General features: G+C 49.9%; 3 protein-coding genes across 4 annotated transcripts; 2 read left to right on the plus strand and 1 right to left on the minus strand.

The window, feature by feature from the left end:
• Positions 1–3274: 3274 nt before the first annotated feature.
• LOC135912794 (uncharacterized) lies at positions 3275–22687 on the plus strand. Of its 2 annotated transcripts, XM_065445342.2 has the most exons (4): positions 3276–3547; positions 13117–13290; positions 19881–20232; positions 22112–22687. In XM_065445342.2, the coding sequence occupies exons 1-4, from the start codon at positions 3368–3370 to the stop codon at positions 22537–22539; spliced, it is 1134 nt and encodes a 377-aa protein (XP_065301414.2). In that variant the 5' UTR covers positions 3276–3367; the 3' UTR covers positions 22540–22687. The 2 variants fall into 2 exon arrangements, with proteins under 2 accessions (XP_065301415.2, XP_065301414.2); XM_065445343.2 differs by lacking the exon at positions 13117–13290 and having other exon boundaries at positions 3275–3547.
• Positions 22688–24750: 2063 nt separating this feature from the next.
• On the minus strand, positions 24751–27188 carry LOC135914705 (piggyBac transposable element-derived protein 4-like). The gene has a single exon (XM_065447647.2). It carries the CDS (start codon positions 26564–26566, stop codon positions 24944–24946), a length of 1623 nt encoding a protein of 540 aa, XP_065303719.2. The 5' UTR covers positions 26567–27188; the 3' UTR covers positions 24751–24943.
• A 2600-nt stretch (positions 27189–29788) lies between these two features.
• On the plus strand, positions 29789–39227 carry LOC135912795 (uncharacterized). Its single transcript, XM_065445344.2, has 2 exons — positions 29789–30139; positions 36436–39227. The coding sequence occupies exons 1-2, from the start codon at positions 29866–29868 to the stop codon at positions 39012–39014; spliced, it is 2853 nt and encodes a 950-aa protein (XP_065301416.2). The 5' UTR covers positions 29789–29865; the 3' UTR covers positions 39015–39227.
• The last annotated feature ends 32077 nt before the right edge of the window (positions 39228–71304 follow it).

Consider the following 71304-nt stretch of genomic DNA (forward strand, 5'->3'; position numbering starts at 1 on the left):
CTTTCTTATGGAGAGTGAACGAACATAACGAGACGTGTCTTCGCGGAACGTTCCGCATTTATCGTCACGACAAGTGCGTTGGATGCCGCAGCGTGAACTTGCACGATAACAAAAAACTGCCCTAGCACCTTTCGCCAATGAATACCGTGCGCTAGGTCCCGCAAAATTTGAAGTGAAGTGCACGCCACACTTTGAACAAACACGCAAGGAAATAAAAAAGCTCGGATGAAACCGACACGTTAAAGCGAGCAATGCCCTTCCGCACGACATAATAGCTGCTTTGCACAGACTTGAGAAGTCTTGCGCTAGTTGGTAGGGGTCACCAAAACGTACTAGCAAATTGAGAAATATAAAAAAAAAATAATTATTTTTGTTTTATAACAAGAAAAATATTTGAAACGGAATATTTACTCATGTGACAGTATTCAGATGGAAATTTTCCAACATTTTTTTTTTCACATAGGATTTCTAGTTTCAGGGTTTGTCACGCGCTCGATCGACATGGGCAGTCACTGATATTCGTCATGATCGTCATCATCAGCAGCAGCAGCCTATTTTTATGTCTGCGGCAATACGAAGGCCTCTCCCAGCGATCTCCAATTACCCCTGTCCTGCTCTAGCTGATTCCAACCTTGCGCGTGCAGATTTCCCAATTTCATAGCCCCGCCCAATATTCCACCGTTCTCGACTTCGCTTCCCTTCCCTTAGCACCCCCTGTGTAACTATAGTAGACCACCAAATAGACCACCGCTCTACGAATTGCGCGGCCTGACTAGCTGCATTTTTTCCTGTTAATTTCAACTAGAATATCGGCCAGCCCCGTTTGCTCTCTCGTCCACACCGCTCTCTTCCTATCTGTTAACAATGCGCCCAACCTTTTTCTTTCCATCACTCTTTCCACAACCCTTAAGAGGAAGCTTTGGCTCGGGTGCTCCTATCTAAATACATGTAAAAGGAGAATTCGTTTTTCTCGGCAACCACTGCGCCAAATTTGGCGAGGTTTATTGCATTTAAAAGAAAACCTTAAGACCTAGTAACTATTGACTCCGAATTTTCGATTTAGGTCGTCATTTTTTTATAAAAAATTGGCAAAAATATAAATTTTCAGAAAACGAAACTATGAAGTTTACAACTCTGTAACTCAGCAATGAAAAATGATATCGCAATTCTGTGGAGTGCATCTAATATTACATCTAAAACGGATAAAATTGATATGTCACGCATGAATAAAAAAATTGTAATATGAAAATGCATCTTTTGCAGAACCCTTGCACCAACGTAACAAATTCACGTAAGATATAAGATGACATGTCGAATTTGTCCGCTTTCAATGATCTAATGGGTGCCGTTTACAGAACCACGATAGCTGTTCTTGATGCAGAGCTATTAATTTGTAAACTTCGTGTTTCCAATTCTTTTCCAATTTCTGAATTTTTGAAAATGTTTTAAAGAAAATTCAGGCCCTCAATCGAAATTCCACTTCCAACAGTCACTAGAATTTAACTTTCTCTCTCAAATGCAGCAAATTTCCTTAACTCCGTCCAAGGGTTATCTGAGAAAAACGTTTTTTGAGTTTTACATGTATTTTAATAGGCGTCGTTGGAGTTGGGCCCGAGCTGAAGCTTCCTCTTAAGGTGGTACGAGCCATTCAAACGTCAATTTTATGTGTGCCCAAGCGTTTAGCCACATATTGCAAAAGAAAATAGCTTCCTATCGTCATTAGCTTGGGAGCTTCAGTGAGTTTTCGAACCCACCTAAACCGAATATCAGTACGATATCTTTTATATAAATATATTAAAAATACCTTTTTTTCATTTTATATTGTCTCCGAGCCGCCACACGAACAATAGGAGACTCTAGCGCATCTCGTGGGGGCTCCAGCTATGAAGCTGGCACATTTTAGGCCTCTGCGATGTTTTATTAACGTCTTTCGCGTGGTTTGAAGATTTGTCTACGTTTTTCTCAAAAGATTTTGCTCCACCTCATGTGATGCAAACTTTGATAACTTTTTATAATGAATATTTTGATATATAATTTTTCCACACTCTTTCCCCACATAGAGACGTGTGGAACAAGTTAGAACAAAAGAAACTGATAGAATATTTTAGCATTTACAGCTAATCTTGCAAGTCATCTCGGTCCAAATTGGAAATTTTTTCACTTTTATGAGTTTTTCGGCCACTACTTCCTTAATATTTACATTGCATTTATCTTGGTTCATTGCATAGGTGTCACAGTTAGCTACACAAATGTTAAAGCTTTACTCAATTCAGCAGTTCATTAGTTAGCACTTATGGCACGACTATCAGTTTTACCACATTCTATGGCAAAAATTACTTGCCAAAAAATAAACCATTTTCTGCCTTTAAATAGTTGAATAAGTTAAGTAAGACACGCTTATTAAGGAAAAAATGATTATTTAAATCCTGCCTTCCTATTTCAAGGAAAATACTTGTAGTGTGGCCTACCACTCTAAGTTGTTCTCGAGCTTCTATGCTGACCTCCACATTCCTGGCCCATATGTTAGCACCGATAGAATGCAATGAGTGTATCCCTTTTCTTTTAAATGACAGTGGTGAGCTCCAAATAAGGATTAGGCAATGCCTGCCGTATGCGTTTCATCCCAATTTTATTGTTCTGTAAAATTCGTCGCGTGACCAGGGCCTCTGTGCGCAATTAACACACATAAATGTACTCCTGCAGAGATTCTAGAGGCTGACCACCGATCACAAATGCTCGTTCCATTGGCATGCTATTGAACATTGTCTGTGTCTTCTGCATATTAATCTTCAGCCCCACTCTTTCATGCGACCACTCTCAACCCCAGCATGTGGAGAGAGAGAGAGAAAGAAGTGGTTCTTGTGGGAAAGGAGGGAAGGCTGGCACTATCTTCTGCAACCCATGCGGGAGCACGGCTCAGCGCCAGCAGGGTGGGGGAGGTAGATGGTACCTATATAGCCATCGTCTTTCTCTCCACTTGCTTTTTTCCTCAGTGTTTTTTTTTTCGCTGCAAATTCTTGTAATGAACTTCACGGATATCTAATTAGCCCAACTTTAGCCTGTAAGTTCTCCCCTGATGCATTATACTATTTAATTTATAGCCAATTAGTCAGCCAATCTGACTGTTTTCGATGTCACTTTTTTTCTTCTCATTCTTTAGAAGCTTTAAAGATCAAACTTAAGTTGAACACACTTGACGTTCTTTTCGCTCGTGGTGGCCAATTCTTGGCCGACGCGCAACAGTGGGTATGTGCCTCAGTTTTTGAGATCATCATCATCATCATCATCAACCGTGGCGCGGCGGCGTGAAGACCGGGACAGGCGGCGGTATAGGGCGGGCAGGCGATGCACAACTAAAGCCGGCGGCATGGCTCCGTCGGCGGCGCCGTGCGACTACTACGAGCTGCTGGGCGTGAGCCGCAGCGCGGGTCCCGAGGACATCCGCCAGGCGTACCGGCGCAGGGCGCTGCGCTGGCACCCCGACAAGAACCCCGGACGCAGCGAGGTGGCCGAGGGTCACTTCAAGCGCCTTCACGAAGCGTACACGGTGAGCTGACCACTCCTTCTTTGCGACTGCTGGTGATCAGTCATCATTACGATGATGAGGAATGACGACAACTGATCACCTAGCATGTGCTAACTAAGTTTTATCATGTCGTAATCTATAGCATACTACGTATCTCTGCTTTATAATGTATGTTTACACATATGCCTTTAACGAACCCGACTACATCTCTTCCCTGCTTGTTTTCCCCACCAATATGCTCCAGTCATCTCTTCCTGATCTGCACCTGAGACCAGTAAACTCCCATCAGCCTTGAACCGCCGCGCTTCTGGAAAGTAGACTGTCTCGAAGCGATGCGGTGTAGTGCCGTTCTGCTGCAGCACATGATTCCGGCGCCGTTCGGCGTCTTTCTCGCCGGATGCTTCAGAATCCCCGAATTCAGGATCCAACGATAACTGCCAATGCGGCTCAGTAGCTAGCGCTTTCTACTGCCGAGCACGAGATCACGGGTTCGACTCTCGGCCGCGGTGGACGTATTCTCAAGGTGTTCGCACTGCGAAAGCGCCCATTCACTGAGTTTTTTAAACGACCACAGGTGGCGTTTTTTCTCCCGTGTCACTTCGGGAGCCTAAATTTATTTAATCAATCAACGAAACACTAATGACAAAAGCACACTTACCCAAGTGCTTTAACAATAGGCCAAGAGCTCGTGCATGTTTCAGTGGTAGTTGCCGTGAGATGCGCCTCTCTTAATTTAAAGAGCTACTCAAGCACCCACCAGCAGAATCTAAAAAATGAAGGGGAAGCGGAATGCATCAATAATGAGAGAGAGAGAGAGAGAGAAAACATTTATTTATCATCAGTTTGGGCGACTTCCTCGCAGGGTGGAGCCCTTATTTCAGGGCCCCATTGGCTCGCGCCACTCCGCGTGCCCGCCGGATCAGCCGTCGCTGCTCTTGCGGGTCTGAGCTGGTCAGCGCAGTCTCCCAGGAGGAAGGGGAAGGTGAAGGAATAGGGGAGTAGCCCGGAGGGTGTGGGCATTCCCAGGTGCAATGATATACTGTGGGTTTTGCTCCACAATAGGGACAGTATGAGGGATAGTGTGTGGGGTGGAAGAGGTGAAGATAAAAGAGGCAGGGAAATGAATTAGTTTGAAGTTGTCGCCACGCGACGGCATCTTCTCGATTAAGGGAATTATGTGGTGGAGGGAAGTGTCTCCTGGTGTCTCTGTAATATTGTAGAGTTTCAGTGTAGGTCATTGGTTCTGTCGGTGCGTCGTCTGGGTTGGACAGCTCTTCCAATGGCGCCCGGTTAGCGAGCTCTCGGGCTACCGCATTAGCGCGTTCATTACCATGGAGAGAGGCGTGTCCAGGTGTCCAGACGATACGCACCCTGTGTAACGCTGTGGGGTGTAATGATGTAAGGATGCGGTGTGTGTAGGGTGTCACCTTCCCTTGTGCCAAAGTCCTGCAGGCGGTCTGAGAATCTGTGACCACTGTGATAGGTCCATCCGGCGCCGGCATGGTTGAAGCGTGTACGATGGCTAGGGCAATAGCAGCCTCTTCCGCCGTGCCACTGTCCACAGTGTTGAGCGTGGCCGAAGCTCTCAGAATGTCTGCACTATCTAGTACGACCAGACATAGAGCGCGTTTCTGTGGGTAGCGGACCACGTCGGTGTATAGGACTGGAGTGTTTTATTTGTCATCGCCAAATAGGCGAGCCAGGGCTTGTGCTCTTGCCTTTCGTCGACCTTTATGACGGTCAGGGTGCATATTCCGGGGAATTGGGGCCACGTGAATTTTGTTGCGAATGCTAAGCGGAAGAAGTGTGCGGTTTTCCTGTTGTGGTGTTCTTGTTATTTGGTATCCTAGCCGGGATAGAATGTGGCAACCTTGCATTGTTCGTTGCAGACGTTGCAATTGGCTGTTAAGATGACCTTCAACTAGTTCGCGGATGGTGTTGTGCACCCCCAGCCGTAGTAGGAGCTGCGTAGACGCATGGTGGGGTAGTCCCAGCGCTGCCTTTAGTGCCGTACGGAGGAGGGTGTCCATCTGGTGCATCTCAGTCTGAGTCAGATTATGATAGGGGAGGTGGTAGGTTAATCGGCTAATTATGAGGGCTTGCATGATTCGGAGTACGTCCTTTTCTTTCAGTCCTTGTCAGCGGTTTGTAATGCGTTTTATCATGTGCGTTATTTGGGTAACTTGTTGGCGGAGCACGTGTAGGGTATGTGTGGCCTTCCCGTTCTGTTGTATGTGAAGTCCTAGCACACGTAGCCTGTCTACCCTTGGAATAACGTTCCCATTGAGATGCAATGTGATGGCTGCTGGAGTATCGGCCTTGTTCCGTTTTTTTAGTACAAGCAGGAGCTCCGACTTCTCAGCTGCGCATGTGAGTCCTCCGGCTGTTGCATAATCCTGAACTATATTTACGGCTTCCTGTAGTGCATCTTGAATGGCGCCGTCTGACCCTGTGGTCACCCAGATTGTAATATCATCGGCGTACAGGGCGTGCTGCACGTTCGGAAGTTTGTTGAGGAGCGGTGGTAGCTTTGCCATCGCCACGTTGAACAGGGTGGGTGAGAGAACCGAACCCTGGGGACTCCCTCTGCCGGAAAGTTTTATGATATCCGACCGAATATCACCTAGGCCGATGGTGGCTGTTCGGTCAGATAAAAAGGCTCGGACATAATCATAGATGCGCTTTCCGCATCGGGAGGATGCAAGGTTGTTTAGAATGAGGTCATGTGAGACGTTATCGAAGGCTCCTTTGAGGTCCAACGCCAGAATGGCTCTTGTTTGAGCTTTACTTGGACCATCCACAACATCCTCCTTAAGTTGTAGGAGTATGTCCTGCGCAGACAGACCTGGTCGATAGCCGAATAAGGTATTGGGAAAGAATTGGTTCGCTTCGAGGTGAGGCTGGAGGCGATTTAGCACTACGTGCTCGAAGAGTTTGCCAATACACGAAGTCAAGGAAATGGGTCTGAGATTTTGGAGGGACAGTGGTTTCCCGGGTTTCGGAATTAAGGTGATATCGGCGTGTCGCCATTCCTGTGGAAGCGTTCCGTTTTGCCAATTGTCGTTGTAGTATGCAGTGAGTTGCCGTATGGACTGGTCGTCGAGGTTGCGCAGCAGTGCATAGTGAATGCCGTCTGCTCCGGGCGCCGTGTTTCGTCTTATGCCGTGTAGGGCTGCCCTCACTTCTGTCTCTGTAATGTTGCCGTCCAATTGTGTTTCTTCCTCGTGTGGATACTCTTTGTACTCCGGTCGGTGGCCTGTAGCAATGTATCTTTGTTGCAGTGTTTGGAGGAGCGCGTCATCATTCATTTGTTCTTTGTGGATGATAGTGCGGACTGTGTTCGTTGTGTGCGTTTTTGTGTGCGTTGGGTCGAGTAGTGCTCTGAGGAGAGACCACGTTTTTGAACTACTTAGTGTGCCATTAAGGCGGTCGCAGAGGTTGTGCCAATTGCTATTAGTGAGGCTGGTGGCGTATTCTTCAGCTTCTGCTGTGATCCGGGCGATTCTTTGTTTCAGCCTACGGTTGTGCCTCTGCCTCTTCCATCGTTTCGTCAGGCCTCTTCGAGCATCCCAGAGATGGAGCAGATGTCTGTCCACATCGGGTGTCTCCGTTGTTGCAGTAATTTGCTTAGTGGCGGCTTTAAAATCTGCTTGCACCTGTTGTGTCCACTCGCGTAGAGATGGCGGGTCGTGTTGTTCAGATTTGGTTCTGTTGCGCCGGAAAGTGTCCCAGTTCGTTATTTTAATTGAACGTTCTAGGGTGCGTGTGGCCGCCAGTTGGACGTCTGTGGCTAGAATGCTGTGGTCACTGCCCAGATTCTCCATTAGGTTGTTCCAGGAGCATTTAGTCAACCCCTTCACCATAGTTAGGTCAGGGCAGGTATCCCTGCTTACACTGTTACCCATTCTGGTTGGTTTGTCAGGTTCTGTCAGCAGAGTGAATTGATGAAGGTTCATGACGTGTGCTAGACGGCGGCCTTTTGGAGTTTCTGTTTGGTACCCCCAGGCTGGGTGGGATGCATTGAAATCTCCCAGAATAATCAATTTTTGGCTTGTTTACTGGCAGCCGAAAAAAGCTGTCCGAAGTCGCCTCGTCGCGATTTGGGTGCACTGTAGATATTAAGCAAAAACAAGCTGGTTTCATATCGATTCCTAGGTACAATTTCTAAGAGCACATGCGGGATGTGGGAGCTGTCCAGCGTGTGCTCGATCACTGTGATTTGTTTGGACACAAGGGTGGCAGCTAGTGGTTGTTTGGTGGTGTCATGCTTGTCGGTGTATGTATTGTATCCAGTGAGTGTGGGAGTGCAATGTACTTCTTGAAGTGCTATAACGTCTGGTGGGTGAGGACGTGTGGCTAGGAACTGTGTGAGGGAACCCTTCTTCCTTCGGTACCCTCTGCAATTCCATTGCCACACCCGGAAGGTGGTGGTAGTGCGCCTCTTACGTTTGCTGGCCATGATTGGTTGATACCGCCTCGCTGGTGAGGGCAGGTGTTGTTGTACGAGCCGGACGGGTATAAGGGTGCGACCTTCTTGGTTCTCTAGTGGCGTTAGTGTCATGTGGAAGTGAGTCGTTTTGCTGGTTGAAAGTTGAGCTAAAAGTTGCACTGATGAATTGTTTCATGTCAGTCATGGCTTGTTGTATGACCTGCTGTAGCATGTGCTTGACATCAGCCATGATCTCTTCCTTCATTTTTTGCATCTCCGCTCTTAAAACAGTTGCCATTTCCTCTATCATTTCGCACACTTCTTGTTTGGTGCAGGAATTGTGAGGAAGTTTCTCAGGTGCGAGCGTGTGTGTCTGGGTGAGTGAAAGCGTCGCTGTGGGAGACAGTTTGTTTTGTTTGTTTGTTTTCTGTGCGGACGGAGGTGAAGGAAGGGTGGAGGAAAGAGGGGGAAACTGCGCTGACCAACTCACCGCTGTCGCCTTCCTGGGGAGATGGTCGGGCGTTTTCGCCCACGCGGCCTGAGGTTCCTTCGGTGGCTGTTTCTGCTGCGTCAGGCTGCGGCTCCCAGATCGGCTTCGACCGCGTGGTTGTTTCTGGTCCTTGGACGGCATGCGGACCGTGGACCTACTGCGACTTTGGGACTGGCTGTGTCACCGGGATCGGTAGCGAGGACGACCACGTGTTGCATCAGTAGTCGCAGGTGCCGCACCGTTGAATGTCGTTACCTTGCTAGACTTCTTGTCTTGCTGGAGTTGTTGCTCCGCCATTTTCTGCTGCTCTCGGAACACGTGGCTTTTGTTAAAGGGTTTGCGTTGCCTTACAGGACATCGAGAGTCAGTGGCGGGGTGTTCACCACCACAATGAAAACATTTCAGCGTGCAATCATGTCCTTCGGAAGGGTTGGAAGTTCCGCACGCAGCACACCGGGGTTTATCCGGGGTTGGGCAAACATCTGCTCGATGACCCGTGGAGAGGCACACGGTGCACAGCTGCTGTCGGGGTTTATGAATGTAGCACCGGTATTCTGCTCCGTAATAGTAGATGTACCGGGGAACCCGAATGCCAGAGAACGTGATGATGGCCGTGGCTGAATTTCCCATCATTCTTGCATGCAGGACCTGAGCCATCGGTGATCGGATATTTGTCATCAGCGTTGTCGGGGTTGTGTTCTTTTCGATGCCGGAGATGACTCCTTTGCAGGAAGCATCCGGAGCAGCCACATAGGCCTGAACCTCGTACTGCTTATTTTCCAGGCATATAGACTTGATCAGCTGCAGTCTTGCCGCTAGTTCTTCGTCCGGGGTGCTGACCACTGCGACGTTCTGCTCTCGGCGTATGCGGATGGTTAGCTGGTGGAGCGTGCTCTCGTTTAATTGAGCCGCTGTGCCTATAGCTCTGGCTATAGAGTGCTGCGGCCACTGACCGAGATTCAGTCCATCTCTCGGTCGGAATACCACTTTCAAGTCGTCGATCGGTAGCGGGGGCAGCTGCGAGCTCTTATTGCGCAATCTCAGATGTGGGTGGTCCTGCTGTGCGGGTTCGGTGTTGGGTGGCAAGCTCGACGTAGCTTGAACCTGTTTCTTGCGCTTTCGGGCCACGAGAAACCAAGTCCCGTCTTCGCTGTCTGGAGTCGGTTCTTGATCCATAGGGGCGGCTGGTGTGGTTTGGTCCAATGCTGCAGGAGGCAGGGGGTCTCGGGCAGCCATCGTCACGGTAGCAGTGCAGTGGGCATGGGCGGCACGCGATGCTGTCACGCCGTAATTGCGGCGCCTACGTTAGGCCTAGCGCTGCGGCCTGCTCGCCTCGAAATGTCCAAGGGCCGAGGTCTCACCGGATCTGGCAGATCTTGGTCTCAAAAGATTTCACCCGTTAAGAGCCGTCGACTGGTGGTGGTAAGCACGTTGTAGAAACAAAAGATCAGCTGTGAGGTGTTCCAAGAGCCGGAGCTCATTCGGAGTTCGTCCTTCACACGCGGTCTTCTTCTTCTTCTTCTTCTTCTTCAATAATGAAACATATAGCAATTTGGGGCTACAACAAACGTCAGGTGGCGCGTCTGATCCGCAGAGGAGCAATGATACGAGCGCTAGCGTTCGCAAATGCCATTCTGTGCTTAAAATTATCGGGGTTGTAAGTTAAATAAAAACTGGCAAACCGGTTAGATTTGGGGGCCGACGATAAAATCACAAGTGGGGCAGTGCAGCGTGATATGGAGCAGGCCTATTTTGATGCGGGAGAAACGCAGTGGAAAATTCCTTTTTAAGAAAGGCTCAGAAACATGCACGGTAATAAATTGGCGAGTAAAGCGCACAAATATTTGGACGCAGAATCGAGGAAGAGTTCAACAAAGTTGGCAACCAAGTACAGGACAATTGAAAGTGTAAAAGACAACGACGAGCCATCAGAAAGAAAGTGAGATAACATGAGACAGTAAATTGGATACACACGATGGAAGCAAAAAAGACCGTAAAGATTTACAAGAATAGCAAGAAATTAAAAGGAAAAATGTATACGATAACACAGAAGGGGGTGTCTTGCTATTTGAGGCCCGATCCGGTTACCTAAGGAAAAGAAAAAACTACCGGAGCAAATATTCGCTACTGTATGAGGCATGCGTCTGCTGCAGCAAAAATACAGAGCCCACTCAACTCATCGTGAATGAATTCAACCGGTGAGACCCGTAGACAACGTATACCTTCAGGAAGTGCTTGCATTTAAAGTGGATGGAAACATTAACCCGCCAAAAGTCAAGATAAGCAAGATACCTTTAGAGTGCTGATGGAAAAAAAGCTGGAAGAGGTTGATACGACCAGATCCGTTACAGGCATAGGTAGTGGTACAAGGTGATAGAGAAGTTTTGAGGAAGAGAAAAAAAAAAACATTACGGCGAAATGCCAGACTGAAAAGCAGATATATGCATACCCCATTAGCTCAAGCAGGCTAGGGGAATATTTGCCAGCGCCCCGTTTCAAAGGGGATATCAATGAGTCGCCATCATTATCATCACCTCGACCAGTCGCACAGTTTAAGTCATGCGCTTGCCGATGAATACTGCTGCGCCGCGCTGTAGTCCGGGTGTCCTTCTTGAGAGATACAATTACTAAGCCCCTCACACAATTTCTTCAACATGTGTAATCTTTATTGATGTTGACCTGACGCAGTTCGATATCAGAATAACTACCGACTTGAAAACGAATTAACACAGCACAAAAAAAAAAAATCCCGTGAGACAAGCGCTCGTCCTGCGTGAATATGTAAATCGTTTCAATTTTCTGTTACTTAATGGCTACATTTACCGCGATGAAACACTGTTCAGGCGCTATCTTATTGCGGTAGCAGTTATGTGGACACTCCAGGCGCACATTTGCCGCCATCGTTGCCATCGCCGTGATGTTCCGTATAATGCCCAAGGGCGATAACAGCGTCGCCACGCGCCGTATGCTGTTGTGTGGTTGAAAACTCGCGAAGGGAGACGAGGATCGCGGCCAAATCTGGCGCTCGCAAGGGAGGAAAGCCGAGTGGAAACGCGCCTTCTTCCGTCAAGCGAAAGGCTGTGGGGGGATCGGAGGGAGGGGAGCGGCGTTGCTCTCCGGCAGCAACTGAGTGTTTCACAACCGCGCGCAGGAGGAACCGATGGTCGTCGCTCAGTCTTGCGCGCGCAAGCGAGGAAAGCGGGGAGGCAGCGCGGGAGGGAGGGGGGCGGCGCTCTACCCCGGCAGCAACGGCGCACTTTGCGCGGTCGCGCGCGCCCTATTTTGAAAGCGATCTGCTTATATACCTGTGTGCGTGATGTGTTCTCGCCGCTCAGTTTGCGTTGAAGCGATAGACAACACGAAGGTCATTTCACTCGCTGCTTCTACCGCGCTTCCTCACGCCAGCGTTGTGACAGCGAGTGTCCACAGTCATCGAGTATGATACGTTCATGTTTGCTTGTGAGCGCTGACACTACGCTTGTTAATTTAATTAGTTGGCGAATGTTTCAAAGTTTATACGGCCTCTGAGAATAATATCATTACTTCGTATAGCTGTCTACTAATTTGCTATCGCAATCGATGCTTCGCCTTTCGGGCGAAACTGGGACTTTTCTTTTTTCTAATCTCGCACACTCGGATTTCGCCTTTGCATATTTTGTTTCAGAAAACTATGAAACCAAGACTTTACGCGCTGTTGCAGCAATAATAAATGCTGTCATTGAGAATGAGAAAAAAAAAACGAAACACCGATATCTACATTTAGGCGTCCCTATACAGGGACCCCATTCACTTTTTTAACGATGACAGTTACACTACCGAAGCAGTTTATGTATTCACGAAAACGCGACAAATAGGTCGTATGTCGGAAGGATTTAAAGATTACCATCTCTTCACCGAAAAGGGACACTGAAAGGGTATGTTATCCCGGCCACGGCGGCCGCATTTCGATGGGGGCGAAATGCGAAAACACCCGTGTACTTAGATTTAGGTGCACGTTAAAGAACCCCAGGTGGTCGAAATTTCCGTAGTCCTCCACTACCGTGTGCCTCATAATAAGAAAGTGATTTTGGCACGTAAAACCCCATAACTTAAAAAAAGGGAATGGTAACTTCAGCTCGATGGACGAATAAAAATTGTGGCATGCAAAGAACACCAGCCTTGCTGTGAGTGGAGTCTTGGTTAGTTAATCAAGATGCAGAAAAACAAAGACGGGCTTGAAGTTTCTACCCTAGTTTCGAACAGCGTCTGCTTGTGACTATAGGTAATATTTCAACAATAAGATTACATTCCATCTTATAGGGATTAAAGACTGCACGCGCGAAAATACTTTGAAGTGCTTGACTTCAAGGTGACTTACGAGCGTTGCGGTTTCTGCAAGCAATTGAAGAAAGGAAGCGTGGCCCTTTAATAAATAGCCAACATTTTCCTGCCAAATAGACGAAAATTGAGTTTCAATGAATGCCTTCACCAGATAAGACGAACTTATCGTTGCTGTTTGATCTTTCTTAGGCATGCTTCCAGTCGATCGAACCATGAACGATCCGAGACGCAACCGTGACGAGCAATTTAGAACCGTCGCCACGAGTCCTGCGCACTCGGTGCCAGGTCATCTCGTGTCCCTATATTTGCGCATGCTCTGTCATGTTCCGTCCACAACAAACCAATACGCAGGTGCTGAGCAGCGCGGTGGATCGCGCGGCCTACGACCGCGCGCACCCGGCCAGGCAGCCAACCGTGCGCCAGAGGCTGGCGGAGCGCTTCAGGTCCAACGGCTCCAGGCACCTGTTCACCTTTTCGTTGCGACACGCCGAGGACGTGCTCCAGGACCTACTGGACAAAATCAGGGTGGGCCACCACTCTCACGCGTTCCACAATAGACGTTGCGTTAATCCGCTTCCCGACAGCACGCAAAGCGTTGTCTTGCAATTGAGAGTGTAGCGCCACCGTAGGCGCTCTCGGTAGGCAATGCAAAAAGATGACAAAGAAAATAAAGTTGGGCGGTGCGTGCTCGCGGGGCAAGCACGGCAAGCGCTAGTCCGTTCTAAGAGCCTGCTACGCAGGTCCTCTGGCCCTGGCGCTCCGCTGCAACCTTTCGGTTCGCGACATTTGGTGACTCCCAACTACGAGGCGACTGACCCGAGCAAGCTACCGCCCTCAGGCAACTTTCCGCCTGATGCTACCTCGCGCCCACAGGACGTCACAGCTCTACAGCTTCGCCTACCCACGCTCTGGCGCAAGTACCCACAGGTTCGGTTCACCCAGGTCGAAGCCGACTTCGATCTACACCCCATCACCTCAGAAACTTCTCGGTATCGCCACTTACTTGCCAACCTGTTTCCTGAGATTGCTCACGAGTTCGCGGACGTCATCGCTGCACCTTCAAGTGATGCCCGTACCAGCAACTGAAGCACAGTATTTTGGTCCGCACCATGGCATCTGAGAGCGCGCACCTCCAGCATCTGCTCACCTCCGAGGAGCTTGGAGATCGCTGCCCTTCCGAGCTGCTCAACAGCATGAGACGGCTCGTGGGTTCAAGCAACGTCGACGCGAACGGTACGCCGTTGAAGAAGCTCTTCCCGCAGCGCTTGCCGCAGTGCACTCGCATTGTTTTGGCTGCTGTAGCAGACTCGACCCTCGACCACCTCGCCCAGCTCGCTGAACGAGTCGACGACGTGACTTCTCCTTCTGTCGCCGCTCTCTCGTCAACACCAGAGTCCTGTATCATGTCCTGCTTTGAGTCTCGGATTGACCAGCTCGCCAGATCCATCGACGCCCTTCGGACGTCCTCCCATGATCAGCGCGGCTCCTTCGCACGCTCCCGCTCGCGCAGTCCTCGAAGCTTGCCTATTTACTGGTACCGTCGCACTTTCCAACACCGCGCCCGCCAGTGCAAGTCCCTGTGCTAGTGGTCGGTAAATGCACTGCGAGATCACTGACGGAGGCATGTGACCTCGCCTTACAACCCGGCCGCCTTTTTATCGTAATGGGTCACATTTCTTACCTGCGCTACCTTGTAGACACGGGTGCCGAGGTCAGCGTATTGCCGTCCTCCAATCGTGATCACGCTTCAAAGTCACCTGGCCCTACACTCCGCGTGGCGAACTATACCTCCATCGCCACGTATGGTCTACAGTCCCTCACTATTGACCTTGGCCTGCGGCACACGTTTGGGCGGGTCTTCATCGTAGCCTGACCCTTTTCGACCTGGCCAATTTTCCCTTTTCCTGACCTATCTCGACCTCGACGTCAGCAAGCGCCGCCGTCACCTGCAGTGATTGACAACAAGACGCGACTCTCCATCCCTAGAGTTTTTTCGGCTGTCGCTCCCCCTGGCATCCGCACGCCAATTGCACCATTCCCATACGCCGGCATCCTCGAAGACTTTCCTGAGGTGGCGAGGCCCTGCAATTTAAGTCAGCCACCAAAACACAAAGTAACCCACCACATTGTCACGCGTGGTCCACCCGTCGCAGCTCGTCCGCGCCGCCTCATCGGCGAGCGTCTGGCCATTGCCAAACGGGAATTCGACCACTTGATCCACCTGGGTATTATTCGCTCTTCGTCCAGTAGCTGGGCCTCCCCCCTCCATCTGGTGCCCAAGAAAGAACCGGGTGACTGGCGTCCGTGTGGCGACTACCGGGCGCTCAACGCTCAAACGGTCAACGACAGCTATCCCCTTCCACACATTCACTATTTCACAGGCCGCCTGGAAGGATGCAAAATCGTTTGTAAAGTGGACCTTGTCAAGGCCTATCGCCAAATCTCCTTTGAGCCTGCCGATGTCTCGAAGACGGCTGTTACAACACCCTTCGGCCTGTTTGAGTATGGGCGCACGCCCTTTGGGCTACGCAACGCAGCTCAAACGTTCCAAGGATTTTATTGCCAAGGTAACGCGCGGCCGGCTGTATTTGCCTACATCGACGAAATCCTCTTCGCGAGTCCCAATCCACAGGATCATAAGCGCCACCTCCGGGAACTCTTTCAATGCCTTCAACGATTTGGGCTGGTTGTCAACTCTCAGAAATGCGTCTTTGGGTCTTCCAAGCTCGAGTTCCTTGGTCACCATATCTCGGCTCTCGGAATTCTTCCGTCTCCCTCCCAAGTTCAGGCCGTGCAAGACTTCCTAGGAACCACTGCTCTACGCCAGCTGCACAAATTTCTGGGCCCAGTGAATTTTTCCCTACGCTTTCCGCACTGCGCTGAGCTTCTGTGCTTATTGACTGACCTTCGCACGACCAAGGGCTCCTCATTCGCAATTTCCTGGTCTCCCGAAGCTCAAAATACTTCCAGAGCTGCAACACAAGCCGTCGCGGATTCGGTGCTTCTCTTCCACCCGAGAACTAATGTGTCTACACCCATTATGGTGGACGCTTCCAGTGTGCCCATCGGCGCTTTTCTCCAGCAGCAAATCGACTCCGAGTGGCGTCCACTGGGTTCCTTCTCTCGGAAACTCCAACCTACCGAGACTCACTACAGCGTACGTGGCCGCGAGCTGCTCGCTGTCAGCTCCACCATCAAGCGCTTCTGGCACATCTTGGAGGGCCAGCCATTTTATGTTCTAACAGATCAAAACACTCTATAGCGTATGTCTTCCGTACAAATTTTTCCAAGTACGTCGCACGTGAAACTTCGTCAACTGTTCGATATATCGGAGTTCACTACGGATATCCGCCGCATCAAAGGCGCTGAAAACGAGGCAGCTGATGTACTCTCCCGCATCAGCTTCTTCGGCACTTCTATATCAACTGTGAACTGGGAACGTCTAGATCGGACGAAGATGGAAGACCCTGAGCTGCAAGCGCTGCCGTGACCATCCCCGTTCACTCCGTCTACAACTCGTTCCTCACCCGTTTGTGCATGGTTCACTCTGGTGTGACTTGTGAGCGGCTGCACCTCATTGCTTCATTCCGGCTGCCTTCAGTCGTGCGGTGTTTCAATCCTTTCACGACATCTGCCATCCCAGCACCCGATCCACGCAGCGCCTCGTTACACAGCGCTACGTCTGGCCAAGCTTTAACACCAATGCTCGCCGGTGGGCAGGCTCGTGCCTTGCGTGCCATCTAGACTGCCAAAGTGATCCGCCAAATGAAGACCCCCACGCAGTCTTTCTTGCCACCTGGCTGTCGCTTTGACCACGTCTATCTTGATTTAGTTGAACCCCTTCCTCCCTCACACGACTGCCGGTACATTCTAACAATGACTGACAGCTTCACCCGTTGGCCCGAAGCCGTGCCCATTCCGGACATCACTGCGGAAACGGTTGCCAAAACCTTCGCTTCAGCATGGGCTTCCCGCTTCGGCTGCGCCAACACTGTGACCTCTGATCGCGGCCGGCAATTTGACTGCACCATCTTCACTTCCTTCAACCGCCTGCTTGGCGGTAAACACTGCCTTACGACTGCATATCATCCCTGTGCCAACGGCATAGTTGAGCGGCTCCACCGCCAGCTCAAGGCTGCCCCCACTGCGTGCCTGGATCGGAAGCACTGGGTCGACCACCTTGCTATGGTGCTTCTCGGCCTACGCGCTGGCCTTAATCGCGACCTTGGCTGTTCTCCGGCCGAACTCGTCTATGGTGAACCCCTGCGGCTTCCTGGAAACTTGTTCGTTCCTTCGGATCACTTTCCTCAGCCGCTGCAGTACCTTCAATGCCTACAGGACTGCATTCAGCAATTGCGCCCTGTCCCGCCTCGATCTTCGGGCCGCAGCATTTTTGTGCATCCAGACCTTGCGTCGCCGACCAACGTTTTCGTCAAACGAGACATTGTAAAGGCACCTCTTACACCCTGCTACGATGAGCCGTATCGTGTCCTCCATAAGACGCTGAAGTCCGCCATCATCCTATTGAATGGTCGCGAAGGGGTAGTCTCATTAGACTGCCTGAAACCGGACGACTCGGGGCGCCTCCCACCGAGCTCCCCGCGGATGTCGCCGGCGTATCCGCGAATCTGCACGTAACCCAGAAAGCGCTACCTCCACTTCGTCAATGAGTGCATTCCACCATTCCGTCTGGGGGAGGGTGGGGTGGCGCCCGTCGACGCCGCTCAAGGTTACTCGCGAACGCTAAAGGTCGGCACAACATAAAACAAATATAGGTATACGATAGTGTACAGGCTAAGATTAACCGACCATGCAGTATTAGGGGCGAGCTCCACCACCGGAAAAGCTGCCACCACCATCGGCGTGACGCCTCATGAGGGAGCACGTAGACACAGCGGCCGCGTCGACTGCTTTGGAAGCGCCGAAGCAAACTGAAAACAAAAGTTTAAAGTCCCACCTGCGCTGCGGTTCTGATTAAGTGGTGAGGTTCTGCCGCCTTGGGTATCTGCTTGAAAGCATTTCAAAGCACTTTAATAGGTAGTGGCTGCTTTTGGAGGCGTGCAGCATGGTACGCTACTGCTCGGTGCCGCAGTGCCTGGCGTATGCAACGGAGCCTGGTGTCAGCCTTATTCACACGTAGGCGCAGTACAGGAAGCTGCGTGAAGCTTCGCTCGCGAAACTTAGAATCGGCAAACAGCCACCGGCTACAATTCGAGTATGGAGCGAGCACAAACGCGAGGAACATTTATGCTACGGCGTCGGGATTGCGATGTTCGGTGAGAAGCAGAAAACGCGCACTGAGAGTCCACCCGCGCCCGCTGCCCGGCTAATGTCATGACGGTTTGGTCTATGAACTTGTCGATGCTATAGATAGTGGCAAGTTCACTATAGTGGAAAGGGAGCGGTAAGAAGCACATTACAAGACATGACACATGGCCATGTTTGTGTTATGAATTAATGCGCTGGATTACGAAAAAGAAGCAGCCGCAAATCGCACGCTGAGAAGACCGATAAGCATACAGCGCGACGCAACTTGAGAAATAACATTGAAACGTCCAAGAATTTAGAAGAAAAAAGAAAGATTTAATCGTCGCGACGGCACATCACAGTCGCCGTAGGCGTCGAAGTCTCTATAAAGAAATTATTTTTGAACAGCTCTGATAGCACCCACGCGACAACGGTTGTTTGTGTACTGTCAAATGCTCATATTCTGTGGCCTAAAGCTCACGGAACGGTACGAAAGCGCGTTCGCAGCGAAAGCAAAACATTCTACGCGGACACGCATGCAGACGCGCAGTCGGTCGCCGCGAAATCGTGCGATCGCTGCATTGAGGCTTCATTCCGTTATGCTCCACTCGGTCATACAGACAGCCCAATATAATAACATATTTCGCATAGTTTGCTCTCCGCGTTTACCTACCTGTCACGCAAGAAGCCGGTTCGGGAGACTCCATCGCGGAGACCGCGCGCACTGGCGTTTACTGTACATATTCGTTAAAGAGATAGGGTCTGTAAACGATTCTGTGCTTTGAGTTTGCCCAAGGTTATCATTTTGACAGTGAAAAACTTTCCCTCCTTTTGAGAGTACTTACAGAAATGTCCAGGAGGGTTGCCGCGTGGTGTTTTTATTGAGCGCCGTAAGCCAAACCTATGAGGAGCGCACCGCGTGATCCCTCATACTGGGCAAGGGAGGTGCTTCCGACAGATGGCGACTCCGTAAGTCCTCGCCCCCAATATACAGGAGAGATAAAGCCTTGTGCTTTTTATTATTCTTGACATTCTTGTTACTATCGTAACCAATATGTGCTGTTAAACTGCCAATCTTTGCATGCTTATTGTTTTGGGAGCGCAGACCATATGGAGGTCTCAATAACACCTTTAGCTTTGCTCTCCATGGTTTTTCTTATGTAAATCACGCAAAATAAACTTCAAATTTCGCGTGTCATTTTGCCTCCTTTGTGTCCTGCCAGTAATCTTATAAGCTGCACGCTTCAGTAATCTCGTTCCTGCCACTCGGAACCCTTAACTTTTCCGGCTCAACTCGCTACAGCTGGCCGTAAAGATTTATTTGTGCACCTAGACTATATTATTGTCTCTGCAACCTTCGTACATGTCCTAAACAAAATTGTTGAGTGTTCCGGAATGAGAGGAATGACTTAGCGTGCAAGTTCCCGGCGCAAGCGTGGCATTCTGTACAGCTGGAAATGAATTTTGTTTGTACGAGAGACTATGACAACTGACTCTAGCCTTGAAGTCAACGCGAACGAACTTCCGCAATCAAATATTGCAGAACAAAGAAAGCAAAGTGCATTAACAAGAAGTCCCTACGTGTCTTCGTAGCATAATCTTTGAGTCCAGATTAACCCTTGGTCCGTAGCAGACGTCTTGCTCGGAGAGGGCAGGGGAGACCCTCCTCGCATTTGTGTATCGATAAAACAGGAAGACTTTTTAAAACTCACAGATAGGCACCACCTGAGTAGTCAATGGCGTGTCACTTCGCCTTTTGCATTCTTCCGTCTGTTTTTTTTTTGTGTATGTGGGCAGGACAAAATTATTGCCCCTCCCCCCCCCCCCCCCCCCCAACACACACACTTTTTTCTACATGTTTCTCGCAGAAACCACCGAGCGGTGGCGTGAGCGCGCCCCTGTCGAAGGAAAAGGCACCGGTGGGCGCAACTTTGTCCGCTGTCCAAATTCCTGTTGGACACGGAGGGGACCGCCAGGTGCAGGACAACAAACACGGCGGCATCTTGTCTCGGAGCGAAGACAGAAAGACCGGACCGCGGTGCTCTGGAGCCAATAGTCAAAGAGTACGAGAGCAAGCATCCTCTCCTCAAAACGCCAGGTCGCCCTCATTGGACAGCGCGGACAGCGCCCTTCCGTGGGAGAGCTTCTCTTCATCACTGGACAGCCAAGCTGGCTCCCGGAGGACTTTGCGGAGATTCAGGAGCATCGTCCCAGTCCACGGTGGGTGGATGAAAAAAGAATAAACGTCTTATAGTGGGCATGACGAAAGAATTCATAAGGCAGCGAGAAAAATTTGCCCATGATAATCAGATATGCACCGCGCAGGCACAAATATATGGTAGCAGCGCGCGCTTTGGTTGCTGTCCTTTAATACAGCCGATGTGGCTGGTATTGGGTCTTCACAGCTCCCTGGGCTATGCGATGACTTGAAACTTGCACGCTTCCATAAGTCGTTCTACTTATTATTGCTATAGTAACTACGTCGACACTTCAGGCGAATATGCACCGTCGGCGTGCCAGGGAGAGCCAAGAAGAATGGTGGCTTGATGGGCGCCGTCTTCTTGCGCTCCCGTGTTGGAGGTCACGTGATCAAGCACGCTCTAGGGGTTGGGTGCAGTGTGAAGTGAGCGCGCATTTTCTCCTCTATCCCGGCCGTCGCTGCGCATGGCTGTCCAGGCTGCTGAACATACGCGGCCCGTGCGCCGTATCGTGCAGGTAATCTCGGGTGAGTGTGAAGGTTGGGTGAGCCGATAGGGCTGGTGACTTCTTGCGCGCTGTGTTCCCATACCTGTAGGTCCTGCAATCTCAAGTTTCTGAGACGTGGTCAAGCGAGAGGCAGCAAGAAGTGTTCCCTCCCTGCCGCCGGCGCTCTTCACCACGCCAGCGTCGTGACAGCGAGTGTTCGGTGTCATCTAGGGAGATATATTCGTGTCAGCCTACGCGCGCGTGACACCATGGTTTAACAGCGAAGCTGTATGTAGCTAGCCCATTCGTCCGTCCGTCGCCTGTACGCCGAAAACTCCTCCGGCGCAACACCATGCGCATGCGCGAGAAGAAAAGAGGAAGAGAGGCGCGCAAGTGGCTGCGCCAGTTGTGACGTCGTTGCTATCCGTCGCTGCCGAGCGCGCGCGCAGCAGTTTCTTTCCGGCTCCGAAGATGGGTAGGCCATGCGTCATGCGTACTCTTGAGGAGCACACCTTTCGATCAGCAACGCCGCGAAAAGAACCGGGAACGAGCTCGTCTACGTCGTGCCGATGCTGCAGCCCGGGCACAAGAAAAGAATCGTACAGCTGATCGAAAGCAGCATCTGCGTGCCGATGATCCGGCAGCCTACCAAGCCGTCGTTTAATGAGCCATCGCGATTAACCCAGTTATAAACACCGAGGCCGCACGTTTCAGCTTCGCTGGTTAACCATCGGTACGGAGTGCTCTGGCGGTGATTTTTTATTTCATCAGTAAGCGAATATTTATGACAGTTGATACGGCCCATAGAACTACGAACTTCGTGTAGTTGTCTATTACTTTGCTATTGCTATTAGTGCTTCGGCTTTTCGGGCCATAATGCGAGTTTTATTTATTTATTTATTTATTATGTATGTATTTATTTCTTTAGAGTACATACACCGCATTGAAGGCCTTACGTAGAGGGTAGAAATGTGGTAACAGAAATCACATGTTTTTGTACCCAAAAATATTAACAAGGACAGGCAAATAATTTACGCATTCAAAGATGTATTCATGCAGACAAACTACGAGCACACTATAGGGCATACAAGTTACATATATATATGCGGCAATGGTCTGAGGAATAAATACGTACAAATAATCTCGGCAATGGACATATAAAAAAAAGGCCTATAGGGTATTGTAAGATACAGTTTTAATTCTCGAGTAATGTCACAATATAGCAAATAATAATTCCTTATTGGGTGCATTCACTGACAGACGTTTCGAATATATGGCTTCGTATGTTTGTACTACGTCTCATAAAGAATGCAACGTTGACGACAACGTAAGCGTGTTTGCGAGCCGCATCTACGTTAACGGCAGCCGCGCGCGAGCGCAAATTGTTCTGAAACTCTTGTTTAAACGCTTCCAGTGGCCGGCCATCACACTGATTTGACCGCGTTGACACCCGGCACGACATCGGGACCCAGGCCGCAGGCAACCCGTCAGCGTAGAAGCGCGACGGCACACTCAAACGTCACCGCATCAGCTGACCGAGGCCCGTCGTCCGCACAGCCCAAGCTGTCGCGGAGCCAGCCGAGGCCGCGGCCCGAGAAGGAGCCGAAGCCGGCCGATCGCCAAGCCGCGCGAGGCCGACGCCACGTGGCGCCGCCGCCGCCGAGCCGCGACCGCCGCCGGCGAAGGCCGCCGGCTGCCTCGGGCGGCGACCGCACGTCGTCCGCGCGGGATGAGTGCGCAGGCGCGCCCAGCGCGTCCACGAGCTCCGGCTTCATGGAGTCCGTGAAGACCGCAGTGGCGCGGACAGGCGTGGGCGTGGCCAGGCTGTGCCGGTTCCTGTGAGGCATGCACCGCCCGCTTCGTCGCCGCCGTCTTTCAGCCACGTTTTCCAAATTTATATACGTGGTCATTGTATTCGCTTTAATAAATTGCATAGGCCTGACTGGGAAGCTTTAGCGGGCGGCGTGGTGAGTCGCCGCCGTTCGCAGTGCTCGGGTCCTTCGGGGTACGAATATCTGTTAGCGATCGTTCATTATCATCATCGGCAACACATTTAAGCCAACTGCAGGATGGCGGGATTTCCCAGTGCCCTTGTCTTGCAATAAACACCCCGTTCCATCATAATATGCTCGCACATTTGGAAATCGCATCACGCCACATAGTTACTTGCCGTCCTCCACCGCCTTTCTCTTGTCACCCGTTCTGTTACACTTAGTTCATCACCGCTTATCCGTCCTATGCACTACATTTCCTGGCCAAACTTTTTAAAAAATTATGGGGCTTTACGTGCTGTTGTGACTCGGGGTTCGAAGACGTGGTGTCCTCTTTCGTCGTGGAGGAGTGAGATGAACGTGAGGTTGTATCGGATATTCAGGACGTTGGACAAACACGTATATATATCCAAATAAGTACGTGAAAATGCGAAGTAAAACAGAGAAATACAAGGAAATACAAAAAGTCGATGATAAAGTGGTAGTCGCCGATCACTCCCTTCGTCGGTAGCTCCTTTTATGCCGTGTGTGATCGTTGTTTAGTCACTTCCTCCAATCCGGTGCCAAGGGGTCGATGACATCAAGTCCCACTAATCCGGAAATAGGTCGCCCTTTTCGCCGACGAAGGCGGTTCCATGAGAGGGTCACACTAAGCGCGTTATACTAAGTGCATCTCTGGCTTGGACACGCCAGTTCGTGCTGCTGACAGGTGACAGCCGTATCATCACTAATCTCTGAAACCTTTCATGAACGAAACACTCCCGCGTTGGCCATAACTCATCCGTGTTAGAACCATCCCGACGAAGCCGTCGGTCCTTTCACCATAATCGTGCGAGCCGTGACCGAGGGGTGTCGCATGGCGAACGGCCGATCACAGCAGTGCCAGACCCACGATCTGACTATGAAATACGGCGTAGTGGTGGACTCCGGAAATTTGGACCACCTGGGGTTCGTTAAGGTGCACCTAAATCTAAGTACACGGGTGTTTTTCGCATTTCGCCTTCATCCCTGGCCAAACACCAGATCTTCCTCTTCACTGATTAATTTAGTTACAGCGAAACTTTTAGTGACTATGACGACGTCTGGAGTTATACACATAGAATAATAACATGCATTGCACTTTAACAATACACAATAACTAACTCGCCCAAAGTTCCGTTCTATTGCAATTTATTTACTTGCCTGATCTTTGTTGCACCCGCTCAGTGGCTATGGCATTGTAGTGCTGAGCAACACGTCACAGCCGCGGCGGCCGCATTCCGAAAAGCTGGGAATAAAAAACAAAAAGCCACCGTGTACCGCGCTTTGGCTGCGCGGTAAGGTACCCCACGTGATCTAAGTTAAACCGGAGCTCTCGTCCACGGCGTCTTTCATATACGTATGCGCCAGTTTCGGAACATTAAACCACAATAATTATGTTTATTCCAGGAAAACTTCGGTGTTTGAGTTATGCTGATGTTCTAACCTCAGGATTCTCGGGTGATTACTTTCGGGGACATTTTCGCTAGGTTTCGCGTGCAGCGAACGCGTCGGTGTCTGCGGGTCGCTCACTGTGCTAAGACAGCATGTTTGGTGCCGAGCCAAGAGTGCTGTCGCCCATAGAAGCCGATGGGTCAGGCGCTAATCTCGGTAAAGTATCCTTGATGCTGATCGTCCGACAACCCCGGCTATCTATCGCGCGCAAACCAAAGTGCAGAATCGAGCTCTGCCTCACAAGTGAACTTACTCTACACTTAAAGGAAGCCTCACTAGGCCCCGTTGCAAATTTCGGTTATACACTGGACGTGATAAGACGCCGACTCGGGAGCGTTTTAGAGAAATAATGTTTCCAATCGGTTCATTATGTTAAGAGACAGAAGAAACTGAGCTTCCCGTTACTATGCCGCTAGGAGGCGAGCGTCATGCACTATCAACAGATACACTCTCCCCCGATACCTGAACTAGAATCCACAAGCGGCGTTTCTTCCCTACCTTCTCGCATACCGGAACCGAGGGACCACGTCGGGCTCACGTTATTAGCGCCGCCTGCTTCTTAACCCTTTGTGGGACAACATATATTTTTTGCAAGAATTATAAAAAATTTTTTATTACACTTGAAAATGAGGTGTACAGAAATGATTCTAAACAAATTTCACAGTTTTATTATGTATAGTTAAAGAAAAAAATGTGGGACGCATTTGTCCCATTGACACTAAATGGGAAAATGAAATGTGGGACGTATTTATCCCATTGACCTACACGGGTGCCACACTAGGTTAGTTCTGACTAACCACTTCATGGAATGGTCCAAAACAGGTCACACAAAGCGGGACTGAGCATGCCTTGCACAAGAAACTTGTTCGCACTTCTTTCCCCCTCGTGGAACACCAACGGCATCTGCGCCTATTTTCCACTTTCACAGGGTTGTGCTCTCTTCCCATGAACCGAACTTCATCCGATACGCCAACCATTTTGTGGCCATTTTTTCTACCCTCCTTGTTCATTCTGAACGGCTTCCTGCTGCCGGTGGTTCTGAATGTCTGGCCATTGATGAGTTCCCGTCCAAGAACCAATCGAAACCATAAGTAGGTCATTGGATTCACAGCATTTACTTGAATGAACGCGTTGACGATGGCTGCATCGAGCAAGAAATAAAATATTCTGTACCAGGACTTTTTGGACCTCCTGTCAGCTCGGTATGCATTGCGCTTTTGGTCGAATTTGTCGACTCCTCCCATCCAAGTGTTGTAGTCGGATATAGCCTTTGGACACTGGACGGAAACCGAAGACCCATTTGCAAGCTTGCGGACAACTTCTTCTGTGTCCTTTGGGTGGTGAAAATTCGATAAAGCATGCACATTTTTTGTGTCACGCCACTGATATGCAACAATGCTTCCTTTTGATCGCCAGATATATTCTCCTTTCTGGAGTTTGTTGTCCATTTTCAATTCATCAGGCAGATCCTTCCTGTTTGTCCGGACTGTACCAACAGCAAGAATTCCTTTCTGTGCAAGGTCCTCCATGAGGCGAGTGGAAGTGAAGAAATTGTCAAAGTAGAGTTGCGTGCCAGGCTCAACGCCTTCTACCAGAGACAATACGACGTACTCTCCAAGTGCTTGGTTGGCAGGACGCTTCGCATTTTTTCCTTCATACACCTGAAACGCAATCAGGTAGCCGGTTTCTGAATCGGCCCGGCACCACACCTTGTAGCCGCGTTTGATGGGCTTCATTGGCATGTATTGCTTCAGAGACGATCTTCCTTTGAATAGGATCATACTCTCATCTATAGCTTGATGAGCCGATGGCGTGTACTCTTTCTGAAAACGTTTGTTCAGAGCATCGATGAGAGGGCGTACTCTTGCCAGCCGGTCATATCCATCTTCGCCTCTTTTTTTTTCTTTCGTGTTGTCACTCAAATGCAGGCAATTCATGATGGATTGGAATCGCTTGAACGACATGACTTTTGAGATTTCTGGTGCATTGAAAAAGTTATCGCTGCTCCAGTAAAGGTACAGCTGATGTCTCGGGTTTACACTCATGAGAATCAGAATGCCGAAGAAAGCCCGAAGCTCATCTAACGTGATCGTTTTCCATTTTCGCCGGTTTTTCTGTTCTGCAAAGCGGTTTGTTTCCTCTACAAGGAGCTGCATTACTTCGTCGTCGAAGTAGAGTGAAAAAGCTTCAATCGGTTTGGATGGCAACTTTTGTGACATCTCAGGATCCCATGTTTTTGGGACTTGCAGAACATGGTCTGGCTCGTCACAACCCCATGTGCCCGGCGTTTCTTCCTCATTTTCCACGATGTTGTCGCACAGGTCTAGCGATCTTTTCCGCCTCTTTGTTTTCTTTTTTGTATAGGTTGCCTTGCGTTTTGCCTGTCTGCTCGTTGACGCAGCCATTTCATCTGCACTGGCATCCTCATCTGTACAATGAGGCGCAAGCTCGGGAATGACATTCTCGTCTGTGCTTTCCCCATCCGAATCATTGGAGTCCGGATCGTCCGATATGCTAAAATAGAGCTCGAGAGCTTCTTCTTGTGATAGAAATCGCTTGCCTGCATTAGAAAGCAACGACAAGTTCTAGATCAAATAATTCGAAAATTACCGCTCAAAATTCTGCCATTAGGCTTAGCAAAATGTGCAACTTTTTTCAGCATGGCATTGAAAATTTGCATTTATCTCATTATATGTAAGCTCAAATCTCAGAAACAAGAGCTGATTTTAATCCAGGGTTGTTTCTCTGAATGCAGAAAAAAGGAATTACTTACCAGGCATGTTGATTTTCTTTTCTGCCGGATCGCATATAGTCGAAAACTTCCAATGCATCAGAAAAAAAGAACGAAGTTTCAAGTTCTGGACTCACTGCCTCATCTAGTGGAGGCTGCTGAAACTATATTTAAAAGAAGTACTGAAACCTCTCAATAGGTGGTAGCACATCACAAGAATGATTCCGGTTTCCTTCTGCTTCGTACGAGCCCTTTAGAGTGGAGCACTATGTGGGACGTATGTGTCCCACTGTCCCACAAAGGGACAGTGGGACATTCTTTGGGTACTTCACGTACATTCTGCGGGCTATCTAGCCGCTTTCCCACCTACCTGGGTCACTGGGTAGTCAGCGGCAGAATTAGTATAGCGCATAGGTCTGCTGTGCTGAGTGAGGCAACAGGGTTCCAAACCAGTCATCGGCCCAACTTGGCTCACTGAGTATGTGGCAGTTTGTACATACGTGCGCTCTTCAACGAACCTCTTTCACGCCGATACGTGTCAATATATAGATGCGGGACTGGGTTGGTGCCGCTGTTCGAAGAAACTCTTTGACGCCCACTTGAAGGACTGAGCATGTGCCTGTGACTGAGCATGTGATTTTGTTACCAACTTGGGTCACTGGATATGTGCCGGTAGGTGTGTGCCGCTGTTCAATGAGCATCTTTGACGCCAACTTGGGTAAATAGGTATGAGCCACTGGAAATGTGCTGCTCTTCAACGACGAAAAAAGGATCCCTTAAAGTTCTCTGATGCTAAGCGCAATCGAGCCCACGTCACAAGGGTTCCTCAAGGACAGCAACCCGATGCGTTAGCAGGTTGAGCTATAAATGCACTAGGTATGTGCCGTTTTTCAGTTACCGATTTTCATGCCAACGCTTTAGCGAGATGTGCCATGAATACACTGGGTATGTGCCACTCTTCAATGAATCTGTCACCAAATTGGGTCATTGAGTATGCGTCACTGTGTGTGCTACAAGCGAGGGAACTGTTCTCAGCGTTCGCAGGAGAAGACGCGCCACGCTTCTCGTCTCGGAGGTCACGCGCGGACTTCTCGGCAGCGTCACTAGATGGCGCAGCGTTTCAAGAAAGAAGCGCTAGAGTGGAGCCCGGTTTCCACATGACGCGTTTCTCGGCGTTCGCACGCACCGACGCGCCATGCATCTCGGAGGCCAGACACAGGCTTCGCAGAGACGGAGCTAGATGGCGCCTAGTGTTCTTAGGAAAGCGTGAAAGAGGAGTCCCGCTGCAGTACACGCCTCATGCACAACTCGTTTAGACGGTGGTAATACGTGTTCTTGCGGAAGTGCAATGAAACCTCGCTACCATGGCAAGCACCCTGAAACCCATGACAGCTGAGACATCTGCAAGGGAAGGAGTACGGACACGGAGGTAGTCAGTGGCACTAACGCAATGCCAGAACGCTAACTCTTCGTTGAGCGCCTGCTGCCCGCCGGGATCTCATCGTTCATAAGGCGTTGCTGAGAGGAGCTAAGCTCGAAATGGTTATGCTCAAGCGGCATACGCCCATTCATAGCAAAGGTCTGTAAAAGCTATGGCGAAACGTTTTTCAGGACGTCTACTTCAAATTCTGCCTTAAAACCCGGCATTTTCTTGCTCCGGCGTTGCTATTAAATAATAAATTTTAATTCATCATCCTCATACAAAACTGCCTAGTTTTGAGACAGAGAAAGAGAGCAAATTACGAGCGAGAAGCGTTCGAAGGAGTTTGTTTTCTGTCTATGCGTTTTAATTACGAGCCTAACGTTTTTCGACGCCTCTCTCTGTTAATTCGCGCCGAAACGGGCGCCATCCCGCAGTTCGCTCAGCATGACCTTCGGCATCGTTCTGTACGTTTTCGGTGGCTTTTGTGCGTAGCAGCAAGTACACAGTGAGCCGTACAAACTGGGCGTTGCATGTCGAAACTATCCGCAACTGCTGGGCAGCTGGGTTCTCGTCCGCTGGATTGTGTGGTTACTAGACGCACGAAGAGCGAGATTCAGGCTGCATTGTTTAAGGTAAACGATTGAGAATTCAGCTTAATACGCGGCGACTGCAGCAGGCGCAAGTTCAAGAATTTTTGCAAGGATAGATTCACTTACAGCAGTAAAACGCACGTATCAAATCAATGACACGGCGCTAATTGATAAAAGCGCTACTCAGCTGCGTATCAGAGCAATGAAAGAATTTATTTTATTCAATGTGAAAACGAGGCGACACGCCTGTTGATCACATAAAGAAAGCAATGACGCGCTAAGAGGCGGATTTTGAACTTGGCTAAAGCCCGTTGGCGGGCTAGTTGGTTAGAATCCATGGTAGAGTGTATAAGCGCGACTGTACGAGGACATAGGAAGAAACAGATGCACAGACGCAGCGCTGTGTCTGTATCTGCTTCTTCCTACATCCTCGTACAGCCGCGCTTATACACTCTACCACAGATTTTGAAGCAAAGTGATCACAGTGGCCATGTATATCTTTCACCGTGGCGATCGCTACTTCGACAGAACAGACGAGTTCAAGTCGTACAGCTTGCGTTCATCAAGATGGCTGTGATCACAACCCGTCTCTTCTGGCGGGCTCGCGCTACACGTGAAACACGAAATGCTTATTCTCAAGCACCGTATACGTTCATTCACAGCAAGGTTCCGTGAAAGCCACGGAAAAACATTTTTCAGGACCATTGCTTCAAAATCTGCCTGCCCAACAGACCTGCCCAGTTTCCCTACCTCCTCGCCAAAATTTCAGTTCCATGACTGATTATAGTTATTCGATGAGAGTTGATTTTCAGGGGCGGTGTTGCTCACGGGCACCGATGTCCGGAGTTCGTGTCCGCGATCAGGTAGCCGTGGGTGAGAATATTGCTTGGTCAGTTCCTTGTAGTGGGTGCGTGCCACAGCTAGGGAACAATACCAAGAGTGACAGCGGCGGTTCCGAGCATGACGCAGCTCATTGGCTCAAGCGACGTGCCCAAGCCGGATGAAACCGATGTGGGTAGCGGTCACTCTGGCTGCACGGTGTGCGGGTCTGCCGACAACGACAAGCAGTCAGCAGGTGCGGTCGGTGAGACCAACAGCGTGCCGCCCGAACGTCGCGCGGGGCCCAACGAAGCGGTCGCCGTCGCCATGGGAACCGTCGCTGATCAGTCGGACGACGACCAGCTCGGGCGAAGCGGCGAGATGCCACTGGCTACACCAGACACCGCTGGCGAAGGTAGGCGTGTAGTTGGCGCTACTCCTCAGCGATGCGCGAGGCGGAACCTGAAGAACATGCAACGATTAATCACATGAAGCATCAGACATAATCTTTGTTACTGAGGAATCTGTGAGACTTCCTTTGCAACGTTATGTGGCTGCAGTTGCGAGCAACTTTCGCTTTCCCTTTCCGGGCGAATATATTCGAGTGGGCCTGAGTTAGCAGAACACTACAAACGCATAATGAGTTAGGCTGTATTAGTATATCATAAAAGAGTGAGCGGGGATATTTGATGGCAAAAAATGGAAAAGTCGGCCTGAGTACTGTGCCTCTGGACTGCTACTTTACACTGGGAATGGGTTTGAAGGGGCAACAGAGATAGGATGCCAATAGGAGGGAATTTGGTATGATGTTGATTAGAAAGTTGCACAATTCTCTTACTCTTCTGCAATACGTAATCGGCAGTTTTTACTGTGGGAGGATGTTTGTTTAACTACAAAAGATGCAACAACAAAACACAAGTAGCGACAGAAGCCGCATGGAATTTCTTGCACAAACTCACCATGGCGCCATGGATTTTGACAGCGGCTACTCGAGAAAAGAAAATTGTCTGTCTGTAAAGTAAGGCCTACGTTGCATTTCAAAGTATGAAAAACTTCCACTAAACAAGTTCTGAGAATTTTCGCTACGCCCAAGGGGATCCAAATAAAAAAAAATATTCGAAATTCATGATGTCACAATGATATACAGTTGTTTAATTTCGGGGCGAAATTCAGGAAAGGGATTGCTACCTTTCATTTTCCCGACAAATTAAAGAAAGTACAGTTATAAACACATACGTCATCTAAACTGATCTGGCCATTTTATTTAGTGTTTCTTTAACCAGACAACAAAGAATATTCTGAGGACGTGTTCGAAAATGTCCAAGCGTTCAAATCACCTTGCAGACATCAGAATGTCCTGATGATGTGCTGAAAATGTCCAAGCGTCCTTCTACTTTTACGGACGCCACAATGTAATGACGACCGGCTCAAAAATGTTCAAGCTTCCTCATCTCATGCGGACCTCAGAATGTTCTGACGACGTGCTAAAATATGTCAGTGTCCTTATTATCGTGTGGATGTCAGAATGTCCTGACAATGTACTAAAAAATATCGAAGCTTCCTCCTACTTTTGCGGACGACAGAATTTCCTGATTACGTGCTCAAAAATGTCCAAGCCTACTCATTCTCGTGCAGACGTCAGAATGTCGTGAGGGCATCCCGAAAGTGTCTATGCGTTCTGATCCCCGTGTGGACATCAGAATTCTCTGACGACGTTTTCAAAAATTTGCAAGCATCCCGATCCACAATGTCCTCAGGGTGTTCTGAAAATGTCCAAGCGTCCTCAGCCTCATGCGGACGTCACAAAGTCCTGACGAAGTGCTCAGAAATGTCCGAACATTCCCAACGTCCCTCCCGTTCCTAACGCCATCCTCACCTCCTGGGAGGAGCGGGTGACCGACACGACGGCGACTAGCCAGCAATGGCTGGTCGACCGTGCCGAGGTGGTGGCTGCTACCTATGCGGCCCGGGCCTAAGGGCTCGAGGCACCTTCGAGGCACAGCTGTTCTGCACGATCTTGCCTTAAAGTGTATTCCCTCAATCATCTCGTGTAGCATAGAAGTCGGACACTTGCAACGTCGCTGGCGACGCTGCTCGTCATGCTACGGTTGTGAGAAGCCTGGTAGCTGTCAGTGTGCTGTTTCCGCTCACTGACAGTGAAATCGACGAGTCCCTTCCAAATCTCCTTGAAGAGGCGCAACTCCAGGTGGCACTAAAAATCTCACTGTTGAAACACCCTAACCATATTCCGCAGGAATGCGTTCTAGCGGCAAAAGTGCAACTGAGTAATTACAAGCAAAACTGACAACGGCGAAGCTGGCACTCTTCTACAAAGGCAAGAGTCCCGGTCGAGAGTGAAGCAGGCATGCCTTAGTAAATCTCTACTTTAATTACTACATGGGAAAGCAAGTCGACGTCGTCCACGTCGTGTGGGAGTGGCAGCCTTGACCGAACATCGGCACAAGATTAGACAGGCTGCTCCCAGCCCTCCGTCATGCAAGTTTGGCGCACTGGACGAGACTAACGTGGGCGCCGCAACACACAGAATCGAGACACGTCCCTGTATGTGCATTGTAACAGGCCCCTTACCCTACCTTCCCGGATGATAACCGCCGATATGGGATGTCGTGCCCGTTTGTGTCGAACAAAACATTTTTACCAACTCCTCGAAGCTCTTCAAAACATCTCTGTCTCCTTGAACCTCTTTTGCAGCCGCACTTTGCAACCTGCCCCCAACCAACGCCGAGGAGCCACGTCATGACATCCTTCTTCGTGCGGTGTCTGTCACAAATTGCATATCCTGAGAAAGCATTGACGCGACGCTCTCTTCCCTTTATTCTCGGACGGCCTTTTCCTTCCTAGCGATTCATACAACAATGAGCCCAATTTGGCTTGTCGTTGTTGCCGAGTCCCTGGTGAAATTCGTTCGTTGCTCCTTCTGGGAATTGGCGTTTCTATTTTCTGTTTAGAATACCCAGCCCTAACCTAATAAGAAAGTATGGTATTTTTATTCATATGTCCTAACTCACTTCGGAAGCAAAATCTACGTAAAATTATTTCGCTATCACGATCGTAGCTTAGTGCAAGGAGCTCGCGTCGTAATGATTCATGGTGACGACTTTATGACAATTTATTTTTTAAGTTGTTAATGAACTGAGCCATACCCCAAATTATGTGTGGAGCTACAATGCACACTATGCAGGGTGTTTCAGCGAACACTTTCAATTTTTTTTACAAAATTGCCTGTGGCACATAACGCAATTCTAATCCATGGGTTGGTTTGCACGAAGAGGCGGGCCTTACTTGCACAAAATATTGAAATGCGTAATCGAATTATTAACAAAATTAACTAATTGAGTTTTTCACTAGTTACCTTATGGTACATATTGCAATTTACAAATTCTAGCGGGTGAGACTGCAAGGTATATCCATTTGAAGATAATTGTATGAATGACACCATTTACGATATATGCATTAGTAGGATCTTGATGAGGGCTAGTTGGTTCATACTTAGAACTGAGGTGAAACAGCGCGAAAAAGACGAGGACACAAGGAAACAAATGCCACAGACAAGCGCTGACTGCCAACTGGAAGTTTATTTGAAAATCACCGGACATTTATAGCTTCATCAGCATAAGCATGCGCACATCAGTCACAAAAACATCTGCAAAACATCATTTTAATCTTTCTTCCAAAAATGTTATTTCTTTTCCCGACAAGGCAAGAGAGGGAGTGCTCACACATTTATCGCCTTCCTTTCTTATATGAAAGGCCTCTATTATCTCCCTTTCCTTCTTGCTCTTTCCTTTCCCTATGAATTTAGTCTTTTCAAATATGGGGGTGCATTGACACTTGTTACAGTGTCCAGCTAAATGACTACCATAGCCATTCTTTAGGTTAGTGCTGTGCTGACGAGCTCTTTCATTGAAGCCCTGTCCCGTTTGACCTATATAAGATTTTCCACAGCTCACTGAGTGCAGGCGCAATGTCATCTATCAAATACCGCTAAGCTGCGGAAAATCTTATATAGGTCAAACGGGACAGTGCTTCAATGAAAGAGCTCGTCAGCACAGCACTAACCTAAAGAATGGCTATGGTAGTCATTTAGCTGGACACTGTAACAAGTGTCAATGCACCCCCATATTTGAAAAGACTAAATTCATAGGGAAAGGAAAGAGCAAGAAGGAAAGGGAGATAATAGAGGCCTTTCATATAAGAAAGGAAGGCGATAATTGTGTGAGCACTCCCTCTCTTGCCTTGTCGGGAAAAGAAATAACATTTTTGGAAGAAAGATTAAAATGATGTTTTGCAGATGTTCTTGTGACTGATGTGCGCATGCTTATGCTGATGAAGCTATAAATGTCCGGTGATTTTCAAATAAACTTCCAGTTGGCAGTCAGCGCTTGTCTGTGGCATTTGTTTCCTTGTGTCCTCGTCTTTTTCGCGCTGTTTCACCTCAGTTCTAATTACGATATATGCGCCGTCAAACTTGCGGTAAAAATGCACTGTCATTCCACTTACTTTCTTAACAAACCGTCGTTTTATTCATTGAATCACAAATAGAGAGAGAGAGAGAGACGGAAGAAAGGGGGAAGGCAGGGAGGTTAACTAGATGGGAAGATCCGGTTTGCTACCCTGCGCAGGGGAGAGGGGGAGGGGGAGGTAAAGGGATAGCAAAGTAGAGATTGAAGCATAAAAGTAACTGGAACGTCAATGCGTTTCTCCACAAAGTTCGGGAATTAATATCTCGAAACTGGTGTCATCCTGAGAATTCGTTCTAAGTAGATCAGCCTCTCGAACTCCCTGGCAAGAATTTGTAAATGGCAATATGTGCCATAAGGCAGTAAGTTAAAAAACATAATTGGTGTTTTTGGTTAATGAAGCGATAATTGACTTCAATTCTTTGTGCAAGTAATGTGCGTTTCTTTGTGTAGTCCCGCTCATACACCGGAATTGAGCTATCTGCCGCAGGCAATTATTAAAAATTTTGAAGGTATTCGCTGAAACAGCCGGTATATTTGGTTTAGGCAAGTCCCATCTTGTAGTAGGATTATTTAGGCGAAGTGCTCTTTGCTTAAAGCCCCTCTTTGTTTTTTTAATACATAAACCACGCCGCTTCATTTGCTTCCTCTGTCAAGGCAGTGCGCTTGTTGGCCAGGATTGTTCTTCTCGCCCCTGTTTCTCCACATACAGACATAAGTGCAACGTACGGCGGAGGAATGAGACCATAAAATTGACAGGAACCTAAGTATCCGTACGTGATTTGACTGCGAAAGCAATGCCTTCAACTCCACCTTAATCCACTTTATTCCACCTCAATCTAACTTGTCCTAATTTCCACCTACGTAAATCGACGTTAATTCACCTTAATCCACTTTAATCGACCTTAATTTTACATCTTAACTCGCCTTGATACATTTTTTACCAACCTTAAACAACTTTAGTCCACTTTAATACGCTTTGCTCCAATCTGTACCAACTGTTAGGTTTCTTCTCCTCCATGTTTTGCAGGCAGCCGATTCTTCAAAGGTTGTTCGTCGCCGTCCGGCGACATTTTGCGCTTAGAGAGGCCAACTTAGGAACACATAGGTTTATTAGGACAATGTAGTACGCGTCGCTTAGCAGCGGTCGATTATCGGCTCGCTCGCCCCCCTCCCCTCTCATGCCTACACATTCATTTAAATACCCTTGCCAATCGGGGCGGTCTGCTCGCTCACATTCTACCAATCAGTTTTTTTTAAAACGTAGGCAGAACCATCAACAAATGCAGACTGTGACTTTTTTGTCCCCTTTTTTGTCTGGTTTTTGTAACACACAGACCAACATCCCTTAAACGAACGACACATCATGGTCCTCTTGCTCGAGATTCACACGCCTCGGTGCAGCCGGCCCGGTGTAATGGCATGCAAACGAATCGCCCCGCGAGCCACTGACCCCGGAAATGCAGCAGAATCGTTCTCGCGCGTGAGTATGCGCCGGGTCTCCCGTTAGATACGTATGCTCGACGGCGTGAACTGTCTATCTCCCACACCGCAACGGGAATGCTGCCGCAGCGTCTTTGTTTGTGTTAGCTCACAAGAACGCGCCTGTGTGCCGCTGAGCGACATGCGCGCGGTGAGGCGGTTGCTTGGCTTCTCGTTACGCACGCTCCTCCTTCAGATGTCCATATACCTTGGGCACCGCAGTGGAAGTGCGCCATCCCCAGCGGTCCCTGTCTCGAAAAGCAGTGCAGTTCTAAGAACACAAACGACCGTCAGCTGCGAAAGAATAAACAATCTGCACGAGTGTCATGCATGTTGTTCCCAGGTACTAGCGTGGTGCCGTTCGATGCATGCAAGGCTGCTTATGTCAGCGAACTTCACTCCACCCTTATTACACTTTAATCCTCCTTAATCCACTTTAGTTCACCTTCACGGCCTGCTTTCTTTCTGCAAGAACTGTACGGTATGGCCGACTGTATGGTATACTTGTTGCGGCAACTGTAATGGCCTACTTTCTTTCGGCACGAATTGTACAGTACAATTCACTACTTCACCTTAATTCCCTTTACTCCACCAATCTTCTGTATTGCTACTGACGTCATACAATACACCGATGACGTCAGTGGGATGATGATAATTTTTTTACCACTCATTGCTGAGAATACCGGCTTTTCTGGCTCACCAGACATATAATGCATTCGCATTAAAACGCCTTTCTCGCGGCTTCCAGGTTACAGCCACGGTGGCATTCACGGCTACGGAAGCGGTACGGAGCCAACGGGAGCCACCTTTTGTCCCAGTGACGCCGACTGCAGAACACACGAGCACGGTGGTGACAAGGCAGGTGCTGCTGCGTCAGATCACGCCGATCACGTCTCACAGCCTGTCCTAGCTGGCACACGCTCTTCGTCCGACAAGTCTCTGCCAACTCAGCACTCCAACGAGTATAAGATTGACTCAGGTATGACCGGTGCTCGCCGTGACGATCCGCTTCTCAGGGACACGCGCAGTGAATTGGTTCCCAGCAAGAGCACTCAAGCGTCAAACCGCATTCATGTGCATTCTTCAAGAGACAAAAACAGCGTGCTTGAGTTGCGAGACCTTTCGATTTTGAGGAACAGAAGCAATGCCCTCAGGAGCAGCGCCAGCGAGAGCAGGTGCGAGTGTCCTGCTCGGAAGAACTCAAATTCGCCTAACTTACGGCTGAACCAGAGTTCTTTTCCCGCCTCGCACCAGTGTACCGAGACAGGAAGGCGACGACCGAAGCAAGTCCTGTCAGCGGAAGAATGCCGTGTGTCCAGGGGAATGCTCGAGAAAGACTCGACTAGCCGGAAGCGAAAGCTGTCTTCTCAGGCTATCTCTTTGGACCTCAAGGAAGCGACAGTGGCTAGCCTAGCGCTTGAAACTCACAACCGCGTTACGAAAGACGTGGTTGTCTCAAAGCCAAAGCATGTGCTCTCCGTCATACTAGACACGGAAGACACCAAGAAGGCAAGCACATCATTCGACGATGCCGATAAAATTTGTGTCGCTGAGATCCAATTGGACAAAAGATCACATGCGAAAGATGAATGCGCTGCCGGTGTTTCTGTCGTATCGGAAAGCAACACGTCTTTCGCGCCATTGGCAGAAAGCAATATTAGAAGTGAGGCTAACGCAAACCACGACCCAGTTCACTTCGCGTTCCCTGAAATGGAAGCTGACGTCGATATCGCGTGCGCTGCAAGAATTGATGAATCCGTTACAGCGCGCACCTCGAGCGCCAATAGCATCCCGAGCACAGAGCAGGACAGCGGAGTCACAGCGCAGTTCTCAACATCGCTAGAACAGAGCGAGAGCCTGCCGCTGGAACTCGACGCTGAAAGCCGAAGCGCTTCTACGCAACCCGAAAATACAGTCAACCACCAATTGCGCGACGAAGCAGCCAACGACTGCCTCGCTGCTAGATCAAGCGACAGCGCTCAGCTATCGCCGAAGCCCGAGCTCTCTTTCCTCTTGTCCGACGTACTCTCCGGCTCGACGGCTAATACAAACGTGTCGTGGAGCGCTCTCGACGTTCTATTCCGTGACAGCCCGGCAATAAGCTTGTGGGCGGGCCCGCCGACAGCTGCCAACGACGCTGCGATTGTGGCTGCAGCCGAGGAACGAGCAGCGAGAGGTGTCAGCGTCCCCGACAGGCCGACGTCGCCAGAGACGGACGACGCCCGGACTCCAAGTCCATTCGGCCGCGCGAAGAGAACGGTCAGCTGCCCGCTGTCGTTTGACGCCGAGTCCGTCTGCTACGAAACGGGTGATCAGGAGGCGTTCACACCTCGCCAGAGCAACTCCAACTGCTGGTGCTGTGACAAGGGCGAAGGCGGTTTAGGACACAAACAGTCGTCAGCTCACATGCCCGTCGAGGAGTACCTCAGGCTTAAGGAGCGGCTTGACCAGCGTCCTCACACGCCGGCTCTCTGGGAGGACTCCAAGAGCACCCGAAGCGATCTCGAGCGAGACATGGACATGGCTACGCTGAACTGCTCTGTCGCCGGCTTCGAACAGTACAGCCGCGTCGAGCTGTTTAGTCACGCGAACCTTATTCCTGCGAAGTTGCGAGCCGTCGACTCGCTCGAAGAATGGCTGAACGAGGGGGTCGCAGAAGGCTACGAAAAGTACACCGACGAGCGATACGGCACTTTGCAGACTTTGTCGCTCGTGCCAAACGAAAACAGACATTGCGATGCCGTATCTATCGATAGCGATCGTAGCCAGATTGCCATAGACGATGCAAGGAGTAGGAAGCCGAGAACAGGGGCAGCCACTCAAGAAGAAATTAATAACCTCAATCAAGAAGTTGTAAACACTGGTGACACGACTCCAGAATTGATTTCAACTTTAGCGGATTGTGGAGAACCGGAAGCTCTGAATATCTCCAAAAAGAGCCCTAGTCTTCAGGAAACAGAAAAGAGAATATGCGAGCCGAAAGGAACTGAATCCATGGCTGACGGTCCAGCGACAGCTACGACTGCTGTTAACGAAGATTTGACTCTACTTCCCAGTGTTCACCCAGCAGAAGTGCTAGCGGTCAGCTACGTGAACACTAGTTACAGCGGCATACGGCTCGCTGAGGCCCTCAACGAGTACGCGACAGGTTTGAGCCTGAAGGACGTGGTGTTCATACCTTGTAGACCAACTCGTACAGGCGTGACGCCGATGCCACGTCTTGATGACGTAGATTTCTTGAAGTTTGTCCCCGACGACGCTTTCTCCGTACACGAGTCACTAGCCAGGATGCCAAAGATCGTCTGCAAAGACACATTAACGAAGTAGAAGCTGTCGGTGAATTTCGGATGTAAGGAATGCTCTTCTATGTCTTGGAAGACGTTAGTTCACGTTTCTACCAACTTTCGTACTCTATATTCTCGGCATACCAAATTTGCTATAAGACGAAGTGCAATTTTCGTTGGTTAGAAAACACATATTTAAATCGACATACGTGCATAATTATTTACGCAACAATAAAAGTAAAGGGCACATCGGCTATGCGATCGACATCTATCATGACCTTGAGTATAAGATGAGAGGAAACGTTTTCGCATTTTGCATCCTCCAGAGAGCGTATAATAGCGTATTTCGAAGGGACCTAAATCTCTTTAAATTTGCGCGTTTGCGAAGCCTAATTTTTATGCTTAGCAGGCTATTCCATGCTCCAGCTAAAGTGTAAGAGTATGCGGAACGATTAACACGAATGAAATAAACGAGCTTTTGCCGAGCGACATCTGGCACGTTTTTGAATAGGCCAGACCTCCTGCGCCTGGCAGGCTGCCTTTATGATACAGGTCTTGCTTATGAAATAAATAAATAAATAAATAAATAAATAAATAAATAAATAAATAAATAAATAAATAAATAAATAAATAAATAAATAAATAAATAAAATAAATAAATAAATAAATAACTGCACATGTAACAATCTATCTAAAGTGAAGCTTTAATGAGCTGCTGAGCACGAGGTCGTGGGATCGAATCCCGGCCACGGCAGCCGCATTTCGATGGGGGCGCAATGCGAAAACACCCGTGTACATAATTTAGGTGCACGTTAAAGAACCCCAGGTGGTCGAAATTTCCGGAGTCCCCCACTACGGCGTGCCTCATAATCAGAAAGTGGTTTTGACACGTAAAACCCCATAAGTTTTTTTTTGAAGCTTTAGTGAAGCGGTTAAGTAAATGCAATGCAACCAATGGCGATGCGTGCAATTTTGTTTAAATGCGCACTATGCAACGTGTATCCTCGTGTAATTTTTATGTTTATGCACTACACCACTCACAAGTGATGCCGATATGGAAACACCAAATCCGACGGAGGAACAGTGAGACGTTTACGCAGTTACACCACGAAGGTGATGCTTGTCGGCTCTCTTACATTTCTAACTTCACCACCTCCAGTATAGGGTAGCAAACCGCATTTTCCCGCTGCCTTTCGCTTTGTCTCGCCTTGTCTAAGGAAGAATGGCCCCGATAGGTGCAGGCACGGAGAAGACACAAACCTTTAGCTACATTTAAGGATTTTTGTACCTTTGTGTCACAGTGGCACGTAGTAAATACGGAGGGATATTCAAGAATATGGATAGTATGACCATCAGCGCTAGCTGTAAATATTTAATTAGTCACTTAAGCTTCGCTTCGCAAAGATTCCGACATGTGCGTTGGATCTGCACTTTTCTTTATTAAGAGGTCGGCATGCTTTGGAGGTATCTTTGAGCCGACATTAGGTGTTAGTTTTTTACATTGACAAATTTTTTATTAGGCAGAACAAACGGGCGCTTAATGGCACTGCTTTGCCGGTCAGAATACAGAGTTTGCGTATAAGCCTGCATGATGGTACTGAGATTCCGCGCGCACGTAACCCTCGCATGCCTATCCACGAATAAATCCGACGAGATACCGACCGATCCAGCAGCAACAGCCACGCCAAACCTCCGAGGGCAGGCAAGGAAAGGTTCGCAATTAAGCAAGAACGCCAAGAGCGCGGGCGAAAACGCCAAGACCGTGAGCAGAAACGGCAAGAGGTTGAAAAAGAAATTGCAGCAGTGAAGGAACAGATACAAAATTTGCAGCAGTTAAACGCACGAGGTCAACAGCGGCTTGAGGAATCTGTAGGCTGGACGCAGCGAAACAAGGAGGAAGTAGACAGCAGATTTCAGTCGAAAGCCGAGGAAAGTAGCACCTGCGAGATTAGCAGCACGTTCATAAGTGAACTCGAAGTGCTAGCAGTTAACGATGCCTTAGTGGCAGCGGAGGCCGTTAAAGACCATAGTGAAAGCGACGAGGTGCTGTACCAACAGAGGACTGCAGAGACAGCTAGGCCAGCTGCGAACAAATTTGCACAGTCACCCCGTGTGTGCGTCGCATGTAAAGTTAACGAGGTTGCTAGCGAAGTAGAGAATACTGTTGACCCGACAGACACGTGCACCCATGTCGAGTCAGTTCTGCGTGCAGATGTGAAGTGCGAGCTGAGCGATGCAGTTGAGGGTAATTCTCAGGATTGCGAGCTGCGTAGCTCACGAGAGAACAACTGCATTGTTCAGGGATCGGTGCGGCTCTCCGCCAGTCTAGGTAGCCAAGAGAGGAATGATTTAGCTAAGGATCATTCGGACTGTGCGGGTAAGAGACCGATCCGGGCCGACGAAATGTGTACAGGCCAGCACGAGGCACGAGAAGGCGGCATGAAATTGATAAAAAGAGAAAGCGCCGCAGAAAGAATCGCCGTAAAGATCAGAATGCGGTGAGTAATGTAGCGCCGCCAAAGACAGCGACAAGCGCAAAAAGGCAAAGCGCGAAGAAAAGAAAGGTGCGGTCGTCGTTGACGACGTGTGCGCATCAAGCACGTTCGAGCCACCGGTCGACAAGAGACCGAGAAGCATGTTCTGCACGGACGCGGACAAAGGGCACGGGGCAGTTAAATTCCTCGTCGTTCCGTCGTTCCTTTCGAAGCTCAGCGTGTAGGGCGAGGGAGCGCAAAGTGGCAAGACGAGACCAGGCGGGGAGTAGCGACGCGGTCAATCGAGGTCGTGATGAAAGCGGGGCGCCAGGACGCAAAGTGGCAGAGGACTGTAACGTCTTGGGGGAGCTGATAGTGAATCAGCCCTTTTGTTATTCCTCGGTAGCCAGAGTAGCTTTCGAACGAAGACCACCTCGAGTACGGCTCAAAAGTATGAGTCAGGCGTAAACGTTTGGAACGAGAGGCCAAGAGAGCTTCCGAAGAAGTGACACGTGTTGTTTTTTTCTTTGAACATTTTGAAAAGTTTCGCGATTTAGGACTAGAATTCCTTTCAGTATGTAAGGTATGAGCTTTTTTATGTTTTGTTTGAGAAGCTCGAGATTTGAAAGACACGTTTTTTTTTTGTAAACATGTATCGCAAGGTGTTCAATAATAAGTATATAGGCTTTCTTTTTGTGTGAGTGAGCAACCTGAAGGACAAGGTTATCGTTGATAGGCCTATGGTAACGCGCTTGTGTTTTTTTATGTGTTTTTTATTTTCTAAGGTTAACCGCGTAGATTTCCAGTAAGTGCGTGATTTGCACTGAGAAGAACTCTTAGGTCCATTAGCGCGTGTCCTGTGTGGACGGAGGGAAGCAAATTGTTAATGACTGGGTTGCTCGTGTGTGTTTAGGGCGGCCGTATTCTGACTTCTCTAGTACGAGTGCGTAGGACTAGTTAGAAGACACATTTGTTCGAAGGTTCCTCTGTATTGCGTAAGTTACGCAAGTTTGGTTGTTTGTTTAAGGAACGTGTCCGGTGTGGACTAAAGGAACAAATCTGAGTAAGCGTAATGAAACGTTTGCGTAAGACGCAAGTATGCGTTCGGAATAGGGATCACAAAGCTAGCGCGTTTGTAATTACGTACCTATGGAGTTGGCCAGACTGTTCAGTGGCAACAGTACGTGAGATAAGTACGCCACTATGATAGGGTAAGGACAGACTGTTCGTGAAGCTTTAGTTATGGTCGGGTATTGGTAGTTGAGAGCCTTCGGTTCGGTTCTGCGTAAACCTTTACTCTTGTGCAGCGCGACAGTCAGATTTGGTCGAACTCAAGAGAAACGTGATCGCTGGCTTTGGCGGCACAAAATATTGGGGCAAAATTTGGGGTTCCCAGTTGAGTGACTTGCATTGAAATTTTGATAGGAAGCCTGGAAGGTTAACAGCTAATTCCGGGCGTTTGAACGCTGAGCGCTATTCTGTTGCCGGGATCGACTCTTCTGTGCCAGTTGTTGTGAGATGGTTGAAGGCATTCCAAGTACGCAGGGGTTGCAAAGAGCAAAGCCATCGTCTTGCTCGCCAGCCATTCTCTTCCTGCCCAGCGGCTGCCAGCACTGGCCAGGCGAGATTTCCCGGGCCATGGAGGAACTGTCAGGAATGGCCGTACGGGGTGACAACGTGCCAGCTATTTCAGCCCGCTGCACGTGTTCCAATACAACCGGGACGGGGCGCACTTCAGAGAACTGCGGATAACCGGCAGCCACGAGGCGCGGGGTCAGCTCAGGGGAATTCTCCAGGGGAGGTAATTGGCGGAACCTCCCCATGAGCTTTTCGAAACACCAGACAATGTGCTACCCGGCCGCGCCACCCGGGACGGCTCAGAGTTCTACGAAGCCCTCTGACGTCGGCTCCGGACCTTTACACCAGTGTGTGTGTGCGGCACGTGTATGTTAGCCCTCATCCTCCTCCAAGTCGACAGCCCTCATCCTCCTCCAAAAGGGCGGGTCATCTTCAATGACGTCGAACTGTGACGTCAAGCAGAGTGCTTAAAGCGGCGATTGTCGGCTGCTAGAGTGTGCTCGTTGTCGTGCTTGAAATGTATTCGTGAGCTGTGTGCTCGTAAGCTGTTTGCTGTGTGTTAGTCTTCCGGGCTCCATTTGGGAGTCACGCTAGACTGTCGATGTATGTCTTGTCTAAGATGTAAATAATGTAAGTAAATCCTCTTGCCCTAGTTCCTCCCAAGTTCATCCCTACAGCCACGACTGCCAAATCTTACATCTGAATGGCAACGGTGAGATCAGCCTACAGCTCGTAGATCGTCCGACAACTCTAACAAATGGTAGCAGCGGCGAGATCGTCCGACGAATCTAATATGGCATACACGCCTATTTGTTCTCTATTTAGCTGCTTATCTATCTCTGCCCACTTTTCCTTTCTTTTGCCGCCCTACATGTTTATGTAGCCGATTTCACGGCGAGCTCTCTGATCTCTTCTTTTTCACCTTTTTCTGTTATTGACGGCGATGCTAGCCTGAGGTTGCCCTAAGAGCCATCTTCATTACTGCGTACCCTGGCCTCATAAGCGCTCATGGACCCCCCGAAAAAGCACTTGCGCCTCGCCAGCCTACTTCTCAGCCAAGCATTGATTGAAATGAATCCCTTCTTCTTTAAAGCCACCGTACCTTCTCACTTTCCTGTTTACTTCCACAACCTCGAACTCTCTATATCTTGCGCATTCTCCCTATAGCCTCATCAGCAGTCACAACGGCTCTTTATGCGTTACTGTAACGTACAGGCACCTGCGGCACCGCGCGCACCACGATATGCACCTGAGGGGACATCTCGCGCAAGTTGTCTACTCCCTTCGTCTTGCGCTGGGCTAGTCATGCCCCCTTTCTGTTTAGGACGTCATTTAGCCCACCTGCTACTACTACAAGGTTGCGTCCGTGGGCATTTCCCGCGAGCTTTTCTTCCTCTCGCTGCATGACAAAAGCCTATGTGAGCCCTGGAAATGTCCCTACCGCCCCTCTTTTATTGCCTTTCACCCTCTCCAGAATTGCTTTTGAGCACCTAACCAGATTTGAGTAGCCGGAGATCACCTTTTCACTCTCTCCTACTACCGAGGCTTCTTCTTGCATCCCTTTGTCATCCTTTTCTGCGTGACTCGGGTTTGACACGAGCCGATGACCCCTTCGTTCCTCCTTTTCCTTTGTGGCCACTTCAATGTAGGCAAGGCTCTTTCCAGTTGCAGCCACCCCACGTTCTACGCATTCCACGTGCCTTGTTGATACTCGCTGTTCTGTCACACTGGGAGACGGCGTTCTATCATCCCTACTGAGACGGGTCGCCGAACAGGCGAACTTCACATTCACAACCGGCCTTGCTGGCTTCGGTTACAGTCGGTGGCCTCTCTGGCGCATGACGCATGCATCTGTCGCTCCTGGCGTGCCGTTAGCTTGTTGCTAGGTAACGCAAGAGAAATAAAGCGCAAAGTTTAAGTTCATTCATACGCAAAACTTTTTTTTTAGTTTTAGCGGGAAAGGATAAAAAATCAAACGTCTGTAAGTTCATTTCACATTCTTTTTTTTTTGCGATGCTCGCATAAACTAACGGATGTGATTAACACTAGGCGTGACGTGCTTCCTGTTGCCAGTTTTCGCCGAGTGTCCCCTCTCGTTGAATTTCTTTGTCTATGGTTCTACACCATTCGCGTCGCGTATACATGAAATCAGATTACACAAGGTTCGGTGACAACAGACAGCAGATAGATCCATCGAAAACATTCGATAAATTTCCGATAGATGCAGGCGCGTCCTGCGCTGAACGATAACATTTGTTGGATGGTGAAACGCGGTCACCCGATAAACAAGTACACGCGTCAATATCTTGTACTTAGCTTTTTCTAATGCAATAACCGAAACTCTCAGAGCCCGCACCTATAAGCAAAGTTCGATATGCCTAGTACCTAAATGCTGAAAACATGAGAAATTATTCACTAGCAATTCTTTAAAAGCAATAAATGCCGCACAGACTTAAGGTACGACACATCTTCACATTTGTTCAAACATGTGGCCACGCTCAGAATGTCGTACAAAAGCAATATTCGTGATGCAACTAACCACATACTAAGACCACCGCACTAAAACTACACACTAAAAAGTCTTGCCACTTCCCACCTACTATTTAAAAGCTAAAAAGTGTTGACTTTCAAAGGTGGTCGTTGCATTGACGTATAGTGTCGAAGAAATGTCATTCCAGTTCGACCTTGTCATGGCTGTTCAGAGAGGAACAGCCGTGAGGGGACATCGGATCTCACTATTTCACGTCGCGTCTCGGGATCAACAGCGTGCATATTGCACGCGGAGTCGCCCATCGTGATTATCGCATATCAGGCTAGTTGTTCGCAGTGCAAATACTGCACACTTGACTCGCGCTCCGAACGTAACCTGAACCTATATATGATCTGCGCGCCGTTGTCCATCGATGAAGTCCGAGGGATCGAGTTCCATGCGCGCAGAAGATTTCAATTAGCGTGATCCGCAAACACGCGCTGAGCGTATACGCGTTACGTGCCGACATCGGGCGTGGGGGATGCGCAAACTTGAGCCTGTGATCGATCGGCGCTACGCGTGCGGAAAGTTATAACCTCCGGGTCGAAATTCAATATGTGCTGTGACCGCTCACGAAATTCACCTGCATCGGTTCCGCGTTTGCGTGGGCGTCAGATGAAAAGTTCGCGAACCTCGATCGTTTAGATCCGCAATAAAAAAAAAAAAAATCGTTGTTTCCGAGAACCCAATGGTGCGTAACTAACTTCAACGGATGCACCACACGGACACAAAGTGGCAGGAACTTTGGCATGGAACGCGTTATATTCCTTCCTTCCTTCCTTTCTTTCTTCCTTCCTTCCTTCCTTCCTTCCTTCCTTCCTTCCTTCCTTCCTTCCTTCCTTCCTTCCTTCCTTCCTTCCTTCCTTCCTTCCTTCCTTCCTTCCTTCCTTCCTTCCTTCCTTTCTTTTTTCTTACCGGTATAGTGTTAAGCCGTGCCCAGTAACTTATGCTAACGAATGCTGCGACTGCCACTTAAGCATATGAAAAAGAAAACCAACAGTGCTCGGTTTAAGCTGTGCGCAGTTGGGCAAGCTGCAGTGTTTTGCAGGCGCTGAAGCTGAAGAAAGGGAACAAAGGGACCTGTGCTGCACCCCACTATATTTTAAGCGTACGAGTAAGAGGACGTTCATCTTTTCCGCGCTTTGTAACACCTCGCCATGCGAAAACTTTGGCGCGTCTGAAATCCTGCAACGTTCTCTATACGGCTGCAGCCTGAAATTCGTAGAATATGGTTAGGTGCTGCTGATATTCTGCTTTTTGTGCATAATGACTTACGCTAAAACGATTTCTCAATATGACATGTCAGTAATTAGCGAGGTATTGCCGCTTTCCTAACTCAAATATCAACGGCCAGAAACGTTCCTTTGCGCTGTAAGCGACTCCACTTTCACTCACCATCATAAAAAAGAAATAAACTAACGAAAAAGCGAAAAAGAAAGACGGAAAGGAAAGAAGGTGCACTGCAGTATCCATGCTCCACATCGAAAAAAAAATTATGCAGAAACTCCACTGGAGTTGTCTAAATATGCGTGAGAATACCGCCAAATTTCAATTTGGCCCACCTCCGAACTTGAGATTGGACCACTCCCAAGTTTCGGTTGCGCCGCCCCTAAATTTCAAGTTGGCTCATCCTAAATTGAAGTTGTCCAAATTTTAAACTGGCCCACCTCCATAGTTCATGTAGGTACAGCTCCAAATTTCGTTTGGCACAACTCTACTATATTTGGGAACTTAAACTGCGCTGAGGACGAGACGCCGAAGTAGAAGACAGGACGAGCACACAAGAACGGTCTGCGTTCGCCCTGTCTTCTCGTCTCTAGCGCAGTTTAGGTTCTCACATAATGCCTTACCAACTGCCTTCGAGCACACTCTTGCCTAGTGTAGGCTTCTCCATGCATTTTATATGGAGCCCAGTGTGTTATGATTGTATTTCTTACGCGAAAATCTGGCGCTGTAGTCGGTGGCGTGACCACATAATGGTAGCAAAAATCGCCGACGGGAAAGAGTAAAACCACAACAAAAGTATTCGAACTGACGTCAAATTTCTCAGACAGGTTCCTCTAAGCAATGCAAATTAATGCCTTTGAATGTAACGGTAGGTAAATTTCGGTGTGGGTGGGAATCGAAAACGAGTCCGCTTCGCCGACGCCACGGCGGCGCCAGAGTTGTGGTTGACTTAAAAATGTGTGCTGAGTGCTTGCGTCACTTCGTACGTCACGTCGCAGCCAATTGGCTGACTAGACGTGTGGCCTATGGGTGCTCCTTTGGGCACGTGACGGCGCAGCCAGTGGGTAGGAGGTGGCGCGATGTCATGAGCGTATAAAGTGAGCGTATAAAACAAACAAAGCCTTCATGTACACTTGAACGCCGCTGAGCGGTCCTTCGAGCTATGAACTATTTGCAGGAAAGCGAGCGCGTTGAGACGTTTGGCGCGTTTTTGTATGGCCTTGCCGAGGCGCAGTTAAAACGCAGGCAACAGCTTGCGAGGACAAGGAACGCGCAGAAAAGGACATTTCACCAAAGCGACTGTGATGCTTTCACATTTCCCCCACGTAAGCAGTGTCCCCGCCGAATTTTCATTTAGCGGCACGAGCATAGACTCGCACTTTCTTTTTGCGCAGCACTTCCATTTCACATGCAGAGACGACCGGGGTCAGATCAGAAAAAAGAAAGAATAGTACAGTACAAAATTTATGGATTTCATTACAGATATGATAGCAGAATATAAGTTTAGTTACAAGTTGAGTTACCGAAGCGTCTGTAATAATTAGAAATAATTAGAAACCATTGAGGCGACCGGGGGCGAAATTCAAAATAAATAAAAAATATATAGAAAGATACCACAGTACAAAATTCATGGGTTTCATTATAGATATTATATCAGAGCACACGCTAAGTTACAAGTTGAGTTGCCGTAGCGTCTGGTGAATAATTAGAATGAGAAATCACTGACTGCCGCACACCAAAGCATAGAACAACAGATTTTAGAGACCTGCCACGTGAACACCACCTTGGCGAAATTCCTGGGAACCCGGAAGTAGAAGGCGGAAGTAATGACATCGCTAAGGACGTCAAGCACAAGAAGGTGGCATGATATCGAACCAGCTAATCAATGGAAAACAGTTGCCTCCGAGTTCGGTTCATGCGTTGCGTTCGCCTAAGGTTAACCTAAAGAACACCAACGCCCAGGTGCGACTGCCACTAAGAGGCACCCAAGTGAAATATAAGGGTCGCCTACAAATGTTTTTTTTAATTGATCCTTATCGCTTATAAAGCTACCAATCATCTACAGTTACACTATTATAAGAATGGAATGTCTTAGCTTCCCAAATTGTGCATTTTGTGCAGATACAAGGCATTAAACTTTTCACGTGATGGACAGATCTTGCTGGGGTAGTCGCCAAAGTATGCTTACGCAATAAAAGCCGCTGTCTGCCGTCTGGAGCAGCGAATTAAGCACCACCTATGTTCTCACTGGTTGCCATGCCACGTCATGTGTGCGCCTAGACGCAGCAGAGCGGGCGAAAGGAAACACCTGCTGGCCCGCTGGCGCGCCACTTGCTGCGTGAAGGAAGAGGGCACCGCCGCAACGCCACGTCATCCTCGCTCTTGCTTTCGAAAGCGTTAGATTCCACGCGTACGTCAAGTCACTCTTGGATAACAGGATGGCTACGCTCCGATTTGCCGACCTCTACACGGAGATAGTCCCGCTGGGAAGCAGGGGCACGCCCCAAGGCTCGGTCATCTCCCCTATGCTTTTCAACCTTGCCATGGCGGGACTTGCTGAGAAACTCGGACAGATACACAAGCTCGAGCACACTGTATACGTAGACATCACCATGTGAGTCTCTAAAGGAAGCCAGGGCATGGTGCAGGACATCTTGCAAGAGGCTACCCGCCGTGGTTGCTCAGTGGCTATGGTGTTAGGCTGCTGAGCACGAGGTCGCGGGATCGAATCCCGGCCACGGCGGCCGCATTTCGATGGGGGCGAAATGCGAAAACACCCGTGTACTTAGATTTAGATGCACGTTAAAGAACCCCAGGTGGTCAAAATTCCCGGAGTCCCCCACTACGGCGTGCCTCATAATCAGAAAGTGGTTTTGGCACGTAAAACCCCATATATTATTATTATTATTGCAAGAGGCAGTAAACACCGTAGAAGAATTTCTAATTCCCACAGGACTCAGATGCTCGCCTACCAAATCGGAGCTGCTCGTACGCAGACCCAAGCAAAAGGGCCGCAGGCTATACTCGTCAGATTTCGATTACAATCAGGGAATTACGGTATGAACCAATTCGGGGCACGCCATCCCGTGCGTCGACAAAACCAGAGTCCTGGGTATGATCGTAGAGACTAAAGATGTCAATGCCTCTACGGCTCAGAAGTTCATCATCAAGACCAACAACGCTATCGAGCTCATCAGAAGCATTGCCAATAAACACAGGGGCCTCAAGGAACATAATCTCGTCAAACTCATACACGCGTTCGTCGCCTTTCACTTCGCATACGTTGCGGCAATGCTCAATTGGTCAAGATCCGAAAGAGACAGACTCAATGCGCAAATCAGACAGGTCACCAAACAAGCCTTCGGCATTCCGACTAGCACCTGCAACGAGAAGCTGGAGCACCTGGGCTTGCACAACATCCTGGAAGAAAGTGCCGAAGCCCAGCAGCGCACCCAGTTTGCTAGGCTTTCGACGGCGCCTCCGGGGCGCACAATCCTAGGGAAGCTAGGCTTTTCTCAAGGAAACATAGAAAAAGACCTTGCGGACCTCCAACGGGACATCCGCGCCAAGATAACGGTCCCACCTATACCCAGAAACGTACATCCCGGAAACAACAGGAGCAGACGACAAACGAGAGGACAATTCCTCCTTAACCAAGCCTTAGCGAACCTCGAACACTCAGCTTTTGTGAACGCAGTGGCATACGCGGGAAACAAAGCTTTCGCAGTGGCGGTTGTGGACGGCCACGGATCCACAAGACATGCAGCCACGGTAATAGCAACGAAGCCTGAACAGGCCGAACAGGTTGCGATCACCGTTGCGCTCATCGACGACAATCTTTCTCACCTCTACAGCGACTCCATAGCCGCTATCAGAGCTTTTCAAAAGGACATGGTCTGCGCACAGGCTCTCAGAATTGTCACAAAGAGATTAAGAACCACGTCATATATTGGTTACCGGCACACTTAGGACGAAAGATCGGCGATGTCTCCAACCTTAACGAGGCGGCACACGAGGCTGCGCGCGCGTTTAAAGACCGCGCGGCTTCACCACTCGGAGAACAAGGACGGCCCCAGTACATTATTGAAATCACTAAACACTACTACCTACAACGTAGAGGGTATAGCACGCCACACCGTATGCTCACCCGAGCACAAGCGGTTACACTCAGAATGCTACAAACAGACACATACCCCTCGCAAAACAGACTACACCACTACATGCCTGAGCTCTACAACAAGTCTTATTGTACCAATTGCAATACATCCCTTATCGTCTATCATTTACTCTGGCCGCGCTCGCAAGCTCACATAAACTCCGAACTGGACAAGCGCAAGGTTGAAGAAGCAATCCGGAGCGAAGAACTCGCTCCCTAACTCTGGGCCGTCCAGCAGGTCAACGACGCCGCCAGGAAACTTAACCTTCCGGTTCCGCCGTGGGAGACGCCCACTCCATGAGAGCCCCAAAGCTCTTGTGGCCTGCAGGACCTTGAATAAAGTTGATATCCTTCCTTCCTTCCTTCCTTTCGAAAGCGTGCCATCTGCGCGTTCCGTGTCCTCCCAACTTCGCCTTGGTAATCGCTATAAGGAAAGTAATGTATAAAAAACAAAACAAATTCAAAAGGAAAAACGTTGGCGGTAGTGAGTTTCGAATCTACGACCCCACGCTCAGAAGCCGAGTGTCTAATCCACTCTGTTAAGCGAGGTGTTGACCAATCGCCTCAATACGCTCGCTTGTTCAGGAGGAGTTCATAACTCGAAGAACCATCCAGCGGCGTTCAAGTGGACATTAATACTTTCGCATTAACGACTCATAGAAAGTGCTTAGGTGTCTTAGGATTTTCTTTTCTTTCATGCAGGCGCCGCCTTAATTGGAACTGCTTATACGTTTAATGATCCAGCGTGGCCATTGCGTTGACTCAGAATGTCGAATAGATGCGATTCGAGTTCGAGGATATGTGTTGGTTGTTCATAGGGGACATCAGATCTAATCGTTTCACCTCGCGTCTCGAAGTCGCGCATCGTGCATATCGCATATGGGGCATGCTATTCGCAACGGAAAAGCCGGCAGATCCCACGCCTTGTGGGAACCGATGTTATACAAAGCAACTACCATGAAAGCACCATGACCACCATAACTACCATGGAAGCACCAAGATATAAGTGGCTGTTTCATGACCTACATGACACGCATGTCATGACCTATCATTTATGTTCGTCATACACTCTTGTCATACTATGCCACTTTTTACGCATACCAACTTAAATAAACCACCATGAGAGCACCAAGATGTAGGCGGCTGTTTCATAACCTACATGACATGCATGTCATGACATTCATGCCATGATCAATCATTTATATTTGCCATAGACTCCGGTAATACCATGCCAATTTTGGTACATACCACGTTAACGGAACCATCATGAGAGCACCAAGACGTAGGCGGCTGAATCATGACCTGCATAACTGGACAAGTGACTCAGCGCAATAAAAACCAGACACAAGAAAGGTGGACAGCTTATTGTCCAGCTTTCTTGTGTCTGTGGTTTTTATTGCGCTGAGTAACTTGTTGAGTTATGGAAAACCAACTAAAACCGACTAGCCCAACAATTAACTCTTCTAGAACTCATGACCCACGTGACACACATGTCATGACATTCATGTCATGACCTATCATTTATGTTCGTCATACACTCTTGTCATACTACGCTAATTTTGATATATACCAAGAGTTGCGCGAATTGTTCATGACCTACATGACACACATGTCACGGTAGTCATGTGCTAGACTCTGCTCATACTATGCCAATTTTGGTATCTACCAAGTTAACGAACCGACCATGATAGCACCGCGACGTAAGCAGCGAGATAGATACTGTGAAAGTGGCAAATGTTCGCCAAGAAATGCTTCACGTTTAATATTGCACACTTGACTCGCGCTCCGAACGTAACCTGCACCTGTATATGATATGACCCCCGTTGTCCATCGATGATGTTCGAGGGCATTCCATGCGGGCCGAAGACTTCAATTAGCGAGCTTCACAAACACGCACTGAGCGTACGCGTCACGGACCGACCTCGGGCGTGGGTGATGCGCAAACTTGAGCCTGCTATCGATCGGCGCTACGCGTACGGAAAGTTAAACTTCCGGGTAAAAATTTAATAACTGCTGAGACGAAATTCACCTGCATCGGTTCCGCGTTTGCGTGGGCGTCAGATGAAAAATTCGCGAACCTCGATCGCTTAGATCCGCAATGAAAAAATAAACTAAGCCGTTGTTTCCGAGAACCCAACGGCGCGTAACTAACTACAATGGATGTACCACACGGACACCAAGTGGCAGAAACTTGCACGAAACGCGTTATATTCCGTCCTTCCTTCCTTCCTTTGTTTCTTTCTTCTACCCGCTAGTGTTAAGCCGTGCCCAGTAGGTTGTGCTAACTAATACCGTGACTGCCGCTTAAGCCTATGTATATATATCTATCTATATACATATATATATATATATATATATATATATATATATATATATATATATATATATATATATATATATATATATATATATATATATATATATATATAGCCATATCCATAGAGTTTCTCACTATAACACCTAGAGGGTAATCTGGCGCCACCGTCTATGGGAGTTTCTTAAGGAAGCACCGTGCCGTCATGGGAATGACGGTATAAGTGTTTGCGAGGCTCGTGTTGGCTGGTGTTGTAAGAGGCTTCGTCTAAACCTTGGATATGGCTACGCAAATAACGCGTTCTCAAAGTAAAATCTTCATAAAATGTTTCCATTCACGCATATTACATCTTTACTCACCCATGATGCATGACCAAGTGAAGAAAAGCAAGAACAGACGACCATGCAACTGTTACAAAGCGAGCGCGAACCTTGTCGTCAGTTCTCCAACTTTAGCAGCCCGCTGATACTTTTTACGTGACATGTAGTCGTACACACATTAACAAGTTCTCATAGTTAAACAAAACATGTTTTCGCGTAATAATAAAGCTAAAACAGCTTTTCACGTGCTGCTCTAGTAGAAAATGAATCATTGTGACAGACGGAACGGTACTTGCCAAGCGCATCTTCAAGGTGTCCTGTCTCTACGAGAACGATGCCAATCCGAATCCACAATATACCGGCATTCCCATGCATACCACAGCGCAGCAGCGCCAGATTTCCCTCTAGGTAATGTAGTGAGAAACTCTATGGTCATATCATAAGAAGCCAACAAACACTGACACCAAGGACAACATAGGGGAAATTACTTGTGCCTAATAAATGAAATAAAGAAACGATAAATTACTGGAAATTGAAGTGGATGAAAAAACAACTTGCCGCAGGTACGTGGGGACCGAACCCACAACCTCTGCCTATATATATATATATATATTTATATGCGACAGTAGCGACAGCTATGTTTAAGAAAGCTAATTTATTCTGTACGAACCTGTGCTCGCCTGCACAACAGACTGAACAATGATGATAGTGATGACGGTGATCTAAAGAAAGGAACGCGTGATTCTGCAACCCGTGAGGGAGCACGGCGAAGCATCGTCAGGGGACAGGGAGTGGGAAGTCATAGCTGATAGAGAAAGAGGGAGGATGTGGCCTAGTAGACGCCACTCTGCGCGACAGGCGGCAGTCCTCAGTAAAGTGGCCAGCGTTGTAGCGGGCGCTCACACTGTGTCTATTCCAGTGGAATTTATAACCTCCAACAGGCTTCGGAGTGCAGGGAGCCGGGAACACGCCAGGAACAGGTCAGTCTCTGTGGCCGCTGGAAGGCCGTGGCGTCTGTAAGTGCGGGTCACTATCGAGCTTTCGTGCGCCAAGGATGGGCAGGCACAGAGAAGGTGCTCCAGAGTCTCGGGGTCTCCGCACCTCTTGCAGGCAGGTGACGTGGCACGGTCCTTGGCGTACAGCCGGGTCGCAGTCCAGATGCAGCCAGTCCACAAGCGCAAGAGCGTGGAACGGTCTCTTCTGGAGAGGCCGTGCTCTGGAAGCGGCTTGGGGGCCCTGCCACTAGCCACACGGAGGTCCGGGTAAATGGAGGTGAGCAGGCACCGTAGCCGATATCTTGTGTAGTCCGAAACCGCTACCACTCTGGTAACTGGGACTGCATCATAGTGGGCCGCTTTGGCGTAGGTATCCGCCTCCGCCTCCTCGTTAGCGGCTACCCCGACATGTGAGGGCAGCCAGTGGAAGGATATTGGAATTCCGGCAGTGGCTAGATCCGTTAGCTTGGCAAGCAGCAGCACCCCTGTAAGTCTTGCCCGCCGTGGGTTAACGAGCGCTGGCTTAGAGTCGCACACCACCGCCACCAGCTGTTGGGGAGGATGCTCAGCAAGGAGGTCGGCAGCCAGGTGCAGCCCCGCGAGCTCAGCTGCAGAAGAACTTGCTGCAAACGGGAGGCCGGCACTGCCTGTGACAGGCGAGAGCTGGAACTGTGCACGCCGCTACTGCCAACCCACTGGAGAGGACTGAACCATCCGTGAACACCAGCAGGTGTCCTTCCAACTCATCCTGGAGCTTGCAGGGCTGCGGCTGGTGCACTCCGCTTGGCTATCCCCTTGAGGGAGAGGTGCACGTCCGGAGGTCGGTGATGGGGAGGAGGAAGAGCCACTGCCACAGGTAAGTGGGGAATTGTCTCCTCATAGAGTCGGCACTGGCGGTCCATACGTGAAGCCGGCAGGCTCGGGAGCCGGGCTACGAGAGCTTGGCCATCTGCTGCGTGATGTAGCCTGCCCGTATGATCCAGTCCCCGCTGCCACATGAGCAGTGACAGTGGCCATTCGCCAGCCTCAGCCAGTCTTGCGATGATCTTGGAGTACCTTGGAAGCCTCAGGACATTGTCCTTGTCCATTGTCCTTTCCTGGCATGCGTCAAGGAAACCAGCGGCAGGGCATACAACAAGGACAATGTTGCTTCAGCCTTTTTCAGGCGCATGGCTCACTTGGTGAAGCATCCTCGGCCTCGTTGCAGGAGTCGGCCCACGGCTGCATGTATTCGGGGCACCTTGGTGATGAGGGCCTTAGTAGCCGGGATACACGTCAGCCGGTGGTCTATAGTGAGCCCATAATGCACGTCACCGTCTGTTTCCATGGAAGGGGGTCGGTGCCGATTCTCAACTGGAGGACGCTGAAGCGGGAGGCGGCCCTTGGGTGTACTAGTAGGGCCTCCGTCTTTGCAGGAGAGACGGTTAGGCCGATGGTCCCGAGAAATGTTGGCACCACGTACAGGCCCCCCTGCAGTGATCTCTGGACAGCTAGAAGGCACCGCCTTGGCCCCCGGACTAAGAGTGCCACATCATCAGCGTAGATGGAGCACTGTGTGTGATTCCGGGTGTCTGCCGGTAGTGCGGCTGGCAGACCTGCCAGGCCTGAGTGCCTGGCCCATTCGCACTCGAAACGTTCTTCCCGCCAGGAACGCAGAGACAAAGCGCCTGAGGCTGCCAGTGATCCCGAGGATATCTAAGGAGGTCTCGGCGACCACGTGGGGTAGGCTGTCAAAGGCGCTCTGCTTGTCAAGCAGCACGAGAAGTGCCACGTCACCGCTGTTTTTTTTTTTTGCATCCTCCAGCGTGGCCACGACGTCGGCAATGGAGTCGGCACAGTGGAGCGAAGGCGCCGGAAGCCGGTCTGCTTCTCCGGGAAGTAGTGCACCTGCGCGGCGATCCATTCCATGCGTACCAGGACAATCATCTCCATCACCTTACAGGCGGCAGAGGTGAGAGACAATGGCCTGTACGAGGAGGGTGCCAATGCAGGTTTCCGTGGCTTAAGGATTGGTGCCACCATCGCGGTGAGCCAGCTGTCCGGGAGAGCCCCAGTGCTGCAGATGATGTTGAAGTACTCCAGGAGTAATTGGTCTGCATCTTGCAGGTTCCGAAGCATCTGGAACGTGATTCCATCGGCTCCTGGAGCGCTCCGTCGCTTGCTTCGTCCTAGGGTGGCCTTCAGCTCATGCACCCGGATGGGCTCGCAGCAAAGAGCCTCAATCTGCTCGAGCACACATTCCGCGTAGTGACAAGTGGGGCGAAGGCGTCGAGGCCCAGTAGCCTGTGGAGGGAGGACCCACTGTACTATGGGGCGGGCGGTAAGCCGGTCAGCTAGTAACTCCACCAGAGTAGATGCGGAGATGCCGACAGAGATAGCTGCTGAGAGCACCTGGCGTTGCACACGAGGTACTATCAGCAAGGCCCTGAGCATGCGCCAGGCACGGGCTCCATCCGACGCCATGTCGCTCGAACTACGCTTCTCCAAATGTAGTTCTCCTCTTCGACACCTCTTGTCGCGTGCCTGTCATCCGATCCTGGTGCACGAGCCGCCAGCCTGTCAGCACGTGTTGTGGCCACGTGCCTAGGCGGTGCGTTGCTTGACGCTTGTGGTTTGGAGGCTCTTTGGCCCACAGCTAGGATGTGGCGAGCGTGTTTCCGTTCTCGTAATGCTGGCGGCATTATTACCCCTCCGAAGATCGAAGCATCGTACCGATGCGCAGAAAAGGCCTAGAGAGGACAGCAGTTTAAAATGGCCAGAGCTGAGAGTATGACCGGTGCTAGCTGTATACGCTTGGGCACATACGACAATTCTATTATTCAAAGCCTTTCACAGCAATTGGGCTTCATTCGTACTATACATGTACGACTTGGCGAATCCTGCGTCATGCGGAGCTCATTTCAATAACATCAGTAACAGGCAACGACGTTTGTGCTGAACCCTGAATACTCCTACTCTTCTGGGAGATCCTCCCCGCGGAGCTTGCCATGGAAGGTATATGGTCTTGGACTCGTCTGGCGGTCAGCATAGACCGCCCCCGGCTCCGAAGCGGCTCAGTTCAACAGTAGGATCCCACGCTGCTGATTATGAGCTTTCTGACCCAAGATCAGAAGATTCGGGTGCTTTCATACTTTCCAAGCACTGCCGTCCAAGACGGACGTCTCCGGCATCGTCGTCAAGTGAAGCGACTGTCACACACAGCAGCATCAAGACTACGGCAGTAGCTTTCATGGCCGTCGACGCGATGGTAAGCCTGAATGCTATCTCCAACAGAAACCTAATGATTTCTTCTTCAAACTTGCCCCTGGAGTAATCCAAGAGGCCCGCTAAAATTGTAATCCAAGAGGCCCGTTAAATTTGTACGACGCAAATTGCACTCCTTCCTTAAGTATGTGGCCGCCTTGACTGCTAGAGGTGCTGGCTGCGACCAAACAACGGCTCTCTAGTTGTACCACTCATCTGCACACTCAGCCATGATGCATGCGTTACCAATCCTGAACATACCACCTAGTTTAATGGCCCAACTGGAACGAGACCATCGTGTTGCCCTTCGACTAATGCTTGGATTACCTCGTGAGGCGCAATCTGTTGCATTATTCACACAAGCGCATCAGTTACCCCTGAGACTGCAAGCAGACCGGAAAGCTTTATATCATATTGAGCGTCTGCACCGCGCATCGAATGGTTAATCGCTCCTTGATCGGTTGATTCACAGCCCGTTATCTCGCATGGGAAAAGTGACGGCATTATTTATGAATATCACTGACATTTCTAAACATGCTGCTTCAGTTACGCCCCCTCCTCCAAAAGATATCACGAAACACATATTCACCATTTACCTCGTAATCCCTGACATACGCAAAAAGTCTGATATGTTTGTTTCGGCAATATTCAAATTGGCTCAGTGTCACATGTTCGAAAGATTTCCAGATTATCGTCAAGTATTCACAGATGCATCTGTACACAGCGACGGTCAAGGCGCCTGTGCAGCTTGTTTCTGTCTTTCGACTCAAGTACAACGTATCTTTCAAACACCTCATCCAACTTCGTCAACAACTGTGGAGCTAGCAGCGAATAATGTTGCACTGAAATACGTGCAGGAGGAGATAACCACATCAAAGGTTACCATCTTTACGGACTCCCGTGCTGCCCTTAGCAGGTTACAACGCAGTCAGATTGACTTCCCAGTTGTGCGCAGCATTACTGACTCGGCAAACAAAATTTCATCACGTGGGGTGTCTCTGGTTGCTGGATGGATACCTTCACACGCAGGAATCACCGGAAATGAAGAGGCTGGTCGGCTGGATTCAACTTGCGCTCATAACAACTGTGACTGCCCTGAAATTTTGTGCAAGCTTGATGACGCTCGCCTACTGATTCTTTGCCATCTACTCAAGCAACATCCAGACCAGCGCGTCGCAAATGGAACGTTCCCGCCCCGTGTTCGCTGTCGAGGCTTACCTCCTCGCGCTAGAGCGCTATTACTCAAGCTGAGTGTTGACTGCGTGAACGTGCGCGAACGTTTATGCAGACAAGGACATGTGGCAAGTCCATCATGCACGTCTTGCGGCTGCTGCGAGACACTTCAACACCTGATATTGGAGTGTCCCGCTTTCAGTGCGCAGCGCACGTCGCTAATGTGGGACTGTCACCTCCTTGACCTGCGTGCGGTGCGCGACAGTCGACGATTGTTTGTACCCCTATGGTTGTGCTTCTCGACGTGACCAGGACCATCGCGTCCTTTTTACTTTTCTAGAGTTAACGTAGGTTCACGCTTGTAGCGTCGATACTATTTCGTCTATTTACCATGCTGTAGTGGCGTGACCTTCAGTGACCGGCCCTACTGTGTGCTCTACTTTATTATTTTAGGTTTGTCCTGTTGCTCTTTCTTTCCTCCCTTCCTTCCTATCTTCCACTTCTGTGTTGCTGTCGCCTCTCTTCTAAAGAGTAGGCAGGCGTTGTGCCCCTTCCGGTGGCTGTTGCCAGCCTGCTCCTCGCTCTCCCTTTCCTGGTAAATGTACATATGTGTTCAAAACAAATAATAATAATAATAATAATAATAATAATAATAATAATAATAATAATAATACATGCTATGGAAATTGAGTGTTTTGAACTTTACGTGAACATTACTTCAACTTTATATGAACTATGCGTTAGCGCGTTCCGACTTTTATTTACATTCCATTTTAATATTCTAGTTCGTTTGATTGAGCCAGCCCATTTTCACTATGCATTTCTTGCCGTGCTAGCTCGTTTTTTTTTTTCGCGCACACATACATTTAATAAAACAAATAAAGATAGCAAAAGAAAAAGTGTTAGTGTTTTACTGTACGGGTGGCTTCGACCTAAGCGAACGAAATGGTAACAAGGATGCGAACACGCACAAATATAATGAAAGGAAAATGTCCTTTCTAAACAAGACGTAGTAAGGTAGCGCGAACAAGCACATGTACCACGGAAGGAAAGAAATGGCACTGGGGACAAGAGCCATTCAGCTAGCGGAGTCAATATAACTGTCAACACAAAGCCTTGCTAGATTTCCTGCACAATGTGAGGTTACATGCAGAAGATGTTATTATTAATATTGTTACAACTATATTTTAGGAAAGGCCTCCTTGGAATTAAGGAAGTGCTATTTTCAACTGTAACTCGTCATAGCAGATAAACCAGTCATGCGCTCATGATAATAACGTAATGTTAATGATAATAATGCCTTCTTTTCGCGCAATCAAAACATTATTGCTGCCTATACGGGGAGATCATTTTTTATGTTTTGTGGAATTTTTAAAAATCGCTTGTTGCGGATAACATAATTCTAATCTTGGAGCTGGATTATTCGAGAGGCTGACATTGCTTGGGCGAGAAATCGGGTGCGGTGTCCTTCAATTAGTGTCGAGGAAACTATTTCCTTGTCTAAAACTCCAGTTTCTTGCTCTATATTGTTATGCGAACGAAGGATTAAGAACTGGAGACTATTTACCGAGAATATTTACAACAGGTAACTGCAGCGCTGGCCAGTTCAGCCGACAGCTCGAGAGCCAGCGAGCGTTCGTCGTCTTCGTCGGGGCGCCCGCGCGCATCGGCAACAAGAAACACGCAATATGCACGTATCATTAACCCCGGCGGCAGAAGCACCGTCCCGGGCGTCTATAAGTATCGGTGACAACCGGAGAGTAATATGGTTTGAGGCGTGCGACATGCACAACGTCTGTGGAATTGGGGTCAGATGAGGCACTGGTACCGACTGACGGGTGCTGGAATCTCAGCGCTGACGCCCGTTATTGCAATCGCACCGCTGGCACGTGTTGTTGCAAATGGGTCGCAAGCCCCAAGGGTAGCGTTGGCCTGGCGGCCTGGGGCACAACTGGAAGCATCCGAAGGTCCTGGCAAAGCATGAGTCGACTGCTAACGAAACAACTTGTTTATTATACCATCGGAAAAGAGCGGCCGGTCAGGTCGACCGAAGTGGAGAGACGGGAGAGCACGCTACTCAACGGAAGAAATCGGAGCCTCTCCCCTGGCGTCGGGGGGCAGCTGGTTTTATACTCTCGGAGTTGAGGGCAAGAGGGAACGTCACGGGACGAGGACACGTGACAGCGGGGCACGGACAAGCTGAGAGACATGTTGAGACGACTGTAGTGACGCATCAGCCGGGCTGGCGCCGGTCAGACCTCCACGCTTCACACTTAGGGAGCTCCTCTCCCCGGCTGCCGCGCTTTGACAAGCGTGGGCACACACACACGCACGCACACACGAAGACACGCGGCACCGAAACATGCCTGGACGCGCCTCGCAGGGAGGCGCCGCGGCAGCTCCGAACGGGCCAAAATGTCCGCCGCTTTGAACGAAGCCCCGGCGTCCGTTGCATCCGCGCCGGCTATACCGTGCGTCGTAGGCGAAACGTAACACGGGGCGATTTCGTACGCAACTTGAGTCACGGCTCGCAGCACTCGATAGGGGCCTGTGTACTGAGACTACATTTCAGCATCTGTTTCAAGGTCGTCACAGATAGAGGCGCCGATTGTTCGGGTCCAGAACTGTTCACCTTCCAAGATAAGGGGACTGCGCAACTGAGGCGGCAGACAGATGGCCGGAATGATAAGGTTAGCGATTTCACAGCAACTCGTGCAGAACGAAATTCAATAAAGTGCATGCACAGAGAAACGTCTCTCCTGCCGTTTACTAATGGTGACGATAATGACGCCAGTGGTCAAGAAGGATGTCGACGATGACAGTGGTCACAATTAAGACAACGAATTTGTTCAATGACAGCCTCGTAGACCCGAATGACAATATTCTTCCTTTCACACGGGAGTGGAGAAGAGAGACATCGGTTTGGCACGCGGCCTCCTTTGAGTTGGCAACACGTGTAAAAAAGCGTTGATGGATGCTAGCTTCCAGGGATCGAGGCGCATACACCCGGTCATTCGCTCCCCACACAGTGCTGACGTCGCCGGAACACCGACTTTGAAGTGAAAGGCAGGAGGCATGCAAGGCGATCCTCTGTTAAAAGCAACCGCGCGCCGTGATAACACGGCTGCTGAGCGTATAGCTTCTGTCGCGGCGATGCGAGTGAATACCGGCGCTCATTATGCAGGGTGACAGCGCTTCCGGGTGGACATCCGCTTTCCTTCATCGTTTCTTTTGTTTTCGCTCGGCATCGACTTTCGTTAACGCCTTTGCTTCTGGGACGCGACTTTAAAACTCTGTAAGTGAAAGCGCAAGAAAAGTAATAAATATAGCAATAACTTAAATTACAGGGCACCAAATATAGCGCCCCATCGATCCTGTCCAAACTGCAAGCACACCTAAAACTTGAGAAGACACTTAAAAAGCGAGGAAAAGTTTTTCGTCGCGACAGGCTGCTGCGTTTGCGAAACGCGCGACGGGTGGCGACCCTAATTAGTCGCTAATTAAGGCCGCAGCTAGCGTTACTCGGGCGCAAATGGCGCGTGCGGTCACGCGAGCGGATTACGCGGGCCTTCGACGTGAAAGGCCCATCGAGCGCCCTGCTCGGATTTCCTCGGAGCCGATCTTGCCGGTGCCCGACTTCCTAGTGCCCCACGCTGCACGGCCGTCTGTGCATTTCCTAAAGTTCCACGAGTTCCTTCAGAATTTAAGTCGATACTGTCGTTCACGTTTTCTTTTTTTTTCCCCCTCTGTAGCACTGCTATCCAGCGAGAACGCCTAAAATAATAAAGTGAAATCAGGGATTCACTCCCTCCTTTTCAGCGCCTTATTTCTGGTTAGAAATCACGTTTTATTTTCCCCCCTCAATGGAAATTAAAGTCATGCAAAATGTAGGCGAATTAAAATTAATTTGGTTGTGCTGCCTGCCAGCCACTGCAACTCAAGGCACCTGTATAGCTTTGGCAAGGCTGATTTGTATACTATTTCCTTGCAACTTTGTGCAGTAAGGCATTAATATTGTTAATAAAGCGATGCCATTTACAATCGTGTTCATTTTTCTCGTGCGATTATTTTTCCTTTTTTTTCCGTGTTTGTCTGAATGTTCGTGGACCATTATATTCACCTCAGGTGCATACCGGTTAATTTAGGCATCTTGCGTTTGACGATATACAATACAGCGAAGAAAAAGATGTGATATTTTGCGTTTGGGTCCTGTCACATAATCTGTTCAAAGTGTCAGTGCTGCGTGATGCCAAACCCCTAGTCTATGGGCCAATATAGCCTGTCGAACACGCACTAACGTCATGCGTGCTTTATTCACGCCGCATAGGCCACCCGCCATGCACATAATCGGCGTATTACGTGAGTGTATTGGAAGGCAACCGTAATATCAACCGGTAGCAAAAAAAAAATGCATGTACGCGCTGGTGGGAAAAACCTTAATAATAACTGGAGACATTAGCCGAGCAAAGGCTTGGAACGCTGCTATACACATATAACGTATAACAAGACACGAAAGGACGGAAAGAAAAGAAAGTAACGCGCACTTATCCACTCACACAAAAGCTCGGGAAGTGGCATCACTGAGCACGACGAAATTAACAACGTGGACCTTTATGACAAAATTCGATAAACAAAATGTTATCCATTTCTGTGGTGCAGCCAAAGGGCCAGAGATGAAAAGCGTATGTTATTTTCTTTTTCGGTCATTTGGGACGTCGATGTCTGTAAGCATCTCTGGCGAAGGATATTATTAAAAAATGCGCTTATCTACTGACTAACGCGATGTACAAATCACCAGCAAGGCGCATGCGAGGCAATAAAGATGTCTGTGATCACCTGGAATGCTCGCGGAGCCTTAAACGTTGCGAAGTGTACCCAACCGCTCTGAAAAGACCGTGCTTTGAGCTTCTTTGTGTTGTCTATACCAACAGCGGAAATAGGATTGTTGGCACTCGAACGCAGAACTTGAGCGTATCCAAAAAAAAAAAAGAAAGCAAGCAGGGTACGCTCGACAGTAATAGACGATACAAGTTCATTGTAGCTGAGACCTACCGAATGAATTGCAGGGGTCTGGATCGAACTGATAAGTGTATTTATTTATTATCTAAGACAAACAGCCAAGCGATGTACTAACTTTCTCGGTCGGTTGCAGCGTCGAGTGAGAAGCGTTGCTGGCGCACGCCGTCCAAGTGGCTTCGCCCTCTTCCTCGCGGGTCCTCGATCTGCGTGCCACGGTCCGTGGTGGTCCAGTGGCGTTGCACTGTTGAGGTCAAGGTCGAGGGTTCGATACCGGCCGCGGCGCCTACTACCCGATGGGAGCGAAATGCAAAAAAAAACTAACAACATTTGTGTACCATGCATGAGTAGACGTCAAGGAACCCCAGAAAGTCAAAGTTAATCCCGAGTCTCCCACTACAGCGCAGCTTCCTCAGAAGGTAATTTTGGACTTTTTTTTTGTATACTCGAATAAATGTTACAACCTGTTTCGTTACGACTTGGGCCGGTCCCGAAGGTGGTGCAACCTGGCACAGCGTCTCGAAGCGCTAGCAGCCACGAGGGAAGAAATGGGAGAAATGGGCGCTCGCCCGTTTATTTGCAACTGGTCGATATTCGCCGTGAAGCGAGCGAAAGACAGTGACAAGACCGAGCTGGTGACCGAATGGAAAGCGGCCGCCGCGTGGGCTATTGGTGTACACACGACGTGCCACATCGGGCACCAGACGTCTTCTGTGACTGAGCTATATACAGCTCGCGCATGAGGAGAAATAAGCGCGCAGGCGTGCGGCCTAATTAATGGTTAGAGTATCTTGTTGTGCTTGAACGCTGAGGTTTCAAGCCAGCGTCAGGCACTATATATATATTTTCTTGGAGAGGCCCGAAACAATGCGACACAGGAACCTATGCCTACCCTGCCGTTACCTTGCCCGCATACCTGCCATGCCTGCCTGCCGCAATGTGCCTGGGATGAGCACTCCCCCCCCCCCCCCTCCCAATAATTATTCGCAACAAAGCGTCAGCACGTATAACCTGAAACGGAAGAACATCACGGTCAAGAACTTATCACATTCTTTGCGCGAGTTTCACGCAGAGAACGCGGCGCAAGCACGCGCTGTCGCAACCACTGATCGAACGGCTTCCCCAGTGTTGAAGGCAAATATACACCTACCTAGAACTAAATCTTTTCATAGAAGGACGTCAGCGGGGCCGCAGCTCGTTCTGCCAACTCACTTTGCCCCTCTCAAACGGGCGACTTTGCTGCGTGTAGAATCCTGTTGGCCGCTTTAATTTGCGCCTTAATTTCGCGACCTCTGGCCGCGTGCCACTCATCGATGCCCGAAACAATTAAAACACCGCTTCGTTGGAGGCAGTCGGCCGCTGACGCCATTCATCAACCGCTTCCCTGTCTCGTCTCCTGCTTGCCGCGTCGCGTCCGCGCCGTCATTAAGCGGCTGCGCATCGCCCCTGTCACGGGCTCGCCGGGGACAGCGCAATTCCTCCGGTTTAGCCTCGCAGCAGCTGCTAGTGGCGCCAAATTAGGGAAAGTGATCGAGTCCAAGTATTGGAGCCGCGTAATCCTCGGCCTCCTTTTCTATGCGGGGATCACTCCTTTCACCCCCGATATCCTTGCGCAACCTCTGCCCGTCACTCTCCATACCGTACGCCCGGCGCACGTCGCTGTGGTGCGAAGCGCCCGACAGATGCCTGCATTGTGTTGCACTCCGCGGCCGCAGCACCAGTTGGGCCAACGCAATATCCCAGTGCCCGCGGCTGTGCATCGCAAACGGTTGCCGCGCCGGTATTGGCCTGCTCATGGTGGATGAACGTCGCGCCTGTCGCCCCATCCCCCCGGATTCGTGGAACGATTTCTCCTTCCGAATTAAACTGCGGGTGCCACATTTTCGCGCCCGCTACTTATAGACGCGCACTTGCTGTATAATGACCCACGGCCAACCTATTGTTACGTAGGAAGACGCAGACGACAAGCTATGTACAAATATATTTACAAGGAAAACACGCTGCGCTTGGCCAAGAGGCAACAGCCCGCGCTAGCTTCTAAATCGTCGTCGTCTTCACACTGCTGGCCTTTCGTGATCGCACATATTGTGCCGTAGCACTACCCCCGGCTGCAAAAGCGCCGTCCCGGAGCGACTAAAGATCGGACTCGGAAGCAGTGTAGTAGGCCTTGAGCCTACTGACGTGTACGACATCACTAGATGCCACAGAAGAGGACGAGCTCGAGCCCACAGGAGCAATTTCGTAAGTCACAGGCGTCACCGGGCGCAGCACGCGGTAGGGCCCTGTGTATCGCGAAAGAAGCTTCTCTGAAAGTCCGACGTGACGAGAGGGCGACCACAGGAGCACGAGCGCACCAGGTGAAAACTGTACGTCACGATGGCGGGCGTTGTACTGACACTGCTGAGTGGTCTGTGAGGCTGTAAGTCGAGCACGGGCAAGCTGGCGTGCATGGTCGGCGAGGGCGATGGCGTCGCGCGCATACTCGCTTGTTGAGACCGCAGCAGGAGGAAGTGCCGTGTCTAGGGGCAAGGTAGGTTCGCGACCGTACAGTAGATAAAATGGAGAAAATCCGGCGGTGTCGTGCCGGGAAGAATTGTACGCAAATGTTACGTAAGGAAGGGCAATGTCCCAGTCGTGGTGGTCCTTGGAAACGTACTTGGCCAGCATATCGGTAAGAGTACGGTTTAACCGCTCTGTCAGGCCATTGGTTTGAGGATGGTATGAAGGAGTCAGTTTGTGTTGAATAGAGCAGGAACGCACAATGTCAGCGATAACTTTCGAGAGGAAGTTTCGACCACGGTCAGTAAGCAGCTGTCGCGGGGCGCCATGAAGCAAGATAATGTCACGCAAGAGAAAGTCCGCGACGTCAGTGGCGTAGCTGGTAGGGAGAGCCCGAGTGATAGCGTATCGGGTGGCGTAATCAGTCGCGACGGCTACCCATTTGTTCCCAGAGGATGACGTGGGAAAGGGACCGAGCAGGTCTAATCCAACACGAAAGAACGGTTCCACAGGGACGGTGATCGGTTGGAGATGACCGGCAGGTAGCACCTCAGGGGTCTTCCGACGCTGGCAGGGATCACAGGCAGCAACATAGCGTCGAACGGAGCGAGCGAGACCAGGCCAATAGAAGCGGCGGCGGACGCGGTCGTACGTGCGGGTTACCCCAAGATGTCCTGCAGTGGGTGCGTCATGCATCTCAAAGAGCACAGTCTGTCGTAGATGTTTTGGCACGACAAGAAGAAGATCAGGGCCATCAGGGAGGAAGCTCCTTCGGTACAGAATGCCGCCCTGGAGGACATATCGGCGAACGGATGCGTCGGTAGGTGTAGAGCGCAGACGCTCGATGAGTACTCGCAGCGATAGGTCTCGGTACTGCTCATCGGCGATGTTAGCGAAGGCAGACACAGAGAAAATGCCGTCGGTGGTACTACTGTCGGCGTCGTCAGGCTCGTCAACCGGGTAGCGAGACAGGCAGTCAGCGTCCTTGTGTAGTCGGCCAGATTTGTAGGTGACAGAGAAAGAATATTCTTGGAGGCGTAAGGCCCAGCGACCAAGTCTTCCTGAAGGGTCTTTCAATGAGCATAACCAACAAAGCGCGTGATGGTCTGTGACAACGGAAAAGGATCGGCCATATAAGTATGGGCGGAATTTCGCAACCGCCCAAACTAGGGCCAGACACTCACGCTCAGTGATGGAATAGTTGCGCTCCGCGGGTGAGAGGAGCCTGCTGGCGTAAGCGATAACACGGTCGTGGCCACGCTGGCGTTGTGCCAGTACTGCTCCAATTCCGTGACCGCTGGCATCAGTACGGACTTCGGTAGGCGCAGAAGGATCGAAATGGGCCAGAACGGGAGGTGTTGTGAGAATGTCGATTAGATGAGAGAATGCAGAGGCCTCGTTATCGCCCCACCGGAAAGGAGCGTCTTTTTTCAAAAGGTCGGTTAGTGGTCGTGCTATGGCGGCGAAATTCCTCACGAAACGGCGGAAGTACGAACAAAGGCCGATGAAGCTGCGCACATCCTTGACACACTTCGGAACAGGGAAGTGCGTAACAGCATGGATCTTGCCTGGGTCCGGTTGCACTCCGTTCGCGTCAACGAGATGTCCAAGGACGGTAATCTGGCGACGGCCGAATTGGCACTTCGATGCGTTGAGTTGCAGACCGGCTCGCCGAAAAACGTCCAGGACTGCTGAGAGGCGCTCGAGGTGCGTAGCGAACGTTGGGGAGAATACGATAACGTCGTCCAAGTAGCACAAGCACGTGGACCATTTGAAACCGTGAAGAAGGGAGTCCATCATGCGTTCAAAAGTGGCAGGAGCGTTACATAGGCCGAACGGCATCACCTTGAATTGATAAAGACCGTCGGGTGTTACAAAGGCAGTCTTCTCGCGGTCGAGATCGTCCACGGCAATCTGCCAATAGCCGGAGCGAAGGTCAATAGAGGAGAAATAGCGAGCACCGTGGAGGCAGTCAAGGGCGTCATCAATCCGAGGTAGGGGATACACGTCCTTTTTGGTAACCCTGTTAAGGTGCCGATAATCCACGCATAAGCGCCATGAGCCATCCTTCTTTTTTACCAGCACAACCGGTGACGCCCAAGGACTACATGACGGTTCAATAATGTTCTTGGCAAGCATTTTGCGAACTTCTGCGTGAATAACTTGACGCTCAGCTGGTGACACTCGATACGGGCGGCGATGAATAGGAGGGGCATCGCCGGTATTAATGCGATGTTTGACAGCTGTAGTTTGGGCTAAAGGACGATCGTTAAAGTCAAAAATATCGTGGTAGGAAAACAGAACGCGGTAGAGTTCACGAGCGTGCTCGGAGGGCAAGTCGGGGGCAATCATTTTCCGGAAGTCAGCGATGGTACAATTTGTCGACTGCGATGGGAGAGGAGTATCGGATGAAGTGTTGTCTACTGCAATGGATGCTACTGAGTGATCCTCGAATGAACAAAGCTGGGCCAAAGACATCCCACGTGGCAGCACTTGTGTCGTCAAGCCAAAGTTGACCACTGGCAGGCAGACGCAATTCGCCGTAATAGATAAAACTGTATGGGGTACTGTGATCCCGTGTGTAAGGAGGACGTCTGGCATAGGAGCCGCGATGTAGTGACCGTCGGGGACTGGTGGGGATGACACTAGGTCAACGTAGGTCAGTGCCGAAGGTGGCAAGCGAACGAAGTCGGCGGAACTGAGATGGGGTGTGGTTCAGCAGGATCCAGAACAGGCAGGTCAAGGCGGAGAGTACTGGCGGAACAATCGATGAGAGCAGAATGTGCGGAGAGGAAGTCTAAGCCGAGGATGATGTCGTGGGGACAGTGGGCGATGACTGTGAATAGCACGATTGTTGAGCGATCGGCGAAGGAGACGCGGGCGGTACACATACCAATGACGGGGGCTGTTCCGCCATCGGCGACACGGACAACAGGCGTCGTGGCGGGCATGATAATTTTCCTGAGCCGGTTACGAAGGTCAGCGCTCATTACGGACAAATGCGCCCCAGTGTCTATGAGAGCAGACACAGAAACACCGTCGACTTGCACGTCAAGAAGGTTCAGATGAGTGGGCAAAGTCAGTAGAGGATTTGGCGGCGTAGGGGGCAATGCAGCGTCACCTCGAGGCGCTGCATCGTCTAGTTTTCCGGCTGGGAGCGGCGTCCGAAGGGAGTCGGCGAATAGGAGCGACGGGGCTGGGGAGAGCGAGATTGTCGTCGTTGGGGCGAAGGCGAACGAGAATAGGGGCGGTTCGTGGCAGGAGAATCAGTGGCGGCATTATCGGAGCGTGCGGCATAGGGACGAGAAGGGCCACCTGAGGGGCGAGAGTAGGCAGTAGAAGTAGACCGGATCGGGGAACTCCAGCGACTACGACAGTGCCGAGAAATGTGCCCGATGCGATGGCAGTGGAAACAAATAGGCTTGTCGTCAGCAGTGCGCCATTCAGATGGGTTGCGGAAACGTGGTGGGTAAGAAGATGCGGGACGGGGCGAAATCGAAGAAGCCGGGCGGGTATCAGGGCGATGGGCCGAGCAGATGGTGTGAAGACCCATGTTTTCAAACTCCTGGCGGACAACTGCCTGGATCAGTGAGACCGTGACTACAGATGTGGAGGTGGGACTGGAGTCGAAGGCAGCCGGATAGGCGGCCTCGATCTCACGCCGGACGATCCTGGTAACATCGGCAGTGTTGTAGGGACGAGGAGCGTCGGCACAGGAAGATGTCGCTGGGGTGTTGGGCAGACGGGCAAACTGCTGGTCAATACGTCGGCTTTTGGCGAGTTCCAGGCGGCGGCACTCTTTTATAACAGCATCCACCGTGGCTACGTTGTTGCAAACGAGCAAGTTGAAGGCGTCATCGGCAATGCCTTTGAGGATGTGGGAAACCTTGTCTGACTCAGTCATGTGGGTGTCAACTTTGCGGCACAGAGCCAAGACGTCCTGAATGTACGTGACGTAGGGCTCCGTTGACGTCTGCACACGACCGGAAAGCGCCTTCTGCGCGGCAAGTTGGTGACCGTAGGGGTTGCCGAACAAGTCTCAAAGCTTTTGCTTAAGCGAATCCCAACTGGTCAGCTCATCTTCGTGCGTCCGATACCAAACTCGAGGTGTGCCACCGAGGTAAAAGACGACGTTGGCGAGCATGATAGTTGGGTCCCACCGGTTATTGCGGCTGACGTGTTCGTAAAGGCTGATCCAGTCCTCGACGTCTTCCCCATCTTTTGCCGAGAATACGCCAGGATCACGGGGAGCGGAGAGGGTGATGTAGGTCGTCGAAGTGGCAGCAGGTGTCGGAGCCGGTGGAGTCGGGTTGGCGTCGCCGGGAGCCATGAAGGTAGGCTCGACGTACCGTCCACTGCGAAGCTCCGTGACGAGGTACAGGGAACGTCCACTTCCACCAAATATGTTACGTAGGAAGACGCAGACGACAAGCTATGTACAAATATATTTACAAGGGAAATACGCTGCGCTTGGCCAAGAGGCAACAGCCCGCGCTAGCTTCTAAATCGTCGTCGTCGTCTTCACACTGCTGGCCTTTCGTGATCGCACATATTGTGCCGTAGCACTATTAACAATTCACTAACGGATGACACGCACTTACGTAAAAACCGACGCGAATCGCCACTGCAGTGATTGATACACCTACCATTTTCAAATGAATGCATTTTTTTTTACATGCAGCGTCAACTGTTCAGATTTTTCAGCCAACCTTTGTGGCGACTCTCGCAGGTCCTCCTCAGCCCTCATCAAATATATATCACTATCAAGTTTCTCTCGCCAGAAGGAGATGACGCAGGCAACTTAACCC

The sequence above is a fragment of the Dermacentor albipictus genome, chromosome 2 (genome assembly GCF_038994185.2).
Source record: "Dermacentor albipictus isolate Rhodes 1998 colony chromosome 2, USDA_Dalb.pri_finalv2, whole genome shotgun sequence".
Classification (NCBI taxonomy): domain Eukaryota; kingdom Metazoa; phylum Arthropoda; class Arachnida; order Ixodida; family Ixodidae; genus Dermacentor; species Dermacentor albipictus.

Coding starts and splice junctions, on each gene's coding strand:
- LOC135912794 (XM_065445342.2), top strand. CDS start 3,368: ATGGCTCCGTCGGCGGCGCCGTGCGACTACTACGAGCTGCTGGGCGTG. Junction 3,548..13,116: donor GCCTTCACGAAGCGTACACG/GTGAGCTGACCA, acceptor ACCAATACGCAG/GTGCTGAGCAGCGCGGTGGA. Junction 13,291..19,880: donor ACCTACTGGACAAAATCAGG/GTGGGCCACCAC, acceptor TGTTTCTCGCAG/AAACCACCGAGCGGTGGCGT.
- LOC135914705 (XM_065447647.2), bottom strand. CDS start 26,566: ATGGCTGCGTCAACGAGCAGACAGGCAAAACGCAAGGCAACCTATACA.
- LOC135912795 (XM_065445344.2), top strand. CDS start 29,866: ATGACGCAGCTCATTGGCTCAAGCGACGTGCCCAAGCCGGATGAAACC. Junction 30,140..36,435: donor ACCAGACACCGCTGGCGAAG/GTAGGCGTGTAG, acceptor CGCGGCTTCCAG/GTTACAGCCACGGTGGCATT.